The sequence below is a fragment of the Kogia breviceps genome, chromosome 5, assembly GCF_026419965.1.
Source record: "Kogia breviceps isolate mKogBre1 chromosome 5, mKogBre1 haplotype 1, whole genome shotgun sequence".
Classification (NCBI taxonomy): domain Eukaryota; kingdom Metazoa; phylum Chordata; class Mammalia; order Artiodactyla; family Physeteridae; genus Kogia; species Kogia breviceps.
In genome coordinates this window covers 145488594-145559887 of record NC_081314.1, presented here as the reverse complement: position 1 = coordinate 145559887, position 71294 = coordinate 145488594, and the positions used below count along the sequence as shown (strand labels likewise).

Below are 71294 nucleotides of genomic sequence, written 5' to 3'. Positions count from 1 at the left end.
CAGGCAGAGAGGATCTGAGACCCAGAGACCCACGGCCAGAGGCCGACAGAGGCGGAGATTGGAGGGATGCCGCCCCAAGCCGAGGAACCCCAAGGTGGGCAGGAACCCCAGAAGCCGGGATAGAGGTCTGGAAGGGATCCTCCCTCACGCTTCCAGGAGGAACTAATTCTGCCGACGCCTTGACCTGGAACTTCCGAACCAGGAGAGAATAAATGTCTTGTTTTATGCGTCCAAGTTTGGGGAATTTTTTTATGCCAGCCCCAGGGCACACTAACCAGTGGGGTGGATTGGAGTCTTGAGGTGGCCCCTCGCCCGTAGCTGGCCTTTGGGGCGTCCACTTGTACCCCGTGTCCAGCTGTGGTCCTGCAGTCCAGCCCTCTGTCCGTCCCCTCTACTCGACAGCGGCCCCTGTGCACACATTGTGGCCCTTTTCCTTCTAAACCCCTGGTCTCATCATGTCACTGCCCTTTCTAAAAATCTCTGTCATGTTTTCTTTCAGAGCAGAGTTCCTAAAAAATTTGGTCCTAACCTACCTTTTCATATTTTGTAGCATCTCTGAATGCTGGGCTGAACAGTCTGCCTTCCTCAGACTCTGCACGTATGCGCTCACATTCACAACGTTGCGTGTGCCACTGACCTGTTTTTAAAAATGAGGGTGATTTGTTCATTCATTCATTCATTCATTCATTCAACAAGTATGCTTTGGGGACTGATACGGGCTGACTCATGTCCCCGAGTTCCTATGTTGGAGTCCTATCTCCCAGGACCTGAGTGTGTCTGTACTGGAGATATGGCCTTTAAAGGGGAGACTGAGGTAGAATGAAGCCACTAGGGTGGGTCCTAATCCAATCTGACTGTCTTTATGAAAAGAGGGGATTAGAACCCAGAGGTGTGCCGCCAGCCGCGGCGGGTCCTCAAAGTGCAGCAACAATCGACCAGAGAGGGTAGGGAACTGAACGCACCAAGGTATGGGATCAGAAGGGCACAGACAACTGATGGTTGCAAGGCAAATTTAATAGCAAAGCACAGCCATATATATACCCCTAAAGCAGGGACTTTGCACAGTCGTTGTAAAGCGGGGACTTTGCACAGTCGTTGTAAAGCGGGGACTTTGCACAGTCGTTGTAAAGAGGGGACTTTGCACAGTCGTTGTAAAGCGGGGACTTTGCATAGACGTGGTAAAGCGGGGACTTTGCACAGACGTTGTAAAGCGGGGACTTTGCACAGACGTTGTAAAGCGGGGACTTTGCACAGTCGTTGTAAAGAGGGGACTTCGCACAGACGTTGTAAAGCGGGGACTTCGCACAGTCGTTGTAAAGCGGGGACTTCGCACAGTCGTTGTAAAGCGGGGACTTCGCACAGACGTTGTAAAGCGGGGACTTCGCACAGTCGTTGTAAAGCGGGGACTTCGCACAGACGTTGTAAAGCGGGGACTTCGCACAGTCGTTGTAAAGCGGGGACTTCGCACAGACGTTGTAAAGCGGGGACTTTGCACAGACGTTGTAAAGCGGGGACTTTGCACAGTCGTTGTAAAGCGGGGACTTTGCACAGTCGTTGTAAAGCGGGGACTTTGCACAGACGTTGTAAAGCAGGGGCTTTGCATAACCTTTGTTCTGTGGAACTAGTCTTTCATCTTAGGCTCAGTCGCCACCATATCTGCATCAGCGGGTTTATCTTCTAGGTTTAGTCGCCACCTTATCTGCATCAGCGGGTCTATCGCTTGTTCCACAAAGGCACCAATTTCCCCTCCAGGGTTGCTTTTCCTAGCTTTAGGGAACAACCAGGGACTCCCGGTAACTGAGCAGGTCCCTGGAGCGATTTGGCCAAAGGCCATCCCCTTTTTTACGTTCACACCATAAAGTCCAGGATGCATACCAAGGAGAGTACAATCGGGCCCGAGGCTTATGAGGGTCTTAATGGCGCCTTCCTCAGAGGGCAATGCTCACCACAGAGGTGTACAGAGGAAAGAGCACGTGAGGACACAGGGAGAGGACAGCCGTCTACACACCCAGGAGAGAGGCCTCAGGAGAAACCAACCCTAGCGACCCATTGATCTTGGACTCTTGACCTCCAGACTGTGAGAAAATAAATTTCTGTTGTTTGAGTCACCCAGCCTGTGGCACTTTGTTAGGGTGTCCTGAGCAAACTAATACAAGGACCTACTGTGTGCCAGGTAGCTCCTGCCATGGGGGTACAGTGGTAATCAAGCCAGATAAAGTCCCTGCTTCTAGTATATACATTCTGTCAGGGACACCCCCCAAACAAATAAGCCAACCAACAATGATATAACCCCAGGTGACGATGAAGTGGCTGGAAGAAAGGTAGTGGCTTATAGAGCCAGGGGTCAGATGTCAGGGGGTCGGGGGTCTGTTTCAGGGTGTGTCTGTGTACAGGAAATGAAGGAGCAGAGGAGCAAACATTTGAGGACCTGGGAGGAGCCTTCCTGGCAGAGGGAACGTAAGTGCAAATGTCCTGAGGTCAGTTTGAGCTCAGGGAACTGGGAGAAGCGCCCCTTTCTCCTGGGGGGCTCTGAAAGCCCAGCCCAGGGCCACCTCCTTTCTTGGGAGGGGGCTGGCCTCTCTGCCTCGTCCTGTCTGGGCTGTGCCCTGGCCTTTCCTGCCATTGTTAGGGCTGGACCTGACACTTGGGTTTGGGCTGGAAGAAGGCAGAGAAGGTCTTCTACCTGCGCTCCTTTGAGTGGTCAGCCCCACTGACCCGGAGACTGTAAGTGTAGGGGGATCCCCAGGTTTGGCCCTGCTCCCCGGGGAGCCCTGTGAAGGCGGTCAAGTGGAAGGAGCACCCTTACCTCTGTGTTCAAATCCTAAGCCAGCACCTCTGTTCCCTCCCGTGCATGAGGGGCAGTGAGACCGCTCCGCAGAACCTCACGAGGGAACCGGTGGGAAGGCCAACCTCACAGCCAGCCTGTCAGCCGATCCCGATGTTTGGGGCTGCGTGGAAATGATGCAGGCACTACCTGGCCAGGAACCGCTGGCACCTAGCCCTCGGAGGGCCCCGTGGCCTAAGCTAGCTTTAGAGGAAAAGGCTCTCAGACAGCCCCTCCCTCTGGTTGGAGGCCCAAAATAAATCTGGGTGTTTTCCAGCTGTTTTGCATCCTCCCGTCTTTCTTCATTTCTCTGAGTGCCTGAGGTTTAGCCTTTGGTGTGCCCTGCATCTCACAGGCTCCCACGCTACCACACTCTCCAGTGAAATTCTTCGTTTTACAAAACACCCAGCCTTCCGGCAAGTATCAAGACAAAATATGATCTCATGCGAAACATCTCTGCTTTTTCTCAATTCATAAAATTAATTCATATGCCCTAAAGGACATATCCAGCGGAGTTCCCTGGTGGTCTAGTGGTTAGGATTTGGTGCTTTCACTGCTGTGTCCCAGGTTCAATCCCCGGTCGGGGAACGGAGATGCGTGGTGTGGCCCCCTCCCGCCCCCAAAAAAGAACATTTCCAGGGATTTATTTAATCTCCTTAATATAAGGAAATTATAGTAAAATTACATGAACTTCCTTCATATAAAAACTCGAGAGATTACTTTGCAGAGGGCCCAGCTGGGGGAGCTGGCCCTCCTGGTGAATCGCGCGCTTCTTTTGGTCAAAGAGGGCAAGAGGCCACGTGTGTCGCACGCAGCCTGGGCCTGGGGAGTGTGGAGGCTCGGGACAGGTTGTGGGCGGTCGCAGCTGCTTCTGGCTTGGCTTCGCGCCTTGGCTCCTGTCCCCAAGGCCTTAACAAAGAGTATTCCGGTGTTACGGTTTGGCCGCGGCACTTCTGAAAACAACTTAGAGCGGGGCATGAAAGAGCTGGTCTCGGGGAGTCTGTATGTCCTCTGCCTTTTCTGGGGGGAGGGCGTGGGAGTTGGAGGCTCCAGGGTCGGGGGGGAAGAGGCTGCAGCTGAAGAGGCAGTGGTTCCACAGAGAGGCTGGGGGGTGTCTGCCCCTACTGCCCACCTAGATCCGTGCAGGGGCAGCGGGCTGTGTCCACTGACGAGAGCGTGTCCAGCAGCCCAGGGGTGGGCAAAGGGGGGACTGGCGGGGAAGCCACGGCAGGAGGATGGGTGGAGGAGGCGGACGGAGGGACCACTGAAGGGGGAGGAGAGAATCGCGGTGAGTCGTCCCCGGCCCCTCCGTGTGTCCTCCATCACCTGCAAGGACGGAGGCTGCGCTGATCTCCGTCCCGGCACAGGACCGTTCAGCACAAAAGGACGTAGCTCCGGCTTCCCTGGTGGCGCAGCGGTGGAGAGTCTGCCTGCCGATGCAGGGGACGCGGGTTCGTGCCCCGGTCCGGGAGGATCCCACGTGCCGCGGAGCGGCTGGGCCCGTGAGCCGTGGCCGCTGAGCCTGTGCGTCCGGAGCCTGTGCTCCGCAACGGGAGAGGCCACAACGGTGAGAGGCCCGCGTACCATAAAAACCAAAAAAAAAAAGGACGTAGCTCAGTCCCAGCCAGAGGGAAGATGCCCACGGGGCAGAGACGGGCGTGTGGCTCGACCTGAGGACACGTCAGGAAGCCCAGAGCCGGCCGCCGGCCTGGCTGCACGCACCGGTGCAGCCGTGCGGCCCCAGCTCGGCGTCCCACCTCTCCCCAGACGGGACCGTCCCCTCGCCTCTGACCACCTTCGGGTCCACCGAGACCCGGAACAGCTGGGAGAGCGAACGCATCCCAACACGGACAGCTGGGACCATGCGGACGGCGCCCCCGCTGTTGAAGACACCCTCAAATTGTGCCGAGATGACTAACGTCACAGATAAGACCCATGACGGATGAAGAAGTGAAAAAAGGGACTTCGCCGAGGCTGTAAAACTGTGTTCGCAAACTGGGGACCCAGGCATCCTGGGGAAGCCCAGCAAACTGGCGGGTACACTGGGAGTCATCGGAGCTTCCCAGGACACACAGGGACGTCTGTTGGCCACCACGTTACCTACTATTACTGAGTTCTTCGGACCTAACTCACGAACCAATAGAACTCTCAAGCGTGTCTTTTGGTCGGGGCACCATGAACCGATTACCGAGACGGTCAGGGTGCCCGGGACGGAGAAAGTTTGGGGACACCTGCTATGAGAGAGAAGGGGAGATTCCGAAGCATCACGAGGGTTGGCGTGGGTGGAAACAGGCTGAGAAAGGAGAGGGGGATGGGGACGGGGCGACGGGACGGCTGGCCAGACACACGGACAGGCGGGCTGGGAAGGGCGGGGCAGGGAGGGAGGCCGGGAGGAGGCTCAGGTGGAGTCGTCAGGGGCTCGGCGACCACACCGGCGCCTCCTTCGCGCTCTACACGTGCGCGTGGAGTCTCACGTGCTGTCGGGTTTCATTTCCGTCCTCCCTCTTTTTCTATAAGGTGGGAAGTGAGGTTCAGACAAGTTAGGCATCCGAGACACCGTCCCATGGCTAGAAACGCACAGACTCAGGATTCTCATGAAGAGTGTGTTACTTCGATGGTGAGGAAACAGCGACGTGCCACTCCGATTTTGAAACCTCAAGGCAGAGCATTACCGTTAGTCACGGGTAGCGGTTCAGAAACGCGATCTTGAAGCCCAGCCCCTCCTCCCTGGCGCTCTTCCCTTGGACTGTTTTTGCTTCTCCTCCGTTTCCAGCTTTCTACATGCTTCAGTCAGTCCCAGAGGAGTCGCTGGTCCCAGGGGCCGGGATCGCAGCTCCCTGGGACCCGGCCCCCGGCCCCTGGGTCTGGCCTCGGGGACCTGCACTGGCCCTGGATTCTGCTGGGGTGCCCCACAGCCGGGCAGGCTCATGCCTGCATCGTGGAGAACCCTGCAATTCATTTAAAACTCTCTCCTTTGACAGACTTGTGCTGACTCTGTATGACCCCTCACATAGACCTCTGGGGATATTTCATCTCCCTTCCCAGTAAATACAAACTAATTTCTCCTAAAAGCAGAACGCAACAACAAAAATCTGGTTCACTGAGATTGGGTCACAGTTTCCAGGAAAGAGGAAGAAAGATGTCGTGACTCTCGGATCCAAGTCTGAACCTCCCCTTGGCTTAGCCCCTGGCAGCTCCGTGTGAGCAGGCGGGAAAGAGCTCCGTGTCTGACTGTCCTGCCACATCTGCCAGAATGGGTCATGGGTCACGGCTGACCACGTGGCCTGGATCTTTTCTTCCCGCCAGCTGTGTGACCTCAGCCTCCTGAGATACTCTCCTCAGACCGTGCCAAGGAGTGCTGACAATGTCCAGAAGCTGGAAGAGGCGACGGAGGAGTCTGTTCAGAGTCTCAGGAGGGACCAACACTGCTGAGGCCTTGACCGCAGGCTTCCAGCCTCCAGACCTGGGAGAGAACACATCTCTGATACTTAAGCCCTCCAGTCTGGGGCACTTTGCCATGGCAGCCCCAGGACACTAACATACCTTTCTTTGCTGGGCAGACTTGGCTTCAATACCTGTCTCTCTCCAAGTAAAACTTTGAAGGCGAAATCATGTACCAGTAGCTGCTACAAGCGGAATCAGCAAATGCTAGAAATCAGGTGTCCTCGCCCTTCAGAAGAGCCAGCTTTCCAGGACGCCACTGAGGGCGGCCACCATGGGCAAGAGGGCTCCGGAAGCTCTGAGGCCAGGCTCTGGGGCTTCAGTTCCGATGCCTGTTCCGATGTGTGTGTTCTTCTACGTCACCAAGCAGTTAACTCAATTCTGACGCTATTCACCAGGACATGGCATCAGGAGTCACAGGGCTATCAGAGGGGGCTCAGCCCTACTCAACAGCTCCCGCCCCATCCTGCGGTCAGCTACAGATTGTCACTGGCCATCTGCCTCCACAAGCATGAAGTCACCCTCCACTGCAGTCGCTGAAGGTCAACCCCCCCTGAGAGGAGCTCAGTGCGGAGATCAGGAACGAGGCCCTCTGTGCGCTGGGAAAAACTGGCAAAACAGGCCTTCAGATAGTTAGGGATTTTCAGGAGAAGATTTTATGAGCCCAATTCTCGCATCTCCTCATAACTAGAAAAGCACTAAAATCATTCACGGTGACATCTGCTCTTCCTAACTAGCAGCCAGCCTCTGTCAAAATGTGAGCTTAGCCTGCACGTACTTCCTTCACTGAAACCATATATAACACTGACCTTCCCTCCTACCTCTTTGGAGCAGTTGCTCAGAGCTCTCTGAAATTCTGTCTCCTGGGCTCTACTCCTTATTCTGCCCCCAATAAAAATTAACTCACAACTCTCACGTTGTGCATTTTTTCCCCCCAGTCGACACTGCCCACTTCAGATGCCAGTGGCCATAGCAGGTACAGGTTGTCACCTGTGCTTCTGAGCAACTGCCTATAGATCAATCGGAGGTTCCAACGGCCCCCTCCTTGGAGTTGGATAATTTGCTAGAGCGGCTCACAGGGGAACATTTTACTTTACTAGATCGCGGGCTTATTATACAAGGATTTAACTCAAGAACAGCCAGATGGAAAGACCCAGAGGGCAGGGGTGGGAGGCATGGGGAGGTTCCCCGCTCCCTGTGAGCTCACCACTCTCCCAGATCTCCACATGCTCACCAGAAGCTCTCCAAACCCCCTTGGGTTTTAAGGAGGCTTCGTTACATAGACATGATTCATTAAATCATTGGCCATCGTGACTGAACTCAACTTCCTGCCCCTCTTCCCTTCCCGGAGGCTGGGGGTGGGACTGAAAATTTCAGCCCTCGGGTCACAGGAGCGCTTCCCCAGGCAACCGTTTCCCATCTCATTAACAAAACACTACGGCCTGACGTCCCTTCATTAACATAACAGAAGAGGATGCTCTCTGCACTCCCAAGGGTTTTAGGAGCGCCCTGTCAGGAACTGACACAGACCAAATAATATATTTCTCTTTTTTCCTACATTTGTAGGTATTGTGAAATAGTCACCATGATGAGTTAACATCTGTCCTCATACTTACATTTTTTTCCTGCGATGAGAAATTTTAAGATCTACGTTCTTAGCAACTTTCAAAAATGTGATACAGTATCATCAGCTCTGAGATGTAACGTACACCACGGTGACTATAGTTAATATAGTTCTTATTAAAAATCAGAACAGGGCTTCCCTGGTGGCGCAGTGGTCGAGAGTCCGCCTGCCGATGCAGGGGACACGGGTTCGTGCCCCGGTCCGGGAGGATCCCACGTGCCGCGGAGCGGCTGGGCCCGTGAGCCATGGCTGCTGCGCCTGCGCGTCCGGAGCCTGTGCTCCGCAACGGGAGGGGCCACAACAGTGAGAGGCCCGCGTACCGCAAAAAAAAAAAAAAAACCAAAAAAAATCAGAACATCACAGAGCACAAAGCTCTCTCCCCACCCTGAGATGTGTACCTTCCACGGAAGTTCCCAAAGCCACTTCTTTGTGACCCCAAGGCCTTTGGCCAGATCTGGGGAGACGGGTCCCCTTGCGCTCCCAGTCCAGCCACTTCCTTTCTAGAACGTGCTCTCTGCCTGCAGGGATGGCTGGAGGCCAGCACCAACACGGGCAGCTTCAGTCACCTATCTTTCTGTCTCCAGCCTTCTGGCCCAAGCTATGTTTACCAGAAAATCCTTTCGAAAGGAAAGCATGTCTGCCGCATAAAGATGTGGTGAAGCATCCCTCCCTGCCCTGACCCAGCTCTTACCTGTGCACCTGCAGAGTGGAGACCCGGCAAATCATCTCTCTCCCTTCCTCCGCTTCCCTTTTACAGAAACGGCTCCTCTCCTTGCTGCTCTCTTTTCCAGCAGCAAGAGAAACGAGACTAATGGCCTGCCACAGAAAAGAAACTGAAGAATCAATATGCTTCCTGGTGACTTACACAGCTGTCCTGGTGAGAGTGTGCATCTGAGTTTCCTGGTGGGCTGTAAACACGCGGGGGGGGGGGGCTGCCCTGCCACCCACCCCAGGATCAGATGCCCGAGACTCTGCTTTGCTAACATGTCCTCAGAGAGGGTGGGGTCGGACTAACCTTGGAGATCCGGTCTCTTAGCACAGCGCGGTCCAGCAGGACTATGTGAGATGCTCTGTGCTGTCACTCTCTCCCCATATCAAGCTCTGAACACACCCAAAAGGGACGTGCACAGCTCCCCGCGGTACCCCACTTGTGCAGTGCACACCCTCATACTCGGGTTGGTCCCTGTGCCCTCGGAGAGTTCTTGCTGGGAACTCAGCCCTGAGCTAGCCCCACTTTCTGGTCCTGGGTGCATGCACCCCAGGGGGCCCCAAAGGTCTCCCAGCGGCGGCGGCGGCGGCGCTGTGACTAAAGGGGGTGGGTGAATCAGGCATTGCCATCACCAGAGTGTGGGGGACCCCGAGGAGCCCCCGGGATGCGGGGCTGGCACGGGACGGGGGAAGCCGGCCTCAGTTTCGGCTTCACTCCCCCCGCGATCCTTTCCAAAACAAAAAATAAGACTATAAATTAGAAAATAAATCCTGAGCAGTTCTTTGCTCATTCACTTGACTTGTGGGCAAATTTCCCGTTAAAGAATAAATTTAGAGGCTAAAAAAATGGTTTTCAAACCCTGGCATTAGGAAGTTACAGGGAGAGTCTCCGGGGTCTGTGTCCTGCGGGATCTACTGCCCGGATCATCCAGAGGCCCTGGGCAGAGGTGAAGGATGGAGGCGGGGACTGGGCAGCCGAGTTCACCGCCAATGTCTTGTGTCACAGGGTGGGTGCGTCTGTGCTCCAGGAAAGTTACAGGCGAAGGCACCGCACAGAGTGACAGCCACCTCCGTGGAGGCAGCTGGGACCCTGTATCCCCGGCCGGAAGAGCGTCCCCTCGGCTCGCCCCTCATCCCGACAGCATCAAAGTGCGGGGCTGGTTCGCAAGCTGCGGGGGGCCTTGCCGATGATCCCCGGCCGGCCTGAGCCCCTCACCCCTCTCGGCCCGCTGACCCTCTGAGGAAGGGCTGGCCTGCGCGCTCACACAGCCCCGAGCCATCTGGAGCCAGGATGCACCCACCCTCGGCCAGGCCTCTCCTTCTGAGTTTGCTTTCTCAGTCGTACAGAGGAGACCCTGCAATGCCTCCCTGATTAATGGATTAAGGACATGGAGGGGCCGAGCCGTCTGTGGACAGACAATAGTCCTAAGTGTGTGTCTGTGCCAGTGGGGCGAAGTAGCAGAGGCCGCTTGGCGGTGGAAACCCCCTGACTCTTCGCTGTCTGGGCCCCAGCTTCTCCAATCGGGGTGACGATGGTGACCCATCTCAGGGCAGATGCTAGGAGAACAGGCCCGGGGCGGGCAGCGCCATGGGGGGTCCCAGCTGGTGACACACTTCCCTGTCAGGAACAAGTCGTGTTCCTGATTCTGTGGTGTCAGAAGTCCAAGCATCTAGGAAATAGGGATGCCGAGAGCTCAAGAAGTGCCTGCCTTTTCCAGGGCAGAGGCTAGAGGCCCTCCCCTCTCTGTGGGAGGGGCAGCCCTTCCAGGCCCCCCCCACAACCCGCCGCAGGGAGGGGCAGGTCTGCACACCAGGGAGAGCTCATGGGGGAGGGGCGTGGGGGGCTTAGGGTCACTTCCCGGGGGCCTGTGTAATTAGGACAGATGTTCTGGGGAGGCTGCCCATGTAAGGCTCGGTTTCCTTGGCAACCTTTGGTTTGTTTTGTTTTCTGGTGATAGACTTAATTTTCTAGAGCTGTTTGAGGTTCCCGGTAGAATTGAGGGGAAGGTACAGAGCGCTCCCCCAGACGCCCTGCCCTCCCCCCATGCACAGCCTACCCCACTGTTGACTACCCCCTACCCGAGGGACACATCTGTCACAAGCCACGACCGCCCATCGCCACCGGGAGTGCCCAGTTGACGTTGGGGTCGCCCTTGGGGTTATACATCCAATGGGTTTGGACAAACGTGTAATGACACGCGCCCACCGGGACAGTCCCCGACAGAGGGCCCCGCGGTCCTCCTGATCGCCCCTCCCTGCTCCAGCCCCTGCAGCCCCCAGGGGTCCCCGTGCTGCTGCCTTTTCAGCGACGCCCTAATGCTCTCCAGACGCCGCTTCCAGGTGTCCTCCAAGGTGATCCGGAACCCAGAAAGGGGTTCTCTCTGGTTGCCTGTTTGTGTCCAAACATCTCCTTTTTGTTAGGACACCAGTCATATTGAGTGAGGCTCACCCTGCTTTAACTGATTACACCTACAATGACCCTGTTTCCACACGAGGTCACATTTTGCGGCACTGGCGGTTAGGACTCAACGCATGAATTTGGGGGGAACAGAATCTAGCCCGTAACAGGGCCCCAGCCAAGATCCTATCCCGTGGTTTGCAGACCCCTCTGCAGAGAGAGGCCCAGGCTCCCCGAGGGGCCGACAGTCAGCCCCCCACTGCCACGAGGTGGATGCCCCCCTGGTTGGCAAAGGGGTGCAAGGATGAGGGCTCACATGTGTCCTGGCAGGAGCTCTGGGGGACCTCTGGACTTCTGCTCTCTCCGGCTTCCGTGCCTGAGGTGGACCCTCCTTCACTCTGGCTCCGGGCACCCAGAGCTGAGCCTCGGCTGCCCCGCGAGCGCCTACTGCACGAAGGAGACCTCAGCACTGTTGTCAGCCACTGAGATCTGGGTGGCTTGATCCTGCAAGGGTGCTGAAATTCAGGGTGCCACGTGCTGCCATGTTTTTCAAAAGACGCCTGCCGATAAAAGTGCTTGAAAATCATTTGTCTATCCCAATCCCTCTATTTATAGGCGAGAAACTGGAGGCTCAGAGAAGCACTCTGAAGCTGGTATCAAATCTCCTACCATGTCTGGTAGCCAGGCTTGGGAGGGAGGCTAGAATGGGCACTTGGCAATGACTTGAGTTTCTTAACCCCAAGTCCCTGGGTATCTCGGTCCGTAGATCTATGATGTGTCCTAGGAAACCTGGGGTATACAGTGGCTCTCCCGAGAGCAGACCCTGCTCCCGTGTCAGAGCTCCTTCTCCCCCACCCCGTCAGACAAGGTCCCACCGGCCACTGGAGCGACACCCCAGCACGGAGGTGGACGCGGAATCTCCTCGCTGCCGCACCGCTGGTGCCCGAGTTCGGCGCACCCAGGTTGGTGGAATGAGTAAGTTCAGGGACCTGCAGGGCGAGTTCAAGAGCTCAACCGTCCGGAAGGAGGGTGTGCTCGGTGATCGGGGAATTAAGGCTTTCTCTCTGCAGAGCTGTCTGGACCACAGGGATCAAACATAGATCCAGTCGTAAAATGGCTCCACAGCTGGAAAAGCAGTGGCCGCTTCCCCCCAGCCCTCTCCCTTCCAGGGGAAGTCACTGCGTCCCCTTGAAGAATTCCCATGCATTTCAGCTGTCCTGCTCATCACCTTCACTCTATAAACACCGGCATAAAAAGTCTGTGCGACAAGATTTTATACAACTGGCAAATATTTTGGTCGGCTGGTTGACGACAAACCCAAAATACTCATCAAATATTGACAGTTGGCTAAGAGTTGTGGTCCATTCGGGATGCGTCTGTCTATAAAAGGCACATTTATTGAGGCCGGGCAATGTTAGCTTGGTCCTTTGGGTATGCAGCCTTCTACCTGGATCTCTGCGGGCCAGCCCGAATACCTGTTCTTCTCATTATCCGAGTGGTTGACCTGTGCGAAGGAAAGAAAAGGATTTAATTTGCCCAATCATCTAATCAACAAATGGCTAGTGCGCCAGCTGTGAGCAAAGCCATAAAAAGAGAATCACTTCCTAGGATGGGATCTGTTACAACCTACTCAGGGCACGTGATTTCCTCTCAATGTGACTGGATATTTGCAGCAACTCGATTCAACACGTGGAAAACTTTCTGCAATGGTGTAAGTGTCCTTTAATCCACGTGCCCAAAAGAGTAGCCGCTGGCCACATCTGGCTACTGAATACTTGAAATGTGGCTAGCGTGACCGATGAACTGAATTTTAAATTCTATTTAACCTGAATCCACTTAAATGTAATCTGCAAATCTGGCGAGTAGCTGCCGTCCGGGACCGCACAACTCTCAAGTCTGGTTTTCAGTTCTCGGGGAGAAGGGCTATGTGCTTCTTTAAGGGTAATCGGAGTGTTCCTTGCTCGGAAGCAACACTTGTTCCTTGTTCAGACCGATTGGACTTGAAGGCTTTCCATCTTCAGTTCTTTCACAGATAATGGAGCATCTTAAACCAATGCTTAAAAAGAATAAGAATATGCATTCTGAACTTTGGAATTCTAGTTTTATATCTCTTTTGAATATAACAGCTTTGCTGAGAAAGAATTCACATCCTATAAAATTCACCCATTTAAAGTGTACAATTCCATGGTTTTTCGCGTATTCACAGAGACATGCAGCCATCATGACACTCAATTTTAGAACATTTTCATCCCGGGAACAAGAAAGCACACATACCCATTCGAATCTACTCACCGCCCTCCACAGCCTTTAGACAGCCCCTAATCTACCTTCGGTCTCTGGATTTTGACTATTCTAGAAACTTTATATAAAGGGAATCATACAATAGATGTCCTTTTGTGTCTGGTTTTCTTCACTTAGTGTGTTTTCAAGGTTCGTCCATATGTCCTAGCATGTATCAGTTCTCCATTTCTGTATGTGCCGTAATAATATTCCAGTGCGTGGATATACCGTATTTTAGTTATACATTTTAAAATCTATTAATCAGGCATGTGGGTTGTTTCTGCTTTTTTGCCGTTATGAATAATAGCACATTCTTGTACAAGTTTTTGTGTGAACATATGTTTTTCATTCTCTTGGCTATGTATCTATTAGTGGAATTGCTAGGACATATGGTAACTGGTGTTCAGGAAGGGGTGCTTAGCAACCACTCACCTTTTCTCTCTGAATTCCTGCAGGAAGTTCAAAGCCTTTTGCTCCAAGAAATACCCAGCTCGACCTGAACCGCATGTTCCTGATCTCTTTACTTCCCAGGGCTTCTATGGCCTTCTTAGCGTCCTCCTTCAGTCTGCGTGGCAAAGGGGGAAGCGTGTGAAGGTCTCACCTGCGGACTCGGGTATGTGGTGCTAGGATACAGTCTGTCCTCGGACAGGTTTCTAAAGCAGCGCCTGCCCTCCTGGGGTGCAGAGCAGGAGGGAAACGCACACGCCGGCTGAGTGCGTCACAACCCTCGTTACACATAAGGCCACATCCAGGACTCTTTTAGACTCAGTTTGGGGCACAGAGTTTTAATTCTCAATTCTGAAAAGCCCTGGGTCTTGGGGTTCAGTCAGCTCATCCCCAGCCAACATAGTTTTTGGTCCTTGCTGCTCTCCTGTTTACTGACTACAAAATAAAGCGGACAGAAGTTGCTGAAAGATGAAAACAAATGTCAAAACTGTCCCTTTCGGGCTTCCCCGGTGGCGCAGTGGTTGAGAGTCCGCCGGCCGATGCAGGGGACGCGGGTTCGTGCCCCGGTCTGGGAAGATCCTACGTGCCGCCGAGTGGCTGGGCCCGTGAGCCGTGGCCGCTGAGCCTGCGCGTCCGGAGCCTGTGCTCCGCGACGGGAGAGGCCACAACGGTGAGAGGCCCGTGTACAGAAAACAAAACAGAACAAAACAAAAAACACAAAAAACTGTCCCTTTCATATTCAGAAAAGTCAGTATCAAAAAAGAAAAAAAAACAAAAACAAAACCTAAAGAATCCTACCGTTGTAGAAAGGTGCAATTCAGGGCAAAGTAAAGGGAGGTGGGCAGAAAGGGAAAGAAAAAATAAGTTTAGATTTTCCTAAACGGGTTAAATCTGAGTCTTTCAAAGCACATGTCAAAGAACTTCCATCTGGGAAGATGCTCTTTTAAGAATGAGATCTGAATTCAACCAAATCTGGGAAATGCCACGTTCAGTAGCCCCGTCTCGGAAATTCACGATGCCGATAAGCAACTCTGAGGTTCTCGGAAGTTAGGCAGCGGAGACGCACACGTTTGCTTAGGACAGCACACTTGGAGAGACGCTGACCAGGTCATTTTCTCCCTAGTGAAAGCATTGTGTATGTATGCGTGTGTGTGCGTGTGTGTAAGTCCCGCCCTGGGTTTAGCCCTTTGGCCAAGGGCTAGCTTTGCTATTTTATTTATGGTCAGTGGCGGCTTTGTCTTGCTACCTGGAAATATTCCTTAGTTTCTAGGATTTACGTGCTACACCAGCTTGTCATTTTTCTAGAAATGCAGTCTGTTCATCATGGTTTCCCGTTCCTTTTCCTTGAGGAAGCGTCCTGCTCCTTGGAGCTTTGTCCTCTCCTAAAGGATGTACTGAGGGACACTGACAGGCCTGGTGCTCTTCCTCCCCCCCCCCCCCCCCCCCCGCTTCCCTGACTCTCACCCCTGCTGTGACAGGGCTGTGCACTCACCTGCTGCTACCGTCGTCGTGGGTCACCATGAAGAGCAGGGACTTGGAGGGGGCGCTCTGAATAAAACTCGTCATCGGTCCAGAGTTATCTGCTGGGTCAGTGCAAATCCGTCTTAGGACCTTCTCTGTCAGCTGAGACTCTGGCCCTAGAGGCTGTGCTTCTCCTCTCAGCGTCTGTGCCCTGGGCTCTGAATCCTCTGATTCTAGAACTGTCTCTCGACCACGCAAGTGATGCTTTAGGGCTTCCGTAGTAAGCGGCCTGCGGGTTCCACGTGGGGCAATGAGAGGCAAGCGGCACGATCGGATCATAAGGATTCTAGCGATCAGCTCTGAAACCAGCCGGCAACGACTTTGGCGACACAGGTGGGCTTTTCTTTGCAAGTACTAAGAAAGCACCAGACCTGGGCATGACCCGACCCTCTCAGAGCCGAGTGGCTCCAGGACACCAGTGAGAAATAGGAGACATACAGACCACACCGGGATGGGTAAGTCCTTGCTTAGAGACCCGTCTATTTCTTACAGGGAGAAAATAAAGGCTCAGCTCAAACCCTGTTATTTACCACTGGGGCTTGTATTTGTAGCTATGATTAACGGGCATCGTTCCCGAGTGCATCCGGGCGCTTCTAATCGCTCCTCTCCATTATCTTTATAAAGATTTGTTTTAGGTGATTCTCAGTGTTAAATAAAAACGACTGCAGTCAAGATCCAGAGTCCAGAAGGGAGGGACAGTTGGAGGAGGACAGACACCCTGGGCGCCAGGAATGTGTGCACCCCGCCCAGCGCCGAGAACACAGCAGGAATTATGATGACATTCAGGGCCGGAGGCTGATCACATTATTCTACATGTTTGGGTTTAAAAAAGCAAGAGATGTTTTCTCTTTCCCATGATCTGAGGAAGGGGCAGAATGAAAAGATCCAGGACAAGTGTGCTCAAAGCAAAGACATTCTCTAGATAACGCCTTCAAACTTTAATACGTGAACTCAGAGACCACAAGCACTTATGTAAGACAGTTCTAGAAAAAATGTGCTTCCGGCAAAATTTTTGGTAGACAAAGTGAGAATGTTTGACGTTTTTGGTTGTTTTTTTTTTTATCCTAATTTATGTGTATAATTCATTTTAATCTTAAGAGGGAAAGAGTTTCCTTACCTCCTTCGTACATATCAAAATACTGTGCTGCTAATACTTTCCCAGTCACATCTGGAAATGAGAGAAATGAGAGTTTTTAAAAGAAGGTACACGGGGACTCAGGGCACATCCTGAAAACGGCGTGTTCCTTCGCTGTCTCTTTCCGGGAAGCGTGACTGCCGTGGTCCCACCTGAAGGAAAGGACCGCCTTCTCGGCTCAGGAAGGCAGGGCCCACACCGGCTGCCCGCAGCATCCCTCCCCCTGCTTCCAGATAGATTCACGCCCACGTTCTTTCCCAGTGCACCCGCCTCTTCCCACAAACACCAGGGCCCCCACTCGGCCCTTCCTGCTGCCCCCTGTAGCTTTTCCTGCAGATCAGGCACGTTTTCCTCCGGTTCCCGCAGCCCTCTGTCACTGGCCTATGCGCTCACCTTGTTCATAGGGACAGACACCAAGGGAAAGCCTTTCCCTAGAGCTGCTACAGTTCTCACTGTCAGGGGCCCCGATGGCAATAGCGACAGATGTTTTTTTTTTGTTTTTTCCAGGCCTAAGAGGAGGGTAGGCTGTGCTTCCCCTGAGGCCCTTTTATCAGACAAAGGTAGGAACTGGTGTCACCTTCTGCTGGGCGACCAGGAATCAGAGCAACTCCAGGGTGTCTGTACCCCCAGGTCTGCTGATCTGGCTTTAGCCCTGACTTCTGCAGGTCCTTCTTTGCTTTTTTAAAAATCAGTTTATATTTGATTTCAGTTTTTTGGTAGAACCACAGATCTCTAAAGTGAGGCACTGTAAAAAATAGTTAATATATACTCTTAAAATTCATTAAAATATAAACCTAGACTAGATCGTGTGCAAAAATCATAAAGAAACCCAAGGTACCACTGAATATCCAATCAAGAGCTTTTAGAGGAGTTTTAAAGAAAACATTTAATAACTTACAGTTGACAATGGCAATATTTATTCCTCTTGCAACATTCCCAGTCTTTTCTCCTATGAGCCTGAAAGGTAGATAAGCATTAGTCGAAGAACTCCTTTCTCACCAAGCAGTGAGCAGCCCTCCCTGCTCTGTAAGATCCTCTCTTGGCAAAATCACTGTCCATCCCTCGTCACTTACCATCTCCTTGTAGATACGCACTGGCCTTGACCTACCTCCCTTGAAAGTCACCCCTACACTCGCTCCACACACATCCATCCCCACACATCTCTACAGTCTGAGTCCCTCAGGGAACCTGGAAGCTGCATTTGTTCTTATAATTTAGACAAACGGCTAGGGAGAGAAACGCCAGTGTTTGTTTAGCACAGGCTCTTTGCAAACATTCTCTCACTGAATCCTCCACCTCCTCACGGGTGGGCATTCATGTCCCACTTTATAAATATGGAGTACAACAAGCCAGCAGAATGGATTAGGAGCCAGAAAGTCTGCAGACAAACACACACACACAAAACCTGGTTACTTCCACAGTCTGATGAGGCTTACTAGACCACGAACAAGGAGATGAGAAGTGTGATGAGAAAGGAGACGGCAAAGTAAAGAGATACTGAAGATGTATACTTGCTGGGCTTCGACAATTGATGGGATGCGAGGAACACAAGGGAAGGGTTGACAAACGTGAAGGACACATTCAAACTGGCTGTTGGCTGGAAAAAAAGTGAGGTACAAGAGGTGGATCAATAAGAGAGGGGTCTGACCCAACTCTGGTATCAGCTTCCACGTGTCCTCTCCCCATCAGTGCTCTGACGGAGGTTTTGTGGACACCTGGAGATGCTTTTATCCAACCACAAAATGTAATCCTGTTTATCTCCTTAAATAAATCCCTTACACTACCTCACTTAATTTTTACATTTAAATTGGAGAATATGAAATGCCAGCTTCAAGGGGATTGTGTCTTAAAACCAGGAAGAAGACTGACCTTCCTGGAAAGGTGAAATATTACTGAAGATCTTGTGTGTGTGTGCGCATCTGTATGAGTGCATGCATCCTCTGTCAAGTTTTAGAATCAATGATACGCTATCTTCATAAAACGTCAAAGGCATGCAGATTAGAAAAGAAGGGACTGTGTATGACACTGTATAACACAGTGTTATACAGCAAATAAACACATGAAAAGAGGCTCAACATCATTAGTAGTTAGAGAAATGCAAATTAAAATCACAGTCAGATACTGCTGTATACCTATTAGAATGTCTAAAGGAATATAGTGGCAGATTAATTGAAACTCTCATACACTGATAGGAATGTAAAATGGTATAGCCACTTTACTTTAAATATTTTACCCCACTTTCTTCTTGCTTGCATGGTGTCTGAAGAAAAGCCTGATGTAATTCCTACCCTGTTCTTTCATAAGTGTTTTTTTTGTTTCGTTTTATTTTGTTGTTGTTGCTGGTTTTGCCTCTGGCTACTTTCAAGATTTCCTCTTTGTCATTAATCTTCTCTAGTTTGAATACAATGTACTTAGGTGTACATTTGCGGGTATTTATCCTGCTTGGTTTTCTATGAGCTTCCTGGATCTGTGGTTTGGTGTCTGCAGATAATTTTCAAAAGTTCTCAGCAATGTTACTTCAAATATTTCTGTTTCTTTCTCTCTTCTTTTTTTCTGGTATTCTTATTACATTTATTATACCTTTCGTAGCTGCCCCACATTCTTGGATATTCTGTTCTTTTTTTATTTTTCAGGTTTTTAATTCTATTCTTTCTTCCTCTTTTCTCAGTTTGGGAGGTATTATTGCCATATCCTTAAGGTCAATGATTCTTTCCTTGGTTGAGTCCAGTTTACTAATGAGCCCATAAAAGGGGTTCTTCATTTCTGTCATGGTGCTTTTAATTTCCACCATTTCTTTTTTATTCTTCCTTAGGGTGTCCATCTGTCTGCTTACATTCCTCATTTGTTCTTGTATTCTGTCCACTTTTTCTATTACAGCTCTTAGCATATTAATCATAGCTGTTTTATATTCCTGGTATGCTAATTCCAAAATTTCTGCCATATTTGGGCAAGGTACTTATGCTTTCCCTGTCTCTTCAAACTGTGGTTTTTTTTTACTTTTAGTATGTCTTGTTATTTTTTGTTGAAAGTCAGACATGGTATACTTGGTAAATAGGTCTTTAGTGTGAATGTTATGTTCATCTGGCAGGGACTTAGGCTCTGTTTACTATTTGCTGTAGCCGTAGGTGTCAGAGGCTAACATTTCTCCTCTTTTTCTTGGGTATCCCTATAGACTCTTTTTTTTTTTTTGCGGTCCGCGGGCCTCTCACTGTTGTGGCCTCTCCCGTTGCGGAGCACAGGCTCCGGACGCGCAGGCTCAGCAGCCATGGCTCACGGGCCCAGCCGCTCTGCGGCATGTGGGATCTTCCCGGACCGGGGCACGAACCCGCGTCCCCTGCATCAGCAGGCGGATTCTCAACCACTGTGCCACCAGGGAAGCCCCCTATAGACTCCTTTACATTGGGTTTGAGACTTCCAGGTTTTTTCAGCTGCAATCCCTTGTTATTTTACAGGATCCCTATTATGTGGTAGTAAGACGTCAGGGATGAGGAAGTGTTCCGTAGTCCTGTGATCAGGTCTCAGTCTTTTAGTGAGCCTGTGCCTCTGAGCTGTGGCCTTCACAAGTGGCTTTTTTTTTTTTTTCCTTTCACTCCTTAAGGGAGACAGGAAGACCAGAGGGGCCTGGAGTTGGGTATTTCCCTCCCCCAGGTTGGCTAGTCTTTGGTAAAACCTTCATTGGTTAGACTCTGGTAAAACAGTTTCCCTTGAAGGCAGGCCTGCTAAGAAGTACAGAACACTGAGGACATATTTCAAAATGGCTCCTTTCCCATTCCCACTGCCAGAAGCATGAGGGGATTTTCCTTCAGTCTTCCCTCTGAAAGCCTGGCTGGGCTCCTGGAGGAGAAACTCAGGAAGGTGTAGGAGCTCCTCCAAGGCTTGGCCTCCAAGATTTAATCTCTCAAGCTCATGCAAGCTCAGTCTCCAGCTATTAGTCACTTACCCTGTAAGGGTTCCTACCGGATGCTGGGTCCAGCTGAGCTCCCTGCTCCAGGGAATCTGTGATTTGATGAATCTGCCTGTCTCTCCAGTTTTCAGGGCGGTGGTTTGCCCTGTGACCTCAATTCTCTTGTATGTATGCATCTTTAATTCACAGCACAATTTGGGGTTTAATGTGCTGTGATTCAATCTAAGAATTGCCTCCTTTTAATTGGCATTTTTACAGGCCACTTAATATATGTGAGATATATTTGTTCTTTGTGATACCTTCATAATTGGGCTGTTTTCTGGTTTTGCTGCTTTTCAAATTTTTAAAGTTTTGCTTTCACTATATGGTGCATATTTTCTTTGCTTTGTTAAAGGTCAGGTATGAACTAAAGCATAAGCATATTTTATTTTATTTTATTTTATTTTTTTATTTTTTTGCAGTACGCGGGCCTCTCATTGTTGTGGCCTCTCCCGTTGCGGAGCACAGGCACCGGACGTGCAGGCTCAGCAGCCATGGCTCACGGGCTTAGTTGCTCCACAGCATGTGGGATCTTCCCGGACCGGGGCACGAACCCGTGTCTCCTGCATCGGCAGGCGGACTCTCAACCACTGCGCCACCAGGGAAGCCCATATAAGCATATTTTAAAATGCCATCTAAAAAATGAAAAGACAAACTACGGAGAGCAGTTTTATAACACAAAAGGGCTAACCACCTTAATACATAAAGACTCTTATAAATCAATTTAAAAAGACCAGTGATAGGAATAAAAATGGGCAGGAGATATAAACAGTTCACAGAAAATAAATACAGTCATCCCTCTGTATCTGCAGGACATTGGCTGCAGGACCTGCCACGGATACCCAAATCCACGGGTGCCCAAGTTCCATAGCCGGCCCTCTGTACCCGTAAGATCTGCACGAGTGGATTCAACCAACCATGGATCGTAAACATAGTATGTGATCCACGGTTTGGTTGGATCCACAGCTGTGGAGCCCATGGAGAGGGAGAGGCGACTGTACAGCCATATTCTTAGCATGAAAAGATCCTGGATTCGCTCACAGCAAGAGCAATAAGACACTCATCTGAGACTGACTTTCTTCTCTCGGAATGGCAAAAATCAAAATATTAGTCTACGTGCCTTGCTGGACAGACTGTGAGGAAACAGTCATTCTCACTGTGTTCATCTGAGTCCTCTGGAAAGCAGGTACCAACACGGTTAAATGCGCTAGAAATTTTATTAGGGGAAATACCTACGAGAGGAGATGAGAGGGGTGGGGTTAAGCAGGGCGAGTTGTCAGACCCCCACTCAAGCCTGACCCTAAGGGGAGGAAAGGGAAAGAGCTGGGGTGGGCATGTAGTAGGCTGCCAGGCAGTCTCAGGAGACTTCGGCAAGGCCATTGGGCGTCTTGGAAGGCAAGCTGGGCTTCAGCTGAGCCTGTGTGGCCCAGGATGGGGGCTGCCTGGTATCTCAAGGTTCTGATAAGGAGTCTCTCCTTGAGAGGATTCTCTCTCTCTACTCAGGTCCCCCGAGCTCTTTTTAAACTAGGCCTGACTTTTGGACTTCTGTTCATCTCTGCATTGTCCAAGTTTAGCGAGAATTCTGCTAAGTCAGTTTAACCAGAGAGCCCCGCCTTTGCTATGTGATCACTATCCATATTCAATCAGTTTCTTAATCCCCCTCCACCCTCCAGGTGGCGTCTGAGCACCCTGTCCCGCCTTCAGCGAGAATCTTGTTAACCTGTTTAGCCAGAATCCCCTCAACCCTCATGTTTCCTCTTGGTAATTTTCTATCCACAATCTCCACCCTGCTCCTTGGCTGTAAATTCTTGCCCATGATGTGTCTGGAGTTGAATCCAATCTCTCTCCCCTACAAGACCCCACAGGGGTGGTCCCTAGGCTTACTGCCATCACCCCCTTGAATAAAGTCGGCCTGACCATTTGCACGAAGTGTCATGAATATTCTTTTCTGTAACAGGTCTCAGTCACTGGCTAGGAGCAGCCAGGGGAAGCCGGGCCTCCAGCAAACCTGCTATGGATTTTAGAATGCAGCAACAGGAACTCGTGGTCAATGAACGACCTGCCACTAGAAACCTGGGAAGTGTATTCTCGCGGTCACCACACTCAAACATTGCCCGAGTGAGAGTCACTTAATTCCAGGCAAAGACTTCAAAATTCAAAGTGGGAGCTATTTATAATTGAGAAATCTATCCTCAGCCAAACTATCAGTTAATCGTTGGTGGGAATGAATACATTTTAAACGTGAAGAATCTTTAAAAATATTACCTCCCCTTGGACCCTTTTCTCAGGATGTTATTGGAAGATGTGCTCCAGCAAAACAAGGGTGGAAACTAAGAATCTGGAAGGTATTGTATCCAGGAAACAGGGACTCCAACCACAGAGAGGGAGGCAAAGGCCATCTCCACAATGGTGGTGGAGAGGGGTCCCCGAATGACAGCCGCACGGTAGCTGCAGGGTAACCTGGCTGATTGGAGAGGGACAGAAGCTTCGCAGGTGAAGTTGGTAAATATCTGATGTGAGAGATTTATTTTAACCAGAGGAAAGTTTAGGGATTAAACTGATGTAAGTTCATGGAAAACCAAGCGAGCCAACAATAAACAAACAAAACGTAATTATTGTACACAACATGCTTCAGTCATGAAGAACCTCTGTTCAGTCCTGTTAGAAAAAAACCTGGTGACTTCCCTGGTGGCACAGTGGTTAAGACTCCGCACTCCCAGTGCAGGGGGCCCGGGTTCGATCCGTGGTCCCACATGCATGCCGAAACTAAGAGTTCGCACGCCACAAACTAAGGAGCCCACAACTAAGACCCAGTGCAACCAAATTAATTAATTAATTAAGTAAGTATTAAAAAAAGCCAAACTGGAGGCCACAGTTTGAATATATCCCGAGATGGACCCTCACAGTCACACAACCAAAACTTAAAACTGCCCCGACGTCCCCCAAATGCTGACTCTGACTTTAAACAAAACCTAAGCTTTCTTTATGTCAGCATGACCTTGCAGTTATGAACAAGTCAGCTCATGCAATGCAAAGGCACATAAATTTCTAATAACGAACCACACTAGTAAACACTGCACTTACTCATTCAAACTTTATAAGCTGAGCCATATGGCCACGGAGCGCCACGCCACCAAACGGCCTTCCATTTGGAAATCTTGTTTGCCAGGAGTTGGGTTCTCCCTTGGTAAAATATTCCTGTCAAGTAAACTCTCTGAATTTTATTTTCAGTCGTAATCATGTAAATGATGAATTTTGCTCAAACCATGATGACAGTAGAGTAACTTAATCAGGACAATGGTAAGGAAAGAGGACAGGAATTGTGCGATCGTGGAAAAGAGCTGACTTCCCGAGGGGCAAGGCAGCAGATAATGCTGAAAACAGGAAACAAGGAAGTTGTCATGTAAACCTGCTGTTTGGAGGTGTGGGTGTGAGTGAGTAGGGGAACTCTGCTGACAGATGAGGGGCTGTCCCTGGGGGAGGTACGTCTGCAGGCGCCCAGGACATGCTGGTTGTAGGGGTGAAGCAAATGGCAAAAAAACTCTTGTCTTTCTACATAAACCTGTATATATCTATAAATATATATATATATATAAATTTATTTACTTATTTATTTATTTTATTTGTTGTTTTTTAAGGCCACAATGTGGCCTGTGGGATATCAGTTCCCCGACCAGGGCTCAAACCCGGGCCCTCGGCAGTGAAAGCACGGAGTCTTGACCACTGGACCGCCAGGGAATTCCCAAACCTATATATTTTATTTGTAAAACAACGAGATCTCTGCAACCCATACTTTCTGTTCCAGGGACTTGTTACGAGAAAACACAACGCTAAAGCCACAGCAAGTGGCTTGGCATCTGGCCTCATTGATTCCTGTTCCTTTTAATTTGCTTTTGTTTGTGCTTATCCCGCTTTATTCTGCACTGAATTCTGAAAAAAACATCTAGCATACTGTTTGAAGCAGGCAAGCTACCTTTGGTTCTACACATTCATACAGAGGGTTAGTTGTTCGACTACTGGATTCAAGTTGGTCCACGCAGCAGACCCTATGTTTGCCAGGGTGGAATCCTGGCTCTGTCACTAACAGCTGTGTGATAAGGGGCAAGTGACTGCACCTCTCTGTGACTCAGTTGCCTTGTCTGTGTCATGGGAATAATAATGGTACCTACCTCCGACAGAGCTCTATGAAGTTAAAGTATACGTGAGTTGGTTTGTACCGGGTAGATGCAGTGGCTCCTATGCCATGGTCGGGAGAAGGTGCCAGGCACTGTGGAGCAGGGCACACCCCGGGCTCTGGGATCTGAGCTCGAATAATCCCCTTCTGGCGATGTGATTCTGGATGAGTGACCCCCTCCCACTGTCCCCACCCCTCCCAGGTCTTCCCGCCTCTTCCTTGCCAAGGGATCCTGCTCAGTTTTCAATCTACCTCAATGACAATCCCATTCATCAGAGCATCACCTCTGAAATTAAACACACACACACACACACACACACACACACACACATAATTACCATACAGCATTTACCATGGACATTTGCAAACTCTGTTTGTTCTCTCCAACTATACCACTGGTTCTTAATGGGGTGGGGGGTAGGATTGTGCCACCTAGGGGACGTGTGACAATGTCTGGGACTTGTGTGGTTGTCACAGCCGGGGGGGAGGATGGGTGTTCTCTGGCATCTAGTGGGTGGAGGCCAGGGGTGCTGCTGACCCTGAAATGCTCTGGGCAGCCCCCACCATGCAGGGTGTCTGTGGGCTTGGGGTGGAGAACCCTGAACTGTGACGTCAGCTTCTTGGGCAGGAGCCACGTGTTCCATGTCACGGTCCCTCTGCTGAGTGCCTCACCCTCTGGAGTTCATCGGTGGATGAATGTTTACCAATAAACTGTCTGGCGGAGCAAAGGGGACCTCAGAGACACGATGGACCTGAGGAGCGAAGGGGCTATTTCTACCCAACTCCCAAATATTGAATGAGGGGATACGCGGGGACTGTGTAAGGTGTACGGAGCTGGATCCGACCCCGTCTCTGAGTGCGCTGCCCGCTCCTTGGGAGAACAAGGTACGTGCAGAGACCAAGGGACTGAGAGTGGAGGGGTGGAAATGCAGCAAGTGCCAAGTGCTGCGGGCAACAGCCAGCCAACAAAAAAAGGGAAAGTGTGCCTGGTTTGGGGGAAATGGTGGCATAATTGGCAATGACCTCCTACTCAAGGTTAGCAACAGACCACATTTTCTCTCATTTGTAACGATTACTTAATCGCCCAAACCATCCTTAAGCTCGGTGTTGTGCGTTGCCCTGTGTTCCCTCAAAGTTCAAATGGTGAAGTCCTAACCCCTAGAAGCTCAGAATGTGACCTTATTTGGATATAGACCTTTAAAGAGATGACTGACTTAAAATGAGGTCTTTAGAGTGACCCTAATCCAAAATGACTGGTGTCCCTTTTAAAAGGGGAAAATTGGATCGAGACACACACACAGGGGGATGGCGCTGTGAGGACACAGGGCAAAGCCGGCATCTACAAGCCAAGGAGGGAGAATGGGACAGACTCTCCCTTGCAGCCTCAGAAGGAACCAGCCCCACCCACACCTTGGTCTTGACTTCTGGCCTCCAGAACTGAGAGAGAATGAATGTCTGTTGTTTACACTTCCCTGTCTGTGTACTTTGTTACGGCAGCCCTAGCCATCGAATACACTCTGGGCTAGGATGCTTCCAAGTGCTGGGGTTTATTGGGCCGTCAAGGATAAGACGGTCGCCCGGAAGCTGAACCGAGCTACGTAGCAGGTAGAGGCTGCAGGGAGAGACGACGCCGGCTTTAACCCGCGAGGGTGAGGATCAAAACCCAAATGCAAGGACAGCCGTGTCCGCTGAGTTTTGATGTTTCCCTGACTTTGAAGGTCTAGAGTACAAAATATGTACTGAGGTTTTTGCTAACGGCTGTCAAATGAAAGTTCCACACGGGACACATAAAACCAATCTACGGGTCCCACCTCCCCCCCCTCGGCACAGCGTGCATTCTCAGTTCCCCTCGGATGTCCCCCAGCCTCCGCCTGAGGTCAAGAAGATGCAGCTAGGTTTTCTTTCTTTTTTTTTTTTTTTTGCGGTACGCGGGCCTCTCACTGTTGCGGCCTCTCCCGTTGCGGAGCACAGGCTCCGGACGCGCAGGCTCAGCGGCCACGGCTCACGGGCCCAGCCGCTCCGCGGCACGTGGGATCTTCCCGGACCGGGGCACGAACCCGTGTCCCCTGCATCGGCAGAGGCACCACTGTGCCACCAGGGAAGCCCCGAGCTAGGTTTTCTTTTCCCACTGTAGTACTTACACCTCATCCTCAAAGCAGATCTTGGCATACTTGTCCCTGCCACCCCCACTGAGCAACCGGTAGGCGTAGGTGTTTGGGGGACACGGGGTCCAGTGGTCACATTTTTGCCTTTTCGGGGCTGGGGCTGTAACAAACAGGAATATGACAGTTAGCATCATGCAGTATTGATCAGGAGAACCCACTGCTTCGCTGTGAACGGCAGCTGTTCTGTCCCAAGACTTCACACCAGCAAGTCCCAGTAGCAGTGGGGGAAAACCGGGAAGACACAAAGTTAATTTAACCTGCTTTTGTCTTCAAATAGCAAATATGCCACAGGGAGGAGATGTTGAGTAGGTGGAACAATTTCAGAAGGGTTGGGAATCACTCTTGATCGTCATGACTGCCATTCTTGGACTGCAAGGCATAGTCTTTTGTATTCCAATTAAAGAAAGATTAGTTGGGTCTAAGAGTGCTGGTGAACCAAGAAGTAGCCTATGGAGTATCTATCCAGCTTCTGCATTTACTCTCCTGAAACACACACACACCCCTGACCACCACTCTAGCCATGGCTGACCCCTCTCCTTTCCCTCGAGCTTGAGATGCTGAGCTTTTCTGCCTGGGCTGCTATGTCAGTGCTGGCAGGCCCTGGAGATGTCACGCCCAGTGACAGGGGTCAGCACTTGGGGAGGACTGGGGTCAGCTGGCGATGGGTACCCTCTGTATCTCCCACTGCTGGGTGCCTTGCTGCCATCACGACCACTCATGTCTCCCCCCTTTCACAGGTGTGGCTGTCCACTGTCACCCACAGAACCCACTGTCCTGCACTGGGTTCAATTTAAATCCCGAGTCTCCAGAAAAAAAAAATCAGAAAGTGCTCTCACTGCCCCAGTTTGACTGGGGACGTGCTGTTTTATGGATCGCTGTGCTCCTCTGTTTTAGCACATCTGGCTAGAAGCACAGCCAGCAGAGTGGCTGGAAGGCCCTGTTGTGGGGAATCAGGACACAGGTAGTGCTGTGATGGCCGAGTGCTCCGGGGGTTGAGCTGGACCAGGGCTGAACTGCTTGGTGAGCACAGGGATGCAGGTGCACACCCAGTCCTGGTGCCCAGGAGGACACAGAGTTCTTGGGGCCTGTGCACCCCAACATCATGTTTACTCAGCCCTTCACATCTTCCTCCCCTTTACCTACGTCATCCCCAACACTAACCAAAGCCCCAACCCACCCTGCATTGCCCAGCTTGCTCTGATTTATTTTCTTTTTCTTAGCCCTCATGACTGCCTAATATCCTGCAATTTCCTTTTTAAAAGCTTCTCCATGAGGACAGGGATGTTGTCTATTTATTTTCACTTTGTAAGCCCAGCACCAAGTCTGTGCGCAGCACAAGCAACTGCTCCATCAATGTTGCTGAACAAAAGTGTAACCGAGCAGGACCCTATGGGGCCTTCCTGAGAGAGATCTCCCACCGCCACCACAGAGTCCTCTGCCTGCCTCTCGTTTGCAGGAAAGCTGTAATCTCCCAGGGCTCCCCTGAGTCACAAAAGCCTGGCTCAAGAATTAATGATTGACAAGTCCAGGAAGTGCAGAGTCCCATACAGGATAAATCCAAGGAGAAACACGCCAGGACACATATTAATCAAACTATCAAAAATTAAATACCAAAAAAATATTAAAAGCAACAAGGGAAAAACAACAAATAACATACAACAGAATCCCCATGAGGTTAACAGCTGATCTTTCAGCAGAAACTCTGCAAGCCAGAAGGGAGTCACAGGACATATTTAAAGTGATGAAAAGGCAGAACCTACAACCAAGATTACTCTACCCAGCAAGGATCTCATTCAGATGCATCGGAGACATTAAAACCTTTACAGACAAGCAAAAGTTAAGAGAATTCAGCACCACCAAACCAGCTTTACAACAAATGCCAAAGGAACTTCTCTAGGCAGGAAACACAAGAGAAGGAAAAGACGTACAATAACAAACCTAAAACAATTAAGAAAATGGTAATAAGAACATACATATTGATAATCACCTTAAACATGAATGGATTAAATGCTCCAACCAAAAGACACAGACTGGCTGAATGGATACAAAAACAAGACCCATACATATGCTGTCTATAAGAGACCCAATTCAGACCTAGGGACACATACAGGCTGAAAGTCAGGGGATGGAAAAAGATATTCCATGCAAATGGAAATCAAAAGAAAGCTGGAATAGCAATTCTCATATCAGACAAAATAGACTTTAAAATAAAGACTATTACAAGAGACAAAGAAGGACACTACATAATGGTTGAGGGATCAGTCCAAGAAGAAGATATAGCAATTGTAAATACTTATGCACCCAACAAAGGAGCACCTCAATACATAGGGCAAATGCTAACAGCGATAAAAGGGGAAATCGACAGTAACACAAACATAGTAAGGAACTTTAACACCCCACTTTCACCAATGGACAGATCATCGAAAATAAAAATAAATAAGGAAACACAAGCTTTAAATGATACATAAAAACAAGATGGACTTAACTGATATTTATAGGACATTCCTTCCAAAAACAACAGAAAACACTTTCTTCTCAAGTGCTCACGGAACATTCTCCAGGATACAGCATATCTTGGGTCACAAATCAAGCCTTGGCAAATTTAAGAAAACTGAAATTGTATGAAGTATCTTCTCCAACAACAACGCTATGAGACTGGATATCAATTATGGGAAAAAAAATCTGTAACAAATACAAACACATGGAGACTAGACAATATACTACTAAATAACCAAGAAAGGGCTTCCCTGGTGGCGCAGTGGTTGAGAGTCTGCCTGCCGATGCAGGGGATGTGGGTTCGTGCCCCAGTCCAGGAAGATCCCACATGCCGTGGAGCGGTTGGGCCCGTGAGCCATGGCTGCTGAGCCTGTGCGTCCGGAGCCTGTGCTCTGCAATGGGAGAGGCCACAATAGTGAGAGGCCTGCGTATTGCAAAAACAAAAACAAACAAACAAACAAAAAATAGATCACTGAAGAAATCAAAGAGGAAAGCAAAAAATACCTAGAAACAAATGACAATGAAAACACGACGACCCAAAACCTATGGGATGCAGCAGAAGGAGTTCTAAGAGGGAAGTTTAGAGCAATACAATCCTACCTCAAGAAACATCTCAACTAAAAAACCTAACCTTACACCCAAAGCAATTAGAGAAAGAAGAACAAAAAAACCTCAAAGTTAGCAGAAGAAAACATAAAGATCAGATCAGAAATAAATGAAAAATAAATGAAGAAAACAATAGCAAAGATCAATAAAACCAAAATCTGGTTCTTTGAGAAGATAAACAAAATTGATAAACCATTAGCCAAACTCATCATGAAAAAAAGGGAGATGACTCAAATAAATAGAATTAGAAATGAAAAAGGAGCAGTAATAAGTGACACTGCACAAATACAAAGGATCATGAGAGATTACTACAAGCAACTCTATGCCAATAAAATGGACAACCTGGAAGAAATGGACAAATCCTTAGAAAAGCACAACCTTCCAAGGCTGAACAAGGAAGCAATTAAAAAATATAAACAGACCAATCACAAGCACTGAAATTGAGACTGTGATTTAAAATCTTCCAACAAACAAAAGCCCAGGACCAGATGGCTTCACAGGCGAATTCTATCAAACATTTAGAGAAGAGCTAACACTCATCCTTCTCAAACTCTTCCAAAAGATAGCAGAGGGAGGAACACTCCCAAACTCATTCTATGATGCCGTCACCACCCTGATACCAAAACCAGACAAGGATGTCACCAAGAAAGAAAACAACAGGCCAATATCACTGATGAACATAGATGCAGAAATCCTCAACAAAATACTAGCAAACAGAATCCAACAACACATTGAAAGGATCATACACCAGGATCAAGTGGGGTTTATCCCAGGAATGCAAGGATTCTTCAATATATGCAAACCAATCAATGTGATACACCATATTAACAAATTGAAGGAGAAAAACTGTATGATCATCTCAATAGATGCAGAAAAAGCTGTCAACAAAATTCAACACCCATTTATGATAAAAACCCTCCAGAAAGTAGGCATAGCAGGAACGTACCTCAACATAATAAAGGCCATATATGACAAACCCACAGCCAACATCATTCTCAATGGTGAAAAACTGAAAGCATTTCCTCTAAGATCAGGAAAAAGACAAGGTTGTCCACTCTTGCCACTATTATTCAACATAGTTTTGGAAGTTTTAGTCACAGCAATCAGAGAAGAAAAAGAAGTAAAAGGAATCCAAATTGGAAAACAAGAAGTAAAGCTGTCACTGTTTGCAGATGACATGATACTATACATAGAGAATCCTAAAGATCCTACCAGAAAACTACTAGAGTTAATCAATGAATTTGGTAAAGCAGCAGGATACAAAATTAATGCATAGAAATCTCTTGCATTCCTATATACTAATGATGAAAAATCTGAAAGTGAAATTAAGAAAACACTCCCATTTACCACTGCAACAAAAAGAATAAAATATCTAGGAATAAACTTACCTAAGGAGACAAAAGTCCTGTATGCAGAAAACTGTAAGACACTGATGAAAGAAATGAAAGATGATACAAACAGGTGTTAAGATACACCATGTCCTTGGATTGGAAGAATGAACATTGTGAAAAGGGCTATACTACCCAACACAATCTACAGATTCAATGCAATCCCTATCAAATTGCGAGTGGCATTTTTTACAGAACTAGAACAAAAAAATCTTTAAATTTGTATGGAGACACAAATGACCCCATATAACCAAAGCAGTCTTGAGGGAAAGAAACGGAGCTGGAGGAATCAGACTCCCTGACTTCAGACTATACTAGAAAGCTACAGTAATCAAGACAGTATGGTACTGGCACAGAAATAGAAACATATATGCATGGAACAGGATAGAAAGCCCAGAGATAAACCCATGCACATATGGTCACCTTATTTTTGATAAAGGAGGCAAGAATATATAATGCAGAAAAGACTGACTCTTCAGTAAGTGGTGTTGGGAAAACTGGACAGCTACATGTAAAAGAATGAAATTAGAACACTCCCTAACACCATACACAAAAATAAACTCAAAATGCATTAAAGACCTAAATGTAAGGCCAGACACTGTCAAACTCTTAGAGGAAAACATAGGCAGAACACTCTATGACATACATCACAGCAAGATCCTTTTTGACCCATCTCCTAGAGAAATGGAAATAAAAACAAAAATAAACAAGTGGGACCTAATGAAACTTAAAAGCTTTTGCACAGCAAAGGAAACCATAAATAAGATGAAAAGACAACCCTCAGAATGGGAGAAAATATTTGCAGATGAAGCAACTGACAAAAGATTAATCTCCAAAATATACAAGCAGCTCATGTAGCTCAATATCAAGAAAACAAACAACTCAATCCAAAAATGGGCAGAAGACCTAAATAGACATTTCTCCAAAGAAGATATACAAATTGCCAACAAACACATGAAAGGCTGCTCAACATCACTGATCATTAGAGAAATGCAAATCAGTACTACAATGAGGTATCACCTCACACCCGTCATAATGGCCATCATCAAAAATTCTACAAACAATAAATGCTGGAGAGGGTGTGGAGAAAAGGGAACCCTCTTGCAGTGTTGGTGGGAATGTAAATTGATACAGCCATTATGGAGAACAGTATGGAGGGTCCTTAAAAGACTAAAAATAGAACTACCATACAACCCAGCAATCCCACTACTGGGCATATACCCTGAGAAAACCATAATTCAAAAAGGGTCATGTACCACAATGTTCACTGCAGCTCTATTTACAATAGCCAGGACATGAAAGCAACCTAAATGTCCATTGACAGATGAATGGATAAAGAAGATGTGGCACATATATACAATGGAATATTACTCAGCCATAAAAATAAACAAAACTGAATTATTTGTAGTGAGGTGGATGGACTTAGAGTCTGTCATACAGAGTGAAGTAAGTCAGAAAGAGAAAAACAAATACCATATGCTAACACATATATATGGAATCTAAAAAAATAAATGGTTCTGAAGAACCTAGGGGAAGGACAGGAGTAAAGATGCAGATGTAGAGCATGGACTTGAGGACATGGGGAGGGGGAAGGTAAGCTGTGACGAAGTGAGAGAGTGGCATGGACATATATACACACTACCAAATGTCAAACAGATAGCTAGTGGGAAGCAGTCACATAGCACAGGGAGATCAACTCAGCGCTTTGTGACCACCTAGAGAGGTGGGATAGGGAGGGTGGGAGGGAGGGAGATGCAAGAGGGAGGAGATATGGGGATAAATGTATACGTATAACTGATTCTCTTTGTTATAAAGCAGAAACTAACAAACCATTGTAAAACAATTATACTCCAATAAAGATGTTTAAAAAAAGAGAAAAACAATAAAGCTACCCTATGGTGGGGGGGCGGGGTGTGTGTGGGTAAATTAGAGTTGGGGATTAACATATACATTCTACTATATATAAAATAAACAAGAAGGATTTACTGTACAGCACGGGGAACTACATTCAATATCTTATAATAATCTATAATGGAGTAGAATCTCAAAAAGAATATATATATAACTGAATCACTGTGCTGTACAGCAGAAACAACACAACATTGTAAATAAACTAGACTTCATTAAAAAAAATTAAAATTAAAAAAAGTAAAAAAGAATTAATGATTGAAAGGATGTGAACATGTAGTGACCAAAATAGCAGTTAGGTCAGTAGAACTGGTAACAATTTAAATAGTAAATCAGTCATATGGCAATCACAGAATCTTTAGTTCCTCCCTGAAGGACATGGATAACAGTATCTGAAAAATATTCCTGAGTTGTTTTTCAGGTGCTAAAACCATCAGCAAGTGGAAGAAGTTAACTACTCGATGACCATGAGCATGTAGCCTCCAGAACTACTGCTGCCTGAGGATTGGTAAAATGTGACCCTGCCCCTTACCTCACCATCAACCAATCAGAGAACTCTGCCCAAGCTGAACACGTACTACAAGACTCTCTCTCCCTCACCTTGCCTTTAAAAATGCTTCTCTGAAACCCACCAGGAAGTTCTGGTCTTTTGAGCACTAGCTGCCTGGACTCCTCACTTGGCATCTGCAATAAACGCTGCACCTTCCTTCACCACAACCAGGTGTCAGTGGACTGGCTTTACTGCAAGCGGGTGAGCAGACCCAAGCTTAGTTCGGTCACGAATGAACGGACATCTGGCCCCTCGTGGGGCAGAAATCTGCACCTACTTTGGCAGAAAACTCAGAGACACTGAACCCTGCTCCCTCCTGCAAAAGGGAAGATGGATGTTGAGTCAGGGCTTTCTGCACACGTGCTACTGCAGCTCTGGTCTACTTTTACCAATTCTTCCTCCTGTGGATTCTAATTTTTTAAATATCAAAGGACCTTGGGATTTTATCTTTTCTTACCTAGTTTCTGAAGAAAAAAAGTGAAAGTAATAGACAGGCAAAAGGAAGGAAAAAATCCTACATATATTCACTCTACAGGATCTTTACTGTTTTACCTTTTGGTATATTTCCTTCCAGAGTTTTCTATGCCCTCAGAGGGCATCTGCAATGTTGGAAAACATGGATTAAACATATACAAATAGTACGTGTCCTCACTTACATTTTCATATACTCAATATGCTTTTTCTTAAACTCCAGTTACCTAAATTTAAAGCAAGGGGTCCGACCAATAACATGAAAAAGTGCCATAAATATGGTATCTGCTCAATCTTTCCAGGTTTTGATCACTGACGTGTATTTATTTCAGTTTTTTAAAAATTTAATGATAATGCTCATTACTTTGAATTTAGAAATAATTTACCTAAAAACACACTGAGCATGGTATTTGAAAATGTAACTAACATACTGTTTAAAAGTTAGGTGTGCCCTGTTTCCTGAGTTTGTAGATGTCCTGAGTATGTATACAGATGGTCCTTGATTTACGACGGTTCTACTTTACGATGGTGCAAAAAAGGGACATGCTTTCAGCAACAACCACGCTTCGAATTGTGAATTTTTATCCTTTCGCAAGCTAGTGATGTGTGGTCCAATGTCTCTGTGATGCTGGGGGGTGGTAGCTGCAGCTCCCCGTCAGCTACAGGACCAGGGGGGTGAACACCCCGATACCCTGACACCCGTGCTGGGCCCGGACAGCCCTTCTGGTTTTCGTTTTCAGTACAGTATTCAGTAAAGTACAGGACGTAGTCAACACACCGAGAAAATAGGCTTCGTGACAGACGAGGCTGCCCAGCTGTAGCCTACTGGACGTGTCCTGAGCATGGTTAAGGTAGGCTGGGCTAAGCAAGGATGTTCAGTAGGTCAGGTGTGTTAAACGCATTTTGAACTTAGACATTTTCAACTCATTATAGGTTTATTGGGATGCAACCCCATCCTAAGTGGAGGAAGCTCTGTACTCAATCTAGAGAGAACCCTCTTAAAGTGGGATCCACACTCTCTGCCTGCATTTCCCTTAGTGCAGGCGAGCCTTCCCTACGAAGCACACAGACTTGCTCACTGGCCCCTGCTGTTCTTGACAGGACTCCTTCAAGATTCACTGAACCAGCTCCCTGCTCTTGGAGAAGGACATTACTTCCAGGCCCTATGCCGTCATCACGATGCTGTCGGAGTGCCCTGGCTACGTGACCCTTTCGACCTCGGTCCTCACCGAGCGCCGGGCGTGCAGACGGGTGTGCTGTGACCCACAGAGGTGGGTGGTCTAACGCAGCCCCGGCCCCAGCAGAGCTTAAAAGATAAGGTCACAAGGACGCCCCGTACCGCCTGACCCCCAACGGGTCACAGTAGTTTGGAGACAGAATGACAGCAGACTCGTATGGGAGGTAGGGAGGGAAACCAGAAAGGGTATTTTACTTTATTTTTAAGCCAGCTGAAAAAACAGAAGCAAACATTGCCAATGGGTGGGAGAAAGATTCCCATGGGGCGAGAGAGGCAGCGTATCTTCCGGAACCACGGCTAAGCATCACCCACGCTGCTTCTGAGGCTGACAGTGAAGAACGACTACACAGGCGTAACTCTCCATCTTCCCAGCCACTAAGCCTGTGTGCCGACCCTCTCCTGTGCCAGCCACATGGTCTGACCAGTAAGTACACGACGCAGCTCAGAGAGCAGAGAGAAGTTACACTCGGGTGAGAAATTAAACCTCCGAGTAACAGGGAAGGAGAGAGCCATAAAGCGAAAGAGCACTTCTTTGCAAAAATGTTGCGAAGCTTCAGAAAACAACCTGCATTTTTATGATTTAGCTAAGGGCTGTGCCTGCAAACATATCAAATAAGAGCTTTATATATTTCATATAATGTAAATAATATTAAAATATATTGCTATATTGTAAAAATAGCAAGTGAATGGTTTCTTTTTTATTGAAGTATAGCTGATGATTGAAAATGTGTGAGTTTCAGGTGTACAGCAAAGTGATTCAGTTTTTTATAGATATATACATATATGTACGGATATATGGCTTCTTTTTTTACAAATTTCTTTAATTAATTTCTTTTTGGCTGTGCTGCGTCTTTGTTGCTGCACGCGGGCTTTCTCTAGCTGCGGCAAGCGGGGGCCGCTCTTCGTTTCGGTGGGTGGGCTTCTCACTGCGGTGGCTTCTCTCTTTTTTTTTTTTTTCAAGTCAAAATAATTTTAATCGGCAAAATGTTATCACTTCAACAGGTATTTACAATGATGACACAAATATTGTTTAAAAGATCTCAATGAGATAGTTGAAATTCGCTTTTTCTTATTCCGTCTTCAGAATCCATTGTGCATTTTTACACTCAGAGCACATCTCAGTTCAAATAAGCCAAATTTCAGATGGTCAGTTGCCACCCGGTGGCTTCTCTTGTTGCGGGGCACGGGCTCTAGAGCGCAGGCTCAGTAGTTGTGGCTCGCGGGCTCTAGAGCGCAGGCTCAGCAGTTGTGGCGCACAAACTTAGTTGCTCCGCGGCATGTGGGATCTTCCCGGACCAGGGCTCGAACCCATGACCCCTGCATTGGCAGGCGGATTCTTAACCACTGCACCACCAGGGAAGTCCCGGATATACGGTTTCCAGGTAACGTTTATTTCAGGTGTACAGCAAAGTGATTCAGTGATACACACACACACACACACACACACACACACACACACACACACACCAATATAAAGTTTATTTCGCCTAGAAATAAGCTGTGAAGCTGAACTTGCAGGCATTCATTACTTGCCCTTCTTTCTTTGGCACCGGGACCAACAGGCCTTGTGAGCCCTGAGTATGATCTCTAAGTGCACCTCCAGGACAGGGGCCTAAGGCAGGGCAGCAGGTTCCAAACTGGGGTGGGGTGGGGAAGCGTGGCCGGAGGAGACACAAAGGGAACGGGATCAAGCCACACGGAGCTTCCAGGGAGTTTGGGTTCTTGACCTCAGCTGTCCCTCGTCTGTCCTCCTGCCCATCAGAAAGAAACCTGGTCGGCCCTCCCTCCTTTCCGAGGGTTCGCATCTTGGATTCAACCAACCAGGAACTGAAAAAATTCCAAAAAAATTCCAGAAAAATCCAAAACGCAGAAGTTGAATTTGCATCCTGCAGGCAACGATGTATATAGACAGCATTTACATGGTATTAGATGCTGTATGTAATCTCGAGATAACAAAGTGTGTAGGAGGGTTTGTTAACAGGGTAAATCCGCAGCGCTCTCATCACCAATTTTTTTTTCTATTTCTTTTATTTTCTATCGATATGAGAGGACGGATATTCACTAAACCTGTGATAATCACTCCATGATGTTTGTAAGTCGAATCATTATGCTGTATGCCTTAAACTTATACAGCGTTGTATGTCAATTATATCTCAATAACATTGGGAGACAAAAAGAAGAGAAAAAATAAAGTGTACGGGAGGATGTGGGTAGGTTATGTGCAAATATTGCACCGCTCTATATAAGGCACTTGAGCATCCGTGCATTTTGGTATCCGCGGGGGTCCTGGAATCAATCCCCCGTGGGTGCGGGGGTCACAGCCCGGCCTGGTGCTCCAAAACTCACTGGAAACCTGAGAAATGCTCGTCACAGCAGTGAGCTGCCACTTTACGCCTGTCCCACCGGCGAACTCAGGAAGCTGGGACGCGCCAGTGTCGGTGAGGATGGCGGGAGACAGAAGCCTAGCAGGCAGGCCCGTTCTGGCAAAAGGCGTCGGGCTCGACTGAGTCACCTGAAGCTGACACGCGCGCTATGGCTCCACTCCTGCGTAGGTAAATCCCAAAGAAAATCTCAGCCAGGTCCACAAGGAGACCTGTGAGGGTGCCCCCCGCACGGCATCTGTGTGGCGATAAGCTAGAGGCAATGCGGAGCCGTCCCAGCCCCCGAGAGGGAAAGAGGAGGAAAACGCGAGGCCTCGCGCCGGCAGCATGCAGCTGCGGGCAGCTTCGGAGCAGGTACACCCGCAGCACGACGGGGCCTCGGGCATGGCGCCGAGTGACACCAAGAACCAGGTCTGCAAGAGCCCCGGAATGCAGGCTGGCAAAACAGGACAGCCTGGTCTGCAATTAGGTGTTCAAAGAGAAAGGTGTCATTAGACGCCTCCTCCTCCGAGCGCTGGGAGAGAAGTCAGAGAGGGGAGTGCGGATAAAGGGAGAAATCGACAGAACGAGGGAGGCTCGGGCCGTGGCAGTGATGGTGTGGCAGGCAGGTTAGCTCCACCCCTGCTACAGAGGTGAGAGTCGGGGAGTATGGTCAGGCCACTCGGGGCGGCTGTCCGCTTGCTGTCTGTCCATCCCCTGCTTGACCAGGGCCTGCTTCACCGACACCCCACTCACGTGACTGACCTTCCTACGTGCCGGCCCCAGGCTCGGCTAGTGACTGTTCTTATCGAAGGGGCGGTGAGGGGCCTGGTCCTCTGCTGGTTTCCCTGGCAACCGACGAGGCAACCTGAGGCCAGTTCCCCCCGGGTAACTGCCAAACTCCCCCTGTCCCTAGGACCAAAGCCTGCGGCCGGGTCCTGCCCGCCTCTGGCGCCCGCGGTGGGCTGTCGCTCCAGGACCTTTTGCTCCCCTATCCGTTAGGCCAGTGATGTCTGTGGCGCTGACTCTGGGCTCTTGGGTCTTGAAGCTGGGCAAGTGCGGGGCTTGCAGGCCTGCGGGGGGCAGCCCGATGGGGAGACAAGGGGGAGAGGTAGTCCGAGGAGGGGAGACTTGGGAAGCCTCATGAGCCCCGCCGGGGGAGGGAGGCTGTGCGTCTGTCCTCTCCCGGCGGCGAGCACAGAACCTTCCACAAAGTCATCTAGACTTTGAACGTGAGGCCTAATCGCCCCCCAGGAAACACGAGGAATAGGGGGAGGCAGGGAGGCCAGAGCAGGGAGGGCTGGTGGCCATGCAGACCAGCAGCTCCCAAGGATCCTGGGCCACATCTAGAAAATGCGTACAAGCCAGCGGGACTTGCCCATGAGCGCAAAACCGCGTGGAAATGGAGGGGAGGCGACATCCAGCCTGTGGACAGACTGTGTGAACCCACGAGAGCTGGACTTGCAGGCTAAGAGTTAACTTCATGGACATCTGAAGCCAAGGTCAAGGGCCTCCACAGCTGAGTCGAGAAATGGGCCATTTTAAGAGAAAAGATAAGAAGTGGAGAAAAACTGAACCTGGATAAAGGGGGGCCAGCCCAACGAGGTGGGAGTGGGTCGTCTCACTCGGGGGGGCCTTGGCCACGGGGGTTCAGCGCTCAGAGCCTCGGCATCCGAGGCTCATTTCACTCAGAGCCCAACACTGATCTCACGTCTCGACGCGAGCTTTCCTTTGCTTCCCATTCTGAGCGGATGTGTCCCCCGCACGCGGCCCGGGGGACGGCGGAACGTAGGACGATGTGTAGGGCCGGGGTAACGGAGGGGCTCCAGAGCCCGCAGCCTGCGGAAGCTGAGCTCGCTCTGGAGCCTGGTCCCAAGGCGGGGAAAGCACCCTCTTCCTGCCTGTCCGGCAGGCACAGGAGGGGGCAGCACCTGGGTAAGGGGCACATGTCCCTCCGGAGCATCTCCCGGGCCGCACTGCTCACGACAGCACGGAGTAAGCCTGGCCGCAAAGCCAGCCCGGCCCCGTGCGCCATGCTGTCCCCTTCTAACCTCTCGTTCGTGTGAGCGCTGGACTATGAATCAAAGACTCAACCTCCAAACTCTGCGTCCAGCCCCCAGGCAGTCATGCGTCCCCCCAGAGTGGAGGTCCCAAGCCAGCAGGTGTCAGGGTGCAGTGTCACGGCCGGCTCTCACCACCACCCCTGGGTTCCCAAAACTTGATGTCCTTCAGTCACGGGGGAGGGTGACAGTTCCTCCCCGGCCCCCATTGGTGGGAATCAGAAACCATGTAAACGAGCCCTTCTAAAAACACCGGGTCAGAGGCAGCTCCTAGGGGCAAGCGTGTAACCAGGACCAAGTTCACCTTTTGCGTAAAAATGGAGAAAATGAGAAAGCAAGCCCTTTGAGGGCAGAGCCCATGCCCTCCACGCATGGGGTCTCCCCTGCGGCACTGGGCCTCGTCCACAATCCATATGCAATAATCTATCTGATTACAAGCAAATTCACCGTGAAAACCTTATTCAAAATAAAAACACCAGTCAGAGTCGATTTCTGGAGAGTTCTTCCCCCCCCCCCCACCCGACACAAAAGGTAATTAAATCTGAAAAGGAATGGTGTTTTTACAAATTTTTAAAATCATTACCCGGTTCTTTATATCTGTGCAAATTCATTTTGTATAGTTTATTTCTGTGTTAAAAATACACCGGCACACCTATTTACCATGAGATGTGAAAAAGGGTGCAGATGACTACTTTAGAGTCTCACACATTTTCCAGTGTAATTTTTCGTGGATATTTTATATTTACTTCATTCCTAATTCTAACACATATTTTTATTTAACGCATCTTGCCCATAAAGTTTGTTTTCTTAACATCATGGTTTGCCTTGGGTTCTCATGAGGCATGAGGAGGGTACCTACCTTGGAATAGTATGGGAGCTACCAGAGCGGCTTTTTCCTCTTCCTCCCCTTCCCCTCCCCCTCCCCCTCCTCCCCCCTCCCTCCCCTCCCCTCCCCCTCTCCTTCCCCTCCCCATCCTCGTCAACATAAATGGCCAGTAGGGGCACAGCTGAGGTCAGGGCCCAGTCTCACCACAGCAGCTGGGCTGCGAGTCCTTGCTTGGACCCCACTGTGGTACCCACCTCTGAGGACAGGCCTCTCACCGATGCTCCGGATGCTGTAGACGGCGCTGGACAGGGGCACATCTGGAATGAGCTCTGCCAGCAGGTACCCAGAATACCAGGCGCACAGGGAGGCGAAGAGGAAGAACACTGCCTTCAGGGTGCCTGTGGGCAGACAAGACAAGACACGTTGGGTGCCTCCCCTCCTGACCCTCTCCTCCTCGGCCTGCCCTGGATGGCATCCCTGCCATCAGGATGCAGCAGGATGCCCTGAGGGGAATCACCCCGGGAGGCGGTGGGCCGGTGAGGGCCCGGGGCCGCTCAGTGCAGCCACAAGAGCGCGTACCAAGAACAGGATGTGAAAGCGGTCCTGGCCAAGGTTCCCTACTTGCTGCTGTGTTGAGTCTCAGAGCTTCCTCAAAGGCTCAGGTCAAGGACTCATCAGGCGGCCCTGACAGGGGCCTAAGGACAGAAGCGGCCCTTCCCTCGTGAGCCGCTGGAAGCTCCTGGAAGCAGACGGAAGCTCTGGGGGGTGGCGGGGGCAGCTCTGTTTTGTTTACTGCTGTGACAGCAGTGCTAAGGATGGTACCTGGTGCCCGTGAGCACACAACCGCCCCCTGACGCTGGAAAAGGTCCACAGACTGTCAGCATCCTCGGAGACAAGGCTGTGGGGACACCCAAGGTTCCCGGTGGCAGAAAGTCCCTGCAGAGAGGTTGCCGACTCCGGAACCTTCCTCTTAATTCTGCAGGAAAAGACACTGCCCCGCTCCTGGGTTACAGGAGGCTTAGGTGACAGCTCTGTCCCCAAGACAGAAAGACCCTGCCCCCAGGTCTTTCAGATTTTACTCCTTAAATAGCTCACAGACCAGGACTGTGCCGGATTACCAAAACTGCTAAGATTCAGGGATGGCCCAAGGCCCTGCGTAAAGGGACCTCAGGGATGGCCCCATCAGCGTTTATGTACTGATATGTCCAGTCCTGAGAAATAAGAAGGGGATGGATGGTTGGATGGATGGAAGGAAGGAAGGAAGAGGGTAAAACAAGAGCAGGGGAGGGGAGGGGAGGGGAGGGGAGGGGAGGGGAGAGGAAGAGCCCACCCACCTGACCACACACCCTCCCCGGCTGCCTCCTTTCTGTCCCCTCTCAGGCCAAGCATCTGGAAATAACCGTCCTCTGGATCAGCCTCCAGGCCTCACCTTCCACCCACGGCTCCGGGCAGCTGTGCTGGTCTAGGCCTCCAAAGCCTCCAGGCTGCCAGCCCCAGGCCCCCGATGACGGTCCTGACCCGTCCATGTCCCCCCTAGGCAGCACCCACACCCCTGCGGCGGGCTGGGGGTGTCTCCCACGTTATCTCTGCTGGCTTCTCCCTCACGCGGTGCAGCTTGGGTCTCTCCGCAGGATCCCAGATGAACTGAGAGCCAGACCATCCTCTGAGCTCCCGACAAGCGTGTCCCCTTGCTGAGCCCTCTCAGCACCCGGGATGTCTCACAGGGCATGACACTGAGCACGTCCCAGATGAAACCCTGGATTCTCCCCGGCTCCCCGAGTCTGTTCCTGCCCCACACCTTGCCCAGGACAGGGTCAGATGTCTGGGCCTCTTCCTGATCCCATACACCCCCCCTGCCAGCCCTCGGTGGGATCCACCAGCCAGTCTTGCTGGGGTGACCTCCACAGACTTTGCTTCCTCTCTACGGCCTCGGTCTCCGCAGGCCCGCAGCATCTTAGCCCTTCTCTCTCGCTGCTACAGAACCGACGTGCCCGCCCCGTGTTGGGTGCTTATCTATCAAAGGGGTAGAATAAAGAATATATCTCATCTTTATCACAGTTTCTGGCACAGAACTCTTAAAACCTTTGGAATTTCCTGATAGGAGTGTCTGCTGTTGTTCATAAGGGGCCCCTTTCAGCCACGCCTGAGTTTATGCTAATAAGGTGGCTCAGGGTAGGTCCTAGGATAGCTTCCGGGGAGGGGCCAGCCAGTCCGGAAACACCCAGCCCACACCTCAGGCCCGCCCCCGGACCTCCAGGAGGGGAGAGGGCAGGCGAGCTGTCCTGTGACCAATGACAGAATAAGACCCCAATGAAACTCGGGACTTAGAAGGTTGGGGGGGCTTCCTGGTGGGGAACACACCGATGTGCCGGGAGGGGGATGCACCCTGATTCCCAGGGCTGTGGGCACGGAACTGCTCTTCACTCTGTATGGCCCTGCATTTGGCTGGTCCTCCTGACTTGTATGCTTTAGAATAAAACTGCAATCTTAAGGAGAGTGATGCTTTCAGTGTTCCTGTGAGTTGTTCTAGCAAATTACTGACCCCCCCCAGGAATTGTGGGAAGCCCCAGATTTGTAGCCAGCTGGTCAGAAGTGCGGGCGGCGCCCGAAGCCCGTGGCTGGCATCTGAAGACAGGGCAGCTCGTGGAGGGCACTGCCCTTAACCCCTGGGCTCTGGAGCTTATTGTGGGTGTTGAGTGTCGGAGCTGACCTGAATGGCTGGACACCCAGTTGGTGTCAGAGGGCTGGTGTCTCCCCGCCCAGAGCCCTGAGCAGAGACTAGTGGGTGTTCCCCGGCCCCCTTTCCAAATGTGCAGCCGCAGCCCTCCAGCACCAAGCCCGGGGCATCCTCTCTGTCCGGGCGGTGATGAAACGCAAACCTCTGTCAGTCCGGCCGTGTTGAGCCCTGGATCTAGGCTCCCTCTTCAGGCCTAGCACCTAGAGGTTCCCCCCACTGGTTAGGTGATATCGGGTCAGTATTTGCTGGTGTTTGCCGGGCGGCTGGTTAGCTTAGGTAGTCATCCTGGTGAAACGGGATGCCTCTGTCTCACCTGGACCATTTGGTCTTTTTTCAAGTGCATATTTCAACATCAATTATTTCTTTCTCTTTTCCAAACCACGCAGTCCCTAAGATGGTCAGAACGTAATGCAGAGATGGCTTCCCGCTGGGAAATGCCTGAGCCAGCGTGGCCGCTGCAGTTCCTAGGATGGAGGGACATCTCCGAGCCGGAAAAACCAGCCACAGAAAACACAGTGAGAACAACAGGTGAAGCCGGCGTGCTGTCCTGGAAATTCCTTTGTTTGCTCCGTGCTCCAGCCGTGCTGACCCGCTGCGGAGGCTGCCCTTTCCTGCTGTGCCCTGGGTACGAGTTTGCCCCTCTGCCCCCAGGGCGCTCTCCTCCAGACCCCTGGCCACCTGTCCCCTCCTTCAAGGACCCCAGTGCGGCTCTGTGGCCTCCTGGGTGAAGCCTGCACAGGCACCCTCAGGTCAGCCCTTCGCATGCCTTGTCGCCGCTGCCCACCGTGGCTCTCCCCTCCAGGTCTGTGCCCGCGTAACTAGGACGGTGCGAGGGTCACAGGATGTTCCGGAAAACGCTGCTGGATGCACCCTGAGGGAACGCTGTGGTCTGACTGCTGGAGACATGGATTCAGCATCGATAAAGGTCTCAGGTTCAAAAACAGTAGTTCAGTGTCCCGTGTGTCGAATCACAGCCAGACTATTTTACCCAAGTGTCGTATTTGAAGAAAATTGGCAAAGCAGAGATTATTCAGATCTTCTGAATGTCACACGCGAGATATTTGCGTGAAGAGCTGCTTTTGATTCGGAGATGACTGCAAGGGAGCATGATGTCACCTCTCAGACACCTTCCTCCCCACATGGAAGGGAGGCACGGTTTGGTCCCCAGGTGGACAAGGACACATGGGTGGAAGCGACAGGGAAAACAGTGCGGAGACAATAAAAGCCGCGCGTCCTCACAAGTTGCGCTGTGAACCCTGGGCTTGTGGGACCACAGGCGCCCCTCCCTGGACATTTTCCAGGGCTCCTGGGAAGGCTACAAAGCGTCTGTACTCCGGGTGAGGGGCGCAGCGGCGGGGCCCCAGGCCAGGTTTCCTGCCGTGGCTGCGGAAGCCGTGACTGGAGCCAGAACCAGCTTGGGGAGGGAGGCAGACCCAGCAGCGTGCACTGGGACCAGTTCGTGGTGAGAAGGGGCACGGGCTGGTGGTGGACCCTGCACCTGGGATGGGGCGGGCACGGGCGAGGATTTGTCTCGGGAACGGTGAGGGCTCAGAGACTCAGCTAAGACAGCTCTGGGGGCGGGGTGGGGGAGGGCCTGCCCTGGCAGGAGGGGTCCAGCAGCTTCAGAGTTGGGGGGCAGGCAGAGGAAGTACACACAGTCCGCGAACCTTCTGTGGCTCTGTGACCAGGATCCGGCCTTTTCTCGTAAGGTAATAAAGTCGACATCAGCCCACGGACACATCCTAAGCACTTCGACCCAGCAGGCGCCCGTGAGTATCAGCGCAAAGGCCCATGCCAAGCACAGGTAGGAGGCCGGAACTTCCTCCTTAGAGGCTCTCTTTTAGGGCGCATGTGTGTGTGCGTCCTACCCTCACTCCACCCTCAGATTCCTGGGGGCCTCAGGCTGGCCCTGACACTTCACTTACAGGCAGAAGGACAAAGCAGTCCTGAAGCCAGTGCACACGAGGGCAGGCTGCAGGTGAGGGGGCGTTTCGGGATCCCCCTCCCATCCAATCCAGGGGCGCTGCAGAGGGCCATTCTGAACCCATAAGGACAAACTTTGGGGGCGTTTCCTTCCCCGTGAAGTGGATGAGGATGAGGCTTGTCACCGGCCACCTCCCCACAGGAACCCCCATTCCCTCGCCTTGAGGCAGCCACACCTGCACCCCTCGTCCCTGAGGGGTGGATAAGCCAGACTTGGGGTGCAGCTGCTTTGTGGCTCCAGCCTCTGCTGGCCCCAGTGTCTACTGTTGTCACTGTCCTGCTGACAGAGGCTTTTTGGCAGCAGGGCTGGGAAGTGCCACAGCTGAACACCTCAGCAGGTTGGCAAGGTAACCCACCTTCCAAAGTTCACATGCCAACGCCCTTCATTTTGAAGAATTAGGACGACTCTGCTCTAGGAAGCTTCCTCCAGCTCGTGAAGGGTGGTGGTGGCTTAATTTACTTCCTCCCTTTAGCCTGAATGTCCTTCTTGTGAGCTGTGTCCCTACCTGGAGCAGACGACCTGGGGCTTGGCTGAAGCATCGAGGGAACGAACGTTACCTAATCTTTAGCTCCCAAAATCAAAAGCGATGTGGCCCTGAGCTTCTGTGAGTCATTTCTCTGACAGCCACACACCCAGACATATGCCAACCTGGCGTGACCTCAGACCTTGATGTGAAAGGACCAGGTAGCTCACAAATGAATCACGAGGGCTGCATGTGGAAAAAGCTGTGGGTGGAGGGAAAGCAATCTGATCATATTAAGCATTTTCCACTAAGTGAGCAGCAAAATTGGACGATAAGTCTATAATACAGGCATAATGAAAAAAAATTCTTCCAAAATAGCTGTAATGAAAGTCAGTGCCCCAAGGGAGATCTTTCCTCCCAAGAAGAGAGATATGAATCTCCTTGCATTTATCTTAAAATGCACACAAGTTACCAGAGGCAGTGCTGTTCACAAATAAATGGTTTTGCAGAAAACTTGAATACTTTACACACAAAAAAGTCTTACGATTTGGCTTTCCTACCCATTGGGGATGGAGCAGAAAGGGGGTGCTCAGAACTTTCTGCAGTGTGAGCACACAACCAGAACGCCACTTAGGAAGGAAGGAGACCACAGAGTCAAACACCTGGAGGCAATGACCTGCCACGGAGAGGTGGGGAGCTGGTCCCTAGAGAGGCCAAGAGAACTTCCCAGTGTTGAACTTTTAATTTTTGCACTGTATTGTTCTGGGAGGACTCCAGATTCTTCAGATTATAGGAAGAAAGAGCAAAACCAATTAGAAAGGGAATGTGTGTCAGAGGCCGTCGGTTCCGGGCCCCCAGAGCGCGCGCGTTGCATACGCAGGCAGGCAGGCAGGCAGGCAGGCAGGAGAGGTGCACGGAGGCCACCTTCAGGAAGGCGAGCCCTGGGAGATGAAACGGCTCGGGAAGGGGTCGGAGCTTTTCTTTCCTCCTTCCTGTTTTTTCCCCCAAATCTTCTCAGGCCCAAGTAGTTTGACAGAATGGTGTGTGTGTGTGGAGGGGGGAAAGCCTTATAGAAAGATGCTACCGGAACTGTTATAATAAGGGACAATGGGACAGTCCATGCTAACGAGTCCCCACTTCTCACCCACCCACAGGCTGGTGACTGAAGAGTTGTTGTGTCCCCGTCTCCGCACCTTTCATCTTTTCCTTGGCTGGTCAGGGGGACCTGCGTGCCTCTAACCGGCGCCCGGGGCCGCCCCTCCTGGCCCGGGAGGTCGGAGACGGGGGCGGGGCGCGCCCCTACCGGCCCCCGCGCTTGGCTGGAGGGAGCCTTCGCCCCCCGGGCCTCATCGGGTCCGGCTCTAGCTGCGCTCAGCCAACTCCTGCTTTGCAGGCAAAACGCCCCCGTCACTGACCTGCCCGCACCCCGGCCCTGCGCGCAGCTGGGCCAGCGGCGACCGGCAGGAGGGCGGCCGCGAACCCCAGCCGGTTTGCCCCCGCTGGCTTCGCTCGGCGCCCTCCCGACCTCCCGTCTGAGAGAAGAGCCTCGCTCGCGCCCCGTGCCGCCTCCACCCCTGGCTCAGCGCGCCAGGTGGCAGCCCGGGCGAGGGGGCGAGTCTCCCGTGCCGGGTGCCCCTCCCCTCCGCCGCGCACTCACCGGCAGACGCGGGGCGCATCTTCCAGCTGCGGCTCCGGACCCTCCGGACCCCGGGCCGCAGCTCAGGGCGACCGAGGGAGCCTCGCGAGGACTGGGCGGACCCCTGGGCGACACGCCCCGGGGGCCGGCCGGCGGCGGCGGGGAGGGCGGGCAGGTGCGCGGGGCAGATGCGCTGGAGGCGCCCTCGAGCTCCGGCTCTGCGGCCCAGGCTGACGGGGGACCAGAGGGAACGGGCGGGTTTTGCTCCGAAGGGAGGACGCCGTCCCTTGACGGTTGGCGGCCCCAGACCCCGGTCGAATGTCTCACAAAGTCAGGTGACCGCCAAGATAGGCCTGTTGGGCATATTCTGAGTCGTTGAGACGTCAAAGCCAAGTTCCAGGGAAATCCAGGTTCGAAGTCCAGGTCCCCGTTCTAAGGCTGTTTAACTTTCTGCCCGCTGCGGTTTGCACAGCGCAGCAGGCTTCCTCCTTTGCTCCTGGTTGATCAGGGAAAACAGGGCGAGCACGATGTCCCAGGCCCCATGGTCCGGGTGGCAGGCCTGCAGGTCCTTGGGTTTACAGGAGGCCAGGCTCTGGTGGGAGTTAGCCTTCCCAGAAGACGGCCCGCGTCCAAACGGGAACAGCTGCTTCTCCGCGCCGCGTGTGGGCTTGCACGCCAGACATCCATCAGGTTTTACAGAGCTTTTGAAACCGCTGTAGTCACAGAGGCCTCAGGCTCCCAAGGGTAAGTTAAGGCTCCAAGGGCAGTTGGTCACTTTTGTGGAAAAAGAGTTCCAGAGAGGCAGGGTCGCCACCCTCTGTGTCCACTGGCTGCTGCATTTCTGCTCCCCCGAGAAAGCCCAGAGGCTAACGCAGTGACGCAGAGTGCCCTGGGGTGTCACGGGGGGGCTTGGCTGTGACCTGCCCTCTACCACCGTCTTTGCCTCCTGAGAAGCTCCCGTCCGGTGCCATCCAGGGGGCCTGGGGACACATGCCCTGTGGACAGTGTGGCCTTACTTTTCTAGGTCACCCTCTGCCTGCCGTCTTCTGAATCAGAGGGAGCAGAAGACAGGGGTCTCCATTAGGAATCCTTCCCCAGGACTTCAGAACAGTACCCGGCGCGAGCATGGCTCGTTTCAGTGTGGATGCCTTTCTGAGCTGCTCTCCAGCAATACACAGGAGTCATTCTCCAACTATTCCTGACAATTAACATTAAACACAACAATCAGCTCATTAAAGGGAGTGTTGGTTTCATCTGCCAAGAATCTCACCTTTGTCTTGAGCTCACTTTATTTCGGAGATGGAGCTTTTGTCTCTGGGTTTGCTTTCAGTTTTTTTTTTTTAAATGTGGTCAAAAAGTGCATAACATAAAATTTATCACCTTTTACCAAATTAAAAGATGGACACTTTTAAGTGTACAGTTCAGTAGTGTTAAGGATATTCACATTACCGCACGACAGAACACTCCAGAACTTTTTCATCTTGCAAAACTAAAACTCTGCTCCTATTAATCGCCAACTCCCCATCTCCTTCACCCCAGCACCTGGTAACCACCATTCTATTTTCTCTTTCCAGACTTTGACTACTTCAGATGCCTCATATAAGTGGAATCATGCAGTGTTTGTCTGGTTATGACTGGCTTATTTCCCTTAGTGTAATGTCCTCAAGGTTCATCCATGTTGTAGCATGTGACAGGAGTTCAATCCTTTTCTTTAGCTTTTTAAAAATTATTATTTTGCGGTACGCAGGCCTCTCACTGTTGTGGCCTCCCCCCGTGGCGGGGCCTTCCGGAAGCGCAGGCTCATTCCCGGACCGGGGCACGAACCCGCGTCCCCCGCATCATCAGGCAGACTCTCAACCACTGCGCCACCAGGGAAGACCGGATTGTGGATCTTTTAACCACATATTTTATTGTTGCATGAACCCATTCTTTAAATAGGCTGCAGAAAGACATTCTTGGTTATCTTCAGCCTTTTCTGCTATTAATAATGCCGCAATGAACACCTTTGTGCATCCATCAGGGCAAGTAGTGGGGTGGATTTAAAACTAATTCCTAGAAGTGAATTACTGAATTAAAGCGTATGTGAATTCTGAATTTTACCACATATTTCCCACAGCTCAACAGAGAAGTTATACCCGTTTACACGCCCACCATCAGCATATGAGAATGCCTATTTGTTCATACCCTTCCCAACACACCGTATTATCCAACTTTCTGATCTATACTAATCTATTGTGGGAAAAAAAATCTTACTATTGTTCTAATTGGCTCTCTCATTAAAGTGATGGCCTTGGCATGCTTTCATGTTTAAAAGCCATTTGTGATCTGTGTGTATTTCTTTTTTAAATTTTTTATTGTTTTTTAATTGGAGTATAGTTGCTTTACAATATTGTGCTAGTTTATACGTACAGCAGAGTGAATCTGCTATAAGTATACATATATCCCCTATTTTTTGGATTTCCTTCTTGTGTAGGTCACCACAGAGCACTGAGTAGAGTTCCCTATGTTGTGTATATTTCTTTTTCCAGGAACTATCTAGTCACGTACATTGCCCATTTTTCTATTAAGTTGTTAGCCTTTTTTTTTTCCTGATTATAGTAGCCTCGAGAAATAATTTGTGGACTAGATAATACATATACATAGTTCAATTTGTAAACGTATATTAAAAGGTAGGTAGTGATAAACCACCTCCCTACTCCTGCATCCTCTCTATCCAATAGAGAACCAAGGTTATTCATTTCCTGGGTGTCCTTCCAGAAGTTCTCTGTACATATTCGACAAATAAGAGTATCTTCCCCCCACACTTTAACGAACCGTAACATCCTCTTACTCTGACCCACATCTTGCTGCTCAAGATACCTTGGAGAGTGAGCTGCTTGTGTACACAGAGCTCTTCCTCATTCTTTCCACACCTGCAGAGCATCCTACAGCGAGGATGGACCACAATCTACCAGCTGTTTCTTTTCCACCTTTTGTTAGGACTACCACTCTGAAATGAAAACCTCTCACATAGAATGTTTCTCTTATGTGCAACCAGTAAATAAATAAATTCCTAGAAGAGCTGCTGGGCTTGTCTACTGGTAACCCTGAGATTTTGCCAAAACAGATCCGGATGGATGTTGTATTCACTGACACGCCCCACTCCCCGGCCCCCGAGCCGTGTTTGTGCATGTTTCATTTCAAAGGCTTTTCGGGGACTTCCCTGGTGGCGCAGTAGTTAAGAGTCTGCCTGGGGACTTCCCCGGTGGCACAGTGGTTAAGAATCCACCTGCTAATGCAGGGGCCACGGGTTCGAGCCCTGGTCCTGGAAGACCCCACATGCTGCGGAGCAACTAAGCCCATGCGCCACAACTACTGAGCCTGCGTGCTCTACAGCCTGCGAGCCACAACTACTGAAGCCCGTGTACCACAACTACTGAGCCCACGTGCCACAACTACTGAAGCCCACGTGCCTAGAGCCCGTGCTCTGCGACAAGAGAACCCACCACAATAGGAAGCCCGCGCACCGCAACAGAGTATCCCCCGCTTGCCGCAACTAGAGAAAGCCCACGCACAGCAACAAAGACCCAAAGCAGCCAATAAATAAATAAATATATATATTTAAAACAATTTTTTTAAAAAGCTTTTCAAGGATAATTTTTTACTGCTTGATTTTCACCTGACTTGCTTACTTTGGGAAAGCACTGCCGTTTTAAGAAGAGGTTTTCCGAAATGCACATTTTGGGGCCCCGATCCCAGACTTATTGAAACACAGCCGTTTGTGGTTTCACAAGCCCTCAGGTGACACTGATCTATAGCATGGATGGCATATAGATCCATGCGTCCCAGTGCACTCTACTTCCTCCCTATCCCTGACAGCATCAATGAAACTGAGCATTTCCTTTTTTTTACTAGATTCTTTTTAAAATATATTAGTTAATTGATTGATTATTTATTTGGTTGTGCCGAGTCTTATTTGTGGCAGGCAGGCTCCTTAGCTGTGGCTCCAGGGCTCCTTGGTTGCGGCTCCAGGGCTCCTTAGTTGCAACTCGCAGTCTCCTTAGTTGTGGCAGGCAAACTTAGTTGCGGCATATGTATGTAGGACCTAGTTCCCTGACCAGGTATCGAACCTGGACCTCCTGCATTGGGAGAGTGGAGTCTTATCCACTGCGCCACCAGGGAAGCCCCAAACTGAGCATCTTTCCCACTGAGTCTGGATGAAATCATAGAACCCTTTTCAATACGGTTTCCACAGTCACTACAAATCAATCCAAGTTGGCACGGCTGGTCAGGGGAAGGTGCTCTGAGGTCTCAATTAAGCATTCTTTCTTTTTTGTTTCTTTTTCTCTTCTTTTATTTTTTTTAATTTAGCCATGCCATGTGGCGTGTGGGATCTCAGTTCCCCTGCCAGGGATCGAAACTGCGCCCCTTGTGTTGGAAGTGTGGACTGTTAAAAAAAAAAAAAAAAATGAAGAGGCTTTCCTTAAAACACTTCGATGAGAAGCAACCAAAATAATGAGCTGAGAAGGGAGGGGACACCCTCGCATATATAAATATAGTGTAAAGCGCCCCTGCTTTCTCCACAAAGGGACATCTCCTGTACATATGGATATATAATTCTAAATTGTGTATGATAGCTTTTACAATCCTATATTTATTATTTCCTTACTGTAGGTAATAAAAAATCATCTTCCCTCTTTGTTCTTGAGTATGAAAATTTTCCCCCTAGACAGTTAACAATTTTTTATTTTTCTTTTTACAGTTTGTTGAGCTTTCTTTTGCTTAGAAAGGCCTTTTTCTCCCTCCCTTTCCCCATATTTTCTTATTTTTTAATTAAAATATTTGATCCCTCTAGACTAAATTTGGATGGAAAGCCAAACTTATTTTCCTCCAGCTGGCCAGCCAGTTGTTCACAGGTGGGTTTTTTTGTTTTTTTGTTTGTTTTTTTTTTTTGCGGTACGCGGGGCTCTCACTGTTGTGGCCTCTCCCGCTGCGGAGCGCAGGCCCCGGACGCGCAGGCTCAGCGGCCACGGCTCACGGGCCCAGCCGCTCCGCGGCACGCGGGATCTTCCTGGACCGGGGCACGAACCTGCGTCCCCTGCACCGGCAGGCGGACTCTCAGCCACTGCGCCACCAGGGAAGCCCCATGTCTGACTTTATATTCTGTTCTTTCTGCCTTATTTCCTTCTGCTTAGGTATTTCCTAGCGATTCTTGCATGTCTACTTTCCACATGAACTTTCTTTTTAATATTTAAAAAATTAAATTTTTTTTAAAAAATTAGTAATTAGTATACTAATTAGCAATGTTGTGTTAGTTTCAGGTGTACAGCAAGGTGATTCAGTTATCCATATACATGTATCTATTCTTTTTCAATTTTTTTCCCCATTTAGGTTATTACAGAGTACTGAGCAGAGTTCCCTGTGCTAGACAGTAGGTCCTTGTTGGTGATCTGTTTTAAATATGGCCGTGTGTGCATGTCAAGCCCAAACTCCCAGTCTATTCTATACCTCCCCCCGGACGTTTCACTGAGAAATCTTTTTCAACTGCACAATAGGCCAAAGGGAAGACATCTGAACCATTCTGCAAATGGCAAAGTGAAACATCAAATGTCACAAAGTTCATCAGTTAGTGAGCCAGGATTCTGCAGGATTCCAAGTGACTCCACACTTACTCCCTCTGTGAGTTTATCTGTTGCTTAAATCACAGCAACAGGACAACTCTAGGGCCTCTAATAATAGTGTTTTAATAGTCATGATCCCTAAGTTCCATCTACTTGTATCTGTGATTAACCTTGCTTCCTAGGTTTGATTCTCCATCTCAAAAAGCTGTAGCACATAAAATGTTAAGACTTAAAAATATTTTTTTTACATAATTAGATTTAACTTCTTTACAATTAAGTCAATCTTGTTTTTTCTTACTTATCAGGCAGCTGGAGATTAAATGCATTGAAATGTCCAGAAATTTCTTCTCCTTCTGCAGCTGTGAGACCTTATCACTGGGTCTCCCTAACGTCACTCACCCTTTGTCTTTATTTGCTCCGTGTGTAGCTTTTTCTGACTTTCCCTTCAGTTCACTAATTATGTGTTCAGCTCTATGGAACCTGCTGCTAAACCTGTTCCTTGAGTTTGTTGCTGTTGTTACTGTGTATTTTTTTACTTCTAGAAATTCTATTGGGTTCTTTTTCAAAACTTTTAAAGACTTTTTATAAAATTCTTTTTTTCTGAAGGTATCTCAAAGGCTGCTTTTAGTTCATTCGTCATAATCAGCCTACCTAGTAAACAGCCCACATCGACGATCCTAATTCGTCTGAAATGCTTGGAAGCTGTTTTCCTGGATGCGCACTGGAGAGTGCATTTAAAAAACTATACAGAAGCATGTCTAGAGGCCAGTGAAGATAATTTTCTCCAGAAAAGATATGTGTTTGCTTTTGCTAGGGGTCTGAGTCATTACCACACCGGGACCATCTTCTAAAATTGTATATATTCAAGGCTTGAAAATCCCTGGACAACGCAGTCAATTCAAAATAGGATATAATTCAACACAAGTTGTTCACTTGAGGTTAACATCTACGTCAATGGAGTTGGGCTCCCGATTAGTTAGTGTGCAGAGTCTACTGTCAGACTCCTCAGTTCTAACTCGGGGGGTCAACAAGTGCCCTTGGGTCACACGTGGCTTCCTGGCACGCTTCCGCAGGGCTGGGGGGCCCATCCGTTGGGGCACGGTGAGATGGCGAGCTCACACTGGTGGAGAGTTCCAGGATGCTGAGCTGTTAGAAGGCCGTTACAGTGAAAGAGGAAAACAAGCCGGAGATGTAAGGGATACGGAGAAGAGGACATCAAAAGGCCCTCCGACTACCCTTGAGACTGGTGATTGAGGCTATCAGTGTCTCCTTCCTGAGGGTCACATCTGCACACAAAGGGGGCTCCTCCGAGGGGGCTTCCCTGGACCCACCCGTCACTCCCCGTGGCTCTTCTTCACTGCTCTTACCCCCATCCGAATTCGTTTCCTGGTTTCGGGGGCTGTTTACCGTCTGTCTCCTTCGGCAGGATATAAGCTCCACCAAGGCAGGGCCTCACTGTGAGCGTCTCTGGGACCCCCAGGGCCTGGAACAGAGCCCGACACTGAGGGGCTTCTTCACAGGTCTCTGGTGAACATGTGGGTAACACGCAAACCACTGATCGCACGGTAAGAGACGGCAAGTCAGGAGGCGGCAGCGCCCTGCGAGGGGAGTGGGGTTCTGGAGCTGATCTGAGATGCAGGCCCAGAAGGCTGCTCAAGGGGCAGAGCCCAGGAAACAGGAGGATCTACAGGACCCTGGGAAGGGGGAAGATCAGAAACAGGGAAGGAATCATCCAATTAAAGGTAATAAAGACCAACCTCACCAACCTTGGTTTCCTTCTTCCAACAAGGATCACAAATGAAAGGCATTTGGGGCGGAGGATGGTCTCGACCTGAATGTCTTGGGACCTCAACGTACTAGACGTCTTTTTTTTTAATGAACACAAACATTCTTAGAGCCGTTTCAGGTTCACAGCAAAACTGAGGGGAAGATACAGAATTTCCTATATCTCTCCTATCCTGCATTATCAACATCCCCACCAGAGTGTATATTTGTTAGAATGGATGAACCGACACATCATCAACACCTAAAGTCTAGTTTACGTTAGACCTCCCTCTCGGTTTTGCACACGTTTGCACAAATGCATAATGACATATATTCATCATTATGGACTCATACAGAGTGATTTCCCTGCCTTAAAATCCCTCTCCCTGCCTCTGCCTAATCACCCTTCCAGCCCACTCCCTGGCAACCACAGATTGTTTTATTGTCTCTGTACTTTCTCTTTTCCAGACTGTCATGTTGGAACCATACAGTGTAGTCTTCTCAGATTGGCTTTTGTCACTTAGTGCTATACATTTAAGGTTCCTCCGTATCTTTTTATGACTTAAGAGCTCACTTCCTTTTAGCACTGAACTATTCCATTGTCTAAACATACTACTTTCTTTATCCACTCACGTACTCAAGGAAATCTTGGTTACCTCCAAGTTTTGGCAATTATTAATGAAGCTGCTATAAATACCTGGGTGCAGGTTTTCATATGAACATAAATGTTCAAGTCCTTTGGGTAAGTACAAAGGAGTACAAATGCTAGATCGTATGGTTAGCATATGTGTAGTTTTGTATGAACCTGCCAAACTATTTTCCAAAGTGATTGGACCATTTTACATTCCCACCAGCAACGCATGAGAGTTCCTGTTACTCCACATCCTTGTCAGCATTTGGTGTTGTCAGTGTTCAAGATTTGGGCCATTCAAATAGGTGTGTTTTGGTATCTTATTTTTGTTCTAATTTGCATTTCCCTGATGACATATGATGTGGAGCATCTTTTCCTATGCTTATTTGCCACTGTGTCTCTTTGGTGAGGTGTCTGGTAAGGTCTTTGGCCCACTTTAACAGGGTGTCTGTATTCTTGTGGTTGAGTTTTGAGTTCTTTGTATATTTTGGATAACAGTCCTTCATCAGATTGCTAGAGGTCTGCAGTTTGTCTTACAAATCTCTAGACATTGTCTTTTTCAGGGTAGTAGTATCCAATTTTAATAAGTCCAGCTTATCAATGATTTCTTTCATGGAAGGTACCTTTGTCATTGCTTCTAAAAAGGCATCACCATACCCAAGGCCATGTAGGTTTTCTCCCATGCTAACTTCTAGGAGTTTTATAGTTTTGAGTTAATTTTTGTAAAGGGTATAAGATTTGTATCTAGGTTCATTTTGGGCACATGAATGTCCAGTTGTTTCAGCACCATTTGTTAAAGAGACTATCTTTGTTCCACTGTATTGCCTTTGCTCCTTTGTCAAAGATCAGTTAACTATACTTAATGCAGGTCTAGTTCTGAGCTCTCTATTCTGTTCCCTTGATCTATTTGCCTTTTCTTTCACTAATATCACACTGCCTTGATTATTGTAGCTTTACAGTAAGTATTGGAGTTGGGTAGTGACAGTCTTCTGACTTTGTTCTTTTCCTTCAATATTCTGTTGGCTATTCTGGGTCTTTTGCCTCTACAAATAAACTTTAGAATCAGTTTGCCAACATGCACAAAATAAGGGCTTTGATTGGGATGGCATTGAATCTATAGATCAAGTTGGGAAGAACTGACATCTTCAAAATATTGAGTCTGTCTGCAAACATAGAATATCTCTCCATTTATTCAGTTTTTCTTTGATTTGGTTCATCAGAGTTCTGTAGTTTTCCTCATATAGATTTTGTATACCTTTTGTTAGATTTATACCTAAGTATTTCATTTTGTGGGGTGCTAATTAAGAGGTATTGTGTTCTTAATTTCAAATTCCACTTGTTCATTGCTGATACATAGAAAAAGATGGACTTTTATGTCAAATTGATAAACTTTGTATCCTGAAACCTTGCTATAATCACTTAGTTCCAAAAGTTTTTTTGTTGATTCTTTTGGATTTTCTACACAGATGATCATGTCATCTGTGAACAAAGACAGTTTTAGTTCTTTCTCCCCAATGTGTATACCTTTTCTTTCTTTTTCTTATTAGTCTCATTGAATAGATAGAATGTCCAGTACTGGAGTAGTGAGAGGGGACATCCTTGCCTTGTACCTGATCTCCGTGGGAAAGCCTCAAGTTTCTCACCATTAAATACGATGTTAGCTGTAAGTTTTTTTGTAGATATTCTTTATCAAGTTGAGGCAGCTCCTCTGTATTTCTAGTTTCCTGAGAATTTTAATCATGGACTCTGTGTTGTGGATGTGGTGGATTTTGTCAAATGATTTTTCTGCATCTATTAATACAATCATGTGATTTTTCTTTTTCAGCCTGTTCATATGATGGATTACTTGAATTGATTTTTGAATATTGATTCACTCCTGCATGGCTAAGATAAAGCCTGCTTGGCTGTGGTGTAAAATTCTTTTTATACATTGTTGGATTTTATTTGCTAATATTTTGTTGAGAAATTTTGCATTTATGTTCATGAGAGATACTGGTCAATAGTTTTCTTTTCTTGTAATGCGTTTATCTGGTTTTGATAACAGGGTAATGATAGCCTCCCAGAATGAGTTGGAAGTATTCCCTCTATCTTCTGAAAGAGATTGTAGAGAATTATTACAATTTCTTCCTTAAAAATGTTTGTCAGGGTCTTCCCTGGTGGTGCAGTGGTTGAGAGTCCGCCTGCCAATTCAGGGGACACGGGTTCGTGCCCCTGTCTGGGAAGATCCCACGTGCCGCGGAGCGGCTGGGCCCGTGAGCCATGGCCGCTGAGCCTGCGTGTCCGGAGCCTGTGCTCCGCCACGGGAGAGGCCACAAAAGTGAAAGGTCCGTGTACCACAAAAAAAAAAAAAAAAAAATGTTTGTCAGAATTCACCAGTGAACTCATTTGGGCCTGGTACTTTCTGTTTTGGAAGGTTATTAATTATTGATTCAATTTCTTTAATGAATATAGGCTGATTCAAATTGGCTATTTCTTCTGGTGTGAGTTTTGGCAAATTGTATCTTTTATGGAATTCGTCCATTTCATCTAGAGTATGAAATTTGTGGGCATAGAAGTTATTCACAGTATTCCTTTATTATCCTTTTAATGTCCATAGGATCTGTACTGATGGTTTCAATTTAATTTCTGATATTGGTAATTTATGTTCTCTCTTGTTTTATCTTAGTCTGATTAGAGGCTTATCAATTTTATTGATCTTTTCAAAGAACTAGTTTTTGGTTTAATTGATTTCCTATTTTCTATTTTACTGTTCTAATTCTTATTATTTCTTTTCTTGTACTTACTTTGATTTGATTTGCTTTTCATTTTCTAGTTTCCTAAGGTAGAAACTTAGATTATTAACTTTAGATCTTTCTTCTTTTCTAATACATGTATTCAATGCTATAAATATTGTCTAAGTACTGCTTTGGCCGCATTCCACAAATTTTGATAAGTTGTGTTTTCATTTTCATTTGGTCCAAATTATTTTAAAATTTCTCTTGAGAATTCTTCTTTGACCCATGTGTTATTTAGAAGTATGTTGTTTAATCTCCATGTATTTTTGGATTTTCCAGATATCTTTCTGTTATTGATTTTTAGTTTAATTCCATCATGGTCTGACAATAGATGTTGTGTAATTTCTATTGCTTTATATTTGTTAAAGTGTGTTTTATGGTCCAGAATGTGTTCTATCTTGGTGACCAAGATAGAATGTGTATTCTGCTGTTGTTTCCAATAAAGTTAAACATACACTTAGCATACAATGCAGCAAGTCCACCCCAAGGCTATCCCCTAGAAAACAAACTGCATGCATTTATGTTCATAGTATCCACAGAAGATTATAGTCAAAACCCAGATACAACCCCAAAGTCCATCAATAGGAAAACAGATTGTGGTACACTTAGGGTAAAATACTCACTGATTTAAAAAAAAAAAAAAAAAGAATGCACTGCTGATAAGTGCAACAACATGGGTAACTCTCAAAAACAATATGCATACCTATTGAATGATTGATCACATTTAGATGAAGTGCAAGAGTGGATAAAACTAATCTGTGATGAAAAAAGATAGAATAGTGGTTTCCTCTGAGCACAGGGGTGGAAAGATATTCAATGGGAAAGGGCACGGGGAAAACTTACTGGTGCAATGGAGAAGTTCTTTATTTGGGTGGAAGTTATAGAGCTATGTGTGTATTTTACGCATGTAAAGTATAATTCAGTGAAGTAGGTTTATTGTAGGGGAGAGATGACCGAGCTGGACAGTGCCATAGAAGCACATTTACAGCTCAGTCTGGCCAACGCAGCACACAAGCCACCCTGGTCAAGTGCCATTTCAGACCCGGAGTGGCCCCCTCTAAAGCCTGCCCTTGGCTCTGACTGCAAGCTGTGTTCACCCTTCTTCAGGGAGATTGGAGGGAACAGTTTGAGGTCCTGTCTCAACCTGGACACACTCCCCCACTACACTGTATCCTGCTCTTCCTTCAAGGCCTCCACCAAGCCTCTCTTTCTCGCTGCTGCCTCTCCTCCCCACGTGCTTCTCGTCACCCAGACTCTCTGGCTGCCCTCCGCTCTCAGGAGGCTGGTCTAGGAGCCATGGCATGGATGTGACTTGGGGTCATGGGTAGCTGCATACATTGGTCATCATCACTCACGCATATGTACACAAACAGAGAATGAGACCCAAAGCGTTTTGGTTTTTCTTACTGCTTTGTAAAATTAAGTGCTCACTGCCTTTTTTTTTTTTTTTTTTTTGCCTTTCCTTAATTTCACATACTGAATTAAACATACTTTTCTTTTTAAGTGTTAGGGTCTAATTTTTTTTATCTCTTCTGTGTCCTCTCACAGGTCTTTGTGGTCAATGACCATTCAATTTATACTACAGACCAGCAGTTCTCCAAGTATGGTCAGGGGACCCCTGGAGGGTCCATGAGACCCTTCAGGGAATTTGCAAGGTCAAAACTTATACACTATAACATTAATTGCCTTTTCCACTCTCATCCTCCCAGAAGTGTATGGTGGAGATTTCCACCGTATACTGAGAAGGTCTACATGACTCAGTGAACCAGCATTTTCCAAATGGTGGATGCAGAATGATACAAAATCATGCAAGGGCAAAAGACCCATTCCAAGTGCCAAATAGACCAGTACATTTTCATGTAACAGAGTAAGAAACATTCATTTTCAGATTCTACATTGCAATTCATCTTTAAGAAGCTACCATTTGTTGGATTTGGGCATAGTGTCAAAGAAGGATGTCCACCATTATGTGAGAAGGATATTAAGATACTCCACACTGTTCCGACTACACATCTACGTGAGGCCAGAGTTTTGCCAATCCTTCAACCAAAACAACATATTGCAACAGACTGAATACAAAAGGCGCTGTGAGAACCCAGCTGTCTTCTGCTAAGGACATTAAAGAGATTTGCAAAACTGTAAAACAATGCCACTCTTTTCACTAGATATTTTGTTTGGGAAGGTAAAATTATTTTTCATAAAAACATTTATGTTAACATGCAATACTCTAGTGTTATTTTTAAATCAGTTAACAAATATTTTTAAATGTCCTCACTTTTAATTTCAAATGCATAACCTACAGAAACAAAAACTCTTCTGGGTCTTCAGTCACTTTTTAGTGTACAGAGGGGTCCTGGATGAAAAAGTTTGAGGATGGCTGCTTTAGGGTGTCTGACTAAAATACTGAGCAGACTCTTTAGAAATGAAAGGGCCAGAGATGCTGGATTTGGAGTCAGACAGACCTGGGTTTCCCCCAGTGTCCCACACTGCACTAATGGATTTGGAGCAACTAAGTTAATATCCTTAAACCTCAGGGTTTGGGGTATTTTTAATTAATTTATTTATTTGGCTACACCAGGTCTTAGTTGCGGCACGTGGGATCTTCAGTTGCGGCATGCGGGATCTAGCTCCCTGACCAGGGATCAAACTCAGGCCCCCTGCATTGGGAATGTGGAGTCTTAACCACTGGACGACCAGGAAATTCCCTTGGAGTTTTATTTTTAATCTGTGAAATGGTAAGAATAACACCATTTTCAGAGCTGCTGAGATTAAGTGAGCTAAGGCATGGAATGTACCAGTGCAGACAACCTGCAGCTAGTAGGCACCCGGACATTTCATTATTGATGCATGTTGCACTTGGTCCTATAAGGCTTTGAGGCAGCCAGAGACTCCGCTGAGTTGGGAGCGAAGTTCAGGACCCTGGCCAGCTGATCAACTATGAGAAAAGCAAAGGCTCTTCATGTCCTGGAACACATCCTGTAAGGCCATAGGAGGGTGGAAGGGCTGACCCTCCAGAGCTCTTCCAACCTTGCGGGAGGAAGTGTTCACCTGTTAAGGGGCCAGAAACCCAGACAGAGCAGCTCTGCGGAGTGACAGGTCTCAGTCCGGTCCAATTCAATTCGCCAAATGTTTATGAAGCATCTACTAGATGTCAGGCACTATTTAATGCCCCCCAATGCATCAGGGGACAAAACTGACAAAGACCTGGGTCTTAGGCAGCTCACATTTTAGTGCAAAGTTATGACAAGTGAAGCAGCAACACAGGGTCCCAGGGAGGACCCACCTGCAGACGGGAGCAGGACCAAAGGAAAACTCTCGGCAAGGGAGAGGGGCCGAGTGTACGTGTACAGTGACCCGTAAAGCCTCTTGTGCGGGGGGTCATGCAGTGTGCTGTGGGGAGGCGCTGGTGACGTCGGGACGCCGGAGCCAGGGATGCTAGGGGTGATGACAAGCAGGACACCGGGCTGCCCTGGAGCAAGATGAGGGAGGGAGAGACAGAAGGCTGAGGCTGGGGAAGGCACCTCTTGGGTGAAAACTTTCAACCCTCTTCCTAATCAGAACTCTGTCAACAGCTTCCTGGTCTGCAATGGGTAGGGAGGAAGACCCATCCAGGGTCTGTGGACTCTGGCTTGGCAGAAGGTGTAGACATCTGAGTCTGAATGGGGCCACAAGAAGCCGGGAACAGTGAACCGAGAGTGTAAAGACACCCCTGTGACCTCCTTTCCGCCACCATTCTGAGCTGCTCCCCTGTGTTCTGGGTTGCAACCTGGATGGGCCAGATGGTAACACACACGTGAAGGTCCCACGCGGACTGTACCCGGGGTTTCTTTATGCACAGCCACTGCTCATAGGAAGGACTGGTGGGTGTGTCCAGAGCGTGCATCTGGACACTCGGAGCTGGTCTTGTTTGTTTTGGTTGTCAAGTTGTTACTTCCGGACTGTTTCTCCGACAGTCTCCTAGAGGCCCCAGGTGTGTTTGTGCAGATAATCCGTGGTGACCTTGGAGTTTTCACTGGGAAAGGTTTTGCCTGCAGAAACCAAGAGCTGGGTCCCGTCCTTCGCTGCAGAAATCCACCTTGAAACAAGGTATTGGGAAAAGTCCAAATTTTTTGACTGTTTTGATCCCTGTAATTGTGATTGGGGGTGTTTTTATCCCACGGTTTAAAATGTTTCCTGTATGTTTTTGGCATCATCATGTTGCCGTGGTTGACACAGCGAGACAGTGAGAAACTGAAGCGGAAGTTAGGCTTCACAGGTGACTCGTTTGTGGGGAGAAAAGGCACCCGGTTTTCATGAACTTGAGTGATAGATACAGAAGTGAGTGACGAGCTCCTAGGGGAGGCTGGAGTGACTGTTGCCCATTTGCTGAAGGGAGGGTCCATTTGGAGACTGGAAAAGAAGTTTTGGCCAAAAGTGTAATATCAACCGGTACTATAATTTACAGGGGCATCTAATTATCTAGTCCTTGGCATGGGAGATGCTGTAAGCCCCGCTGAGAAGTGTGAAATCCTATGCTTAGTGTCAGATCCCCGGCCACCCCCCTTGTAGGGTGAGGCAGTTGGAGTGTGCAAGGTGGACGATAGCAGTCCACAGCCACTCAGCTAGAACCTGGGACCCTGCAGTCAGGGCTCCTGCCTTCCTGGAGCGTCGTGCCCCCTTTCATAAAGATGTACCTAAACCGAGGTCACCAGGTTCTCGAGGGTCGAGGGGAAATGCACATGCACACACTGACCACACAGAGGCCGTGGGACCCACACGCCATGCCTCTCCCTCCTTGACCTTTTGCCACCTGAGAATCAGTTCTTTGCTTATACACACCCCATCTGGAGCGCAAGACGTGTGAGAAACAAGAACAAAAGCCCAACGCCCAAGTTCCTTTCCTTTGTTGCTGGTCTTCACTCTTTATGAAACTTTTTTTTTTTTTTTTTCTGCGGTACGCGGGCCTCTCACTGCTGTGGCCTCTCCCATTGCGGAGCACAGGCTCCGGACGCGCAGGCTCAGCGGCCACGGCTCACGGGCCCAGCCGCTCCGCGGCACGTGGGATCCTCCCGGACGGGGGCACGAACCCGTGTCCCCTGCATCGGCAGGCGGACTCTCAACCGCGCCACCAGGGAAGCCCTTTATGAAACTATTTTTGTTGGCTTCAGTGGCTGAAATCTTTAGGAGGAAGAGCATGGAAACCGGATCAGACTGACTCGGTTCTCCTAGCTCTGTCCCTCGGCAGCCGGTTGCTCTGGGCTGTGAGCCAATGGCGGGAGGTAGGGGCACAACACCTCAGAGGGCAGAATAGAGAAGGAACCTAGAACAGTGCTGGATGCAGGAGAGGCATCCCACAAATGGCTGATATTATCATCTTCATGGGTCGTTCTGTCTCTCACTATCATAAGCGATCACGAGAAAATCCAGCTGCATTTCAGTTTTGATTTAGAAAAAAGTAACGTTAAGGGACTACCAAAGAAACACTGTATGACACCTGGCCTAGGATATTCCAAAGAGAAGAAATTTTCTTTCTTCGGGAAAGAAAACTAAACAAAAAGATCTCAACAGCATATGTACGTAGTAGTCCAAAACCGCTAAATGGAACGACACGGAAAATACTTCTGAAACTCAGAGATTGCTGAGATGGACTCAGCTGCAGCATGTTCACAGCTCTCAGCTGTGTAGGACCACCCTTCTCCTTTCAGGAACCCAAATCACCCCTTATGAAGCCTAAAGCATACTGCCTGGACCCCCGCACGGATCACAGCACCCCCTATTCTCTTCCTTCTTCCTGTGAAGATCGCAGCCCTCCAGACATCCACCCGGCCCGGGGAGCTTCCAGGAGTCGCCTCAGCATGAGGCGGCTGAAGCTTGGAATCGCAACGTTTGGAACACTTTTCCTCGGGGAGTTGTTGGAGAACTGAAGATACACGGAGTGAAGAAAGGGAGGGACGATACCCTGCAGAAGTCACCAACGCAGAATCCCCTGGGGTCCCCGAGCCACGCGGTTCTCATGACGTCACTCTGACAGCCCTCACTGGTCCCCCCTACCTGCAGCCACCCCTCCTTTCGCTTTTCCACGCACCCCCCCCCCCGCCCCCGGGAATCGCCATGCCTGCCGATGCTTTCGGGGAACAGCAGAGGCTCGCCCTCCCCTGCGGCAGCTTCTGGAAGCCTCTGCGGGGGGCGCGGTCCCTGGCCGCTCAGGTGGGGTCGGGGGCGCAGGTGGCAGCCAGCCGGGAGGTCCTGGGTCAAGTGGTGTTCGCGCTCAGGCCCCCTCGGGGGACGAGGACGGAGGCGGGCGCAGGTGTCCCGCGCTCTGAGCAGGAGGGCCGGGGGACTGGAGTCCGACCCCTGCAGGGTATCCCCGACGTCAGGCTCTCCGTCCCCGGAAATCAACCGCGCCGCTACCCTCGGGCTCGTCCCTGAGAGCCCCTGGCGTGCCGCCCCCAGCCTCGGCGGCCTGCTCTGCGGCCCGCGTCCCAGCCGACCCCGGCCCGGGCCCCGCGGTCCCGCCCCGCCCAGCATCCCGCCCCGCCCCACCTCCCGGGTCTCCTTTCGGCCCTGACCCCGCCCCCGGCCCCGCCCGGCCCGCAGCGGCGCCCGCCTGCTCACCGCTTGGCCTCTTCGGGGCTTCGCGCGCCGGGAGCAGTCGGCGCCGCGTCCACGCCGTCCACGCCATCCCCGCCACCGCCGCCACCGCCGCGTACGCGTGGCCGGGTCTACACAGACTCTCCCGCCGCTCCGGGGCCGCACGTCGAACCCGCGCGGGCTCCCCCTCCCGCCGGACGCCAGGTGAAGCACCTCTCATCTCCACAGCCTCTCCCGCGTCGCACGTGCCGGGTGTGGGCGTGGCCTTTGCGTCCATCACCGCCTTTCCTGCCTCCCACGCACCTCCCCACCTGTTGCTTGGGTTCCGTCACCGCCTTTCCTGTCCCCTCCACGTGCTCCCTTGGGCCCACACTATCTTCCCTGCCGGGGAGACCCCAGGGAGAAGCAGGAGCCCGCAGCGACCTTCCTAAGGCGGCCCTGCCTGGTGGCCCCTCCACTCCCTTAGGCTTGCGTGGGTGGGGTTGTGTTTGCTGAAATTGCCCGACCAAATGAGCCTGCTCTCTGTATGAGGCTGCTCCGTGCGATGCCCACAGCCAAGTTACCGAGGCTAAGAGGAGTGCATTCAAAAAGGGTGGGCTGGGCTTCCCTGGTGGCGCAGTGGTTGAGAGTCCGCCTGCCGATTCAGGGGACGCGGGTTCGTGCCCCGGTCTGGGAGGATCCCACGTGCCGCGGAGCGGCTGGGCCCGTGAGCCATGGCCGCTGAGCCTGCGCATCCAGAGCCTGTGCTCTGCAACGGGAGAGGCCACAGCAGCGAGAGGCAAGGGTGGGCCGTATGTTTCTAGAAAGTTGTCCATTTCTTCTACGTTGTCAAATTTGTTGGCATGTAATTGTTCATAGTATTCTTTTATGGGTTTTTTGTATTTCTGCAGCGTAAGTTGAGATTTCTCCTTTTTCATTTCTTATTTTGTTTATTCGGGTTCTCCCTCTTTTCTTCTTGGTAAGCCTAGCCAGAGGATTGTCAATTTTGTTTACCTTTTCAAAGAACCAGCTCTTGGTTTTGTTGATTTTTTTCTGTTGTTTTTTAAATATCTATTTTATTTATTTCCTCCCTGATCGTTATTATGTCCTTCTTCTGCTGACTCTACATTTTGTTTGTTCTTCTTTTTCTAATTCTTTTAGGTGCTAGGTGAGGTTGTTTAGTTGAGATTTTTCTTGTGTTTTGATGAAAGCCCGTGTCGCTGTGAACTTGTGGTTGCCAAGGGGGACCTAGGGGGGAGGGAGATGGATGGACTGGGGGTTTGGGGTTGGTAGATGCAGACTATTACATTGAGCATGGATAAACAACACGGTCCTAACCTATGGGACAGGGAAAACTATACTCAATATCCTGTGATAAACATCATGGAAAAGAATATTAAAAAAGGAATGTCTATATGTGTATAACTGAGTCACTCTGCTGTACAGCAGAGATTGCCACCACACTGTAAGTCAACTACACTTCAATTAAAAAAAAAAGGGCTGGATGATGGAAAAGGCCCACCTCAGGTGTAGTGTATGAGCTCCCTCAGCTAGGAAGCCCCCATTCGGTGCTCTGTCCACCAGCACAATCCTCGCCACTTCTTCAAGTCAGGGCTTGGCTTCCCCACTGCGGTCCTTTGTCCCTTTATAATTGGTCCTCTGTCCCTTTATAATCATACTTTGTTTTAAAAAAAAAAAAGTATGAGGAGCCCTGGTTGAAGTGCTTTAGAATTAACTTCCATATTAAAACGTTTCTGTGAAAATGCTTCCCACCTCCCCTTCATTCTCCTGACCCGATCCCCTCACGGTTCTTTTCTCTATTTGTTATAAAGCCGGATGACTGGCTCCTTTCCATGGCTGTCGCACCTGCTGGCCTGTAGGATCCTGGCAGGCTGGGACTGTGTTTATTCAATACGTCCCCAGCGCCCAGCACAGGTGGGGCACCCAGGAAGCACTCAGGAATAAAATATGCGGTGAGCGGATGGACGCGTCCGAAGATGCAGAGCAGGTGAAAAGTCCAGGCTTCACGTGGTTCCACTTCCTCTGAGCATTCTCATCCCGGTGCAGCTGTGTTAGTCATCTGGGGCCGCTGCGACACAATAGCACAGGCCAGGGGGCTTCAATCATAGAAATTTATTCTCTCAGGTTCTGAAGGCTGGAAGCCCAAGATCGAGGTTCCTTCAGATGAGGTTCCTGGTGAGTTCTCTCTTCTAGGCTTGCAGACAGCTGACCTCTCACATGACCGAGAGAGAGAGAGAGAGAGAGAGAGAGAGAGAGAGAGAGAGAGAGAGAGAGAGAGAGAGAGAGAGAGAGAGAGAGAGAGTGTGTGTGTGTGTGTGTGTGTGTGTGTGTGTGTGTGTGTGTCTGAGAGAGAGAGAGCCCTCTGGTGTCTCTTCTTCTTATCAGAACACTGATCCCGTCAGGAGGCTTCACCCTCATGACCTCATCTAGACCCAGTTACCCCCAGGGATCCCATGTCCACATATGAACGGGGGGTGGGGGGACACAAGCAGTGATAATCCAAACCTGGGGTTACATGCCCTTCCAGGAGCTGGAAGGAGACCTCTTTTTCTTTTCTTTTCTTTTTTTTTTTTTTTAAAGAAACGCAAGCATCTACCCAAACTAACCGCAGGATATTTATCAGTAGTGAGAGGGAGGCATGGTTTCTTTCTTTTTTACGATGTTGGGGGTAGGGGTTTATTAATTAATTTATTTATTTTTGCTGTGTTGGGTCTTCTTTTCTGTGCGAGGGCTTTCTCTAGTTGCGGCGAGCGGGGGCCACTCTTCATCGCGTGCGCGGGCCCCTGTGTCGTGGCCTCTCTTGTTGCGGAGCACAGGCTCCAGACGCGCAGGCTCAGTAGTTGTGACTCACGGGCCTAGTTGTGGCTCACGGCATGTGGGATCCTCCCAGACCAGGGCTCGAACCTGTGTCCCCTGCATTAGCAGGCAGATTCTCAACCACTGCGCTAGCAGGGAAGCCCCTGGAAGGAGACCTCTTGTGGGGAGTCTTCTCCAAACCCTCATCTTGCCGATAAGGAAATCGATACTCGTGGGTTCAGTGGCTTGCCCATGGCCGTGTCTCCACACCTATGTGTTACGTACAGATCTTATCTCTTTGAAGGCCTGATCTTCAAGGGCCTCGAACTGGATTCAACTGGGAGTGATAATAAGCTTGTATTTATGGACATTTATTCTGTAAAACAATGCTTTTGGCTCCTAGCAGGAACTGTAATTGAGCTCAGGCCACAGGATCAGGAAGAGAAATCGGATCTCCATTTATCACAGCCATCAGTGTTGACAGCTAAGCTGTGTTTGATCAACACAGGATCTGGCTGGAGAAAAGGGGTTTTCTGAGAGAAATAAAAACATAAAAATCATTCTCACAGTTTGTTCTTGACCTCAGAGGGTGGAAAAAATGTCAGAATACCTGGTGAGGAATGCAAAGCGAGACGTCCTTGGTTGCGTAGCCTTACAGCGATTGTGCCAAGGAACCTGGCGTACTCATTTCTCGTGATGGAAACGTCCCTTTTAAAAGCCGAAAGCTGCTTTTCCCTCATAAAGTCTAACAGTGACCAGTGGAGACGCATAGTTAAATACACACGCACACACACGCACACACACACACACACGCATGTTTTTCAAGAGGTGACAAGAAAACTTTTTAAAACCCATTTAATAAAAATGTCTACCTTCTTTCTAAGGAGAGAAACAAGAGAAGTTTTCACTTTTTTCACTGACTTGGGTTCACATGGTCGTCACCTTCCTCCTTTCCCTCCCCCAATATGTTCACAGAGCGGTGAATGAATGAACAGACCCTTAATGGGACCTGTGACTTCCATGATGTCACTTTACAGCATGACAATCCAGGGAGGGTAGAATTGTTCTACCCATTTTACGGATGAGGCAGCTGAGGCTCTGAGAGTGCAGTGAGTTGTTCGTTGTCACACGGCTGGTGGGACTCGGGCTGCGGGCGGCACAGCACGGTGGGCCCTCTCCGTCGTGCTTCTCCGGGGGCATTTATCACACTGTGTTCCCATGATCTGTTCCCCTTACTTGTGGGCAGGAACTCTCTAAGACTTGTTCATCCAGCAACTAAACCCATACTTGGTACAGAGCAAATTTTCAGTGCCTTCTGAATAAATGAATGAATGAACGAACAAATGGACTCTGGAAAGCCATGGAATAAAATGAAGCCTGCGTTGGATTTGAATTGGTAAATTCTGCGTTCCAATCCTAGCTCTGCCATTTTTCTAACTAGTTCCCCTAAGTCTTCTAGCCCGTAGTTTTCTCACCTGTAAGACAGCATGATGTTGATGATTGTTATTAACCCTCTACCTCCATAGTTTTCATAAACATGAAATGAAAACTCACCTGCAGTTCCTGTGGGGTTTGAAGCTAATAGTGACAAATGGAAATGGCCAGTGAGGCTTCTGGAAAATAGCTGGGAATGTAAAAAGTCCCCAAATACCAACCTTCTTCCCCAGCCCATGATTTCCACCATGACGGTGGATGCTGACGGAGGCCGCTGTCCTCAGCTGGGGACGCACGTTGGAATCACAAGGCGTATCTGCAGAACCAAAAGGCCTCACCCCTGAGGTTCTGATGTCATTGTCCAGAAAGGAGCCCAGGAACTGACATTTTTAGAAGAACTCTAGGTAGCTCCAGGGTATAGACAGAATTAGGTTCTACTGAGTTAGTACGTAGGGTTATTCAACCTGGGCCCTGTTGCAAATAGGGCTATAACAGTGCAGTACTGTATAGCCGATTGTGTCGATTGGGTACCTAGGCTAACTGAGTTGGACTTGCGAACAAATTGGACTTACGAACGCGCTCTCGGAACGGAACTCGTTCATGTGTAGGGGACCTACTCTAGTTTAGGCATTTTCATGTTACCTGGCTTGTCATCTGGAGTGTAATCCTCTCTGTCAGACCACAAGGTCCGTGACAATAGAACAGATGGGGCCCTTGACCTGTTCACAGCGGAATCAACAAGGCCTTGGACAGGACCCGGTCACAGCTGGCACTCCCTCAGTATTTCTTCAATGACTGGACAAATGACCGAGCAAATAGACAGATAAGGCCCGTGTTTGTTTTCACTGTAGCTGCAGAGAACACCGCTTCCTCTTCCTCTCCCCGTGATGAGTTGATCGACTGTATATTTACCTGCTTTTTAAAAATCTACTTGAGGATTCCCCAATAAAGGACCCACAGGAAAGCCTCAGTTTTGCTGTTCCTGGCGGTGGCTGGAGCTCTGTTGCTTAGATTCACTTTCTTCTCTTTTAAAGATGTTAAAAACTGCTGCTGTTCACACCTCCTATTTCTTTGAAGAGTTCAGCTTAGTGAATGCTTTCATTCATTCATTTGTTCATATATTCAATGAAAGAACGTCAACTGAGTTACTACTGCCTGTCAGGCAACACGGCAAGTGCTGGGACAGAAAGATAAGCATAGCCTGTGTCATGCAAACCTGAGTGCCCATGGTCAGGTGGCCGCTAGCATCCGTATCTTACAGGGAGGGGATTGTCAGAGGGGCCCTGCCCACACCGGTCACACATAGCTGCCCCATGGAAGCCTTAGAAGAGCAGGCCTGAGGCTCAGCAGGTGAGCTAGTTTTTCGGGACGAGGGAAACACAGGCCTCGCTGATGAGTGACGCGAGGCCGGCCACCTTAGGAATCATGAGAGCAGCCGCCCGGGCCACCGCACGTGTGACCCACTCTCTGGCCTTCTCCATCCCGGAGGGGCTAGAAAAGTTCAAAGCGCTTTCCCTGCTGGGTCCACAGACGCACACCTGGAAGGGGCTGCAGGGCACAGGTGAACTCAGGGGAGGCTCACAGCAGCTCTCCAAGAGTGAGACTGACATGTTTTTTTCTTCTCTTTTTTCCTATTTTGGCCGTGCAGCATGGCTTGCAGGATCTCAGTTCCCTGTCCAGGGATTGAAGCTGGGCCCTCAGCAGCGAAAGCCCGGAGTCCTAACCACTGGACCGCCACGGAATTCCGAAAACTGACAGGTTTTTGCCAAGCACAGGTACAGAAATGGGTCTCAACACGCACACCTAGTACATTTAAGATGTTTACTGTCTGAGGATTCAAAATGTTTTAATGAGATTGTAAAAGGCACAGAGAAACACAAACAAGCAACCATTCATTCACAGATCCAGAAAAGAGTTATTATCTTCCGGAAGCCAGGCATAGAGCAGGATTCTGGTAAATGGTGCCCACCACCTCCACTGCCTGCTTCCTGGCAGGTGACAGTCAGGCTGGGACGTGGGCCGAGCCGACTGACATCATCAGGGGGAGTGCTTGGTTTTTATCCCATCTCAGGGGGACCTGGAGGGCTTCCAGTGGGAGATGAGGCCGGGCTGGGGCCTGAAGGATGAGAGGCAGGAAGCAGGCAGGTGTTTCCTGATGGTGGGGTTTGGGGAGAGGGTGTTATCTAGACCTTGCTACTTCAGGGGCCCCACGGAGCAGTGTCACATCACTGGGAGCTTGTCAGGACGCCCAGCCCCAGACCTACAGAATCAGAGCATACATTTTAACAAGAATCCGGGTGATGTCAAGCACTAATGCTCTCAAGGCAGAGCAAACTTGAAACC

The 71294-nt window shown here is 49.4% G+C and overlaps 1 protein-coding gene across 2 annotated transcripts; it reads right to left on the bottom strand.

Annotated features, from left to right (window-relative positions):
- Positions 1-12409: 12409 nt before the first annotated feature.
- On the bottom strand, positions 12410-64812 carry FAM3B (FAM3 metabolism regulating signaling molecule B). 2 transcript variants are annotated; one of them, XM_067035384.1, is made up of 8 exons: positions 64722-64812; positions 40817-40960; positions 26637-26760; positions 17277-17335; positions 16361-16411; positions 15215-15302; positions 13708-13840; positions 12410-12499 (listed from the first exon to the last, which is right to left on the bottom strand). In XM_067035384.1, the coding sequence occupies exons 1-8, from the start codon at positions 64810-64812 to the stop codon at positions 12410-12412; spliced, it is 780 nt and encodes a 259-aa protein (XP_066891485.1). The 2 variants fall into 2 exon arrangements, with proteins under 2 accessions (XP_066891485.1, XP_058920142.1); XM_059064159.2 differs by lacking the exon at positions 64722-64812 and adding an exon at positions 47404-47422.
- Positions 64813-71294: the final 6482 nt, after the last annotated feature.

What these genes read in the sequence shown, in the direction of transcription:
- FAM3B (XM_067035384.1), bottom strand. Translation starts at nt 64,812, where the DNA reads ATGGCGTGGACGGCGTGGACGCGGCGCCGACTGCTCCCGGCGCGCGAA. An exon ending in TTTTGATATGTACGAAGGAG is followed by an intron (nt 15,303 to 16,360) that starts GTAAGGAAACTC and finishes CTGACCCAGCAG; the next exon opens with ATAACTCTGGACCGATGACG. An exon ending in CACGACGACGGTAGCAGCAG is followed by an intron (nt 13,841 to 15,214) that starts GTGAGTGCACAG and finishes TTTGCCACGCAG; the next exon opens with ACTGAAGGAGGACGCTAAGA.